The sequence below is a fragment of the Heterocephalus glaber genome, unplaced genomic scaffold, assembly GCF_053883595.1.
Source record: "Heterocephalus glaber isolate CG9 unplaced genomic scaffold, H.glaber_assembly_v1.0 deba00001504, whole genome shotgun sequence".
Lineage (NCBI taxonomy): Eukaryota > Metazoa > Chordata > Mammalia > Rodentia > Bathyergidae > Heterocephalus > Heterocephalus glaber.
In genome coordinates this window covers 58,517,955-58,590,043 of record NW_028258324.1, presented here as the reverse complement: position 1 = coordinate 58,590,043, position 72,089 = coordinate 58,517,955, and the positions used below count along the sequence as shown (strand labels likewise).

Here is a 72,089-nt window from a genome sequence, read left to right as displayed (position 1 = left end):
TCTTGGCAATCCTCCTGCCTCAGCCTCCCAAGGATTCTGTGTGAAATACATCCCATGATTTATACAACTAACATTAATATATAGTAATTATTATACTAAATGATAGGGATACCAAGAAGGTATGATGGGGTCATGATGATGATGCTATCAGCCAGCATTTATCTAATGCTCATTATATACTAACTAGGTGCTCTACAACATTCCTCCCTATCCTTCCATGTATCTAGAAAGGTGATTATTATCCCTCTTTTACAGATGGATAAAATGAGGACCAGAGAAGTTACAAGATTTGCTCAAGATCATGGAACTGTTAAGTGGTGGCCCACAGAGATAGGAGTCCAGCTGATAGCTGATTTCCTCTAGAACCTCTCCTCTCAGCAGTTCACCCGCATCGTCTAGAGATTCAGTTCTTTTCTTTGTTCTTACAGAGTTTTTGATCTTGTGGTAGAATAAAGCAGGTGAAGAAACACATGAAATTACACATGTTAAAAAATCTGCAGGAGTAAGTGCTGGGGAGAGTCAAACTTGCAGGGAAGAAATGGTTTGGGCCAGAACATTTCCTAGGAGCCTGTGTCTATTCTATGGCAGTGAAGAGTGGGTGGGAGATCATTGCTCAGTTATCTTTTCCTCTGCAGGAAATCCCTTGGAAATAAATGATTTCTGGTTTTATTCTGCAAAACGATCATGGAAAGTGCTGTGTAAGACGGAGCAAACTCCTGTCCCCATGGGTGCCTGCCAAATAAAGTAACTAGGTGCTCAGATATTTTCCAGTACAAGTGCTTCATTATTAATTCATGGTCCAGGTCTTCAGTACATGCTGTTACTAATATTGGGTTTCAGCAGAGAATAATGAACAGCAGCACTGGTCTGAATGTCTTAACATTTTTTAAACAGTGTTTGCAGTGCTAAGTTCTATTTCTGGCTTAATTGGGATCTTTACATAAATAAGAGGAGGGCTCTACAGGGCCGGGGGAGGCATAATTGTCCCACAGCTTAGCAACAGCAGAGGTGAGAGTCAGCCTGATTCAGAACTGGAGGAAGGTGAATGCCAGTGGGGATGTTTCCCCTTTAGGTCTGGGCTTGTTTGTTCTGGTGTCAAAGCAGAAAAGTGGAGCAGGGATTTAGCTCAGTGTTTCCCCTGCCTGCCTCACAAGTGCAGGGTCCCAAGTCGATCCCCAGTACCAAAAACCAAACCAAACCAAAACAAAACAAAAGCAGAAAAGGAGAGGTCTCCTGAGTGAGATTCCAGCTACAAAGCCTGGATCAGCTCCTGGCTCTGAAACTTCATCCCATAAGGAAAGGAGGGCAGGGGAGAACTTGCTCTAGTAGGGAAATGGCCTCATTCAAGGAGCCCCCAAAGTGGGCTGACTCCTCCATCAGGCACCACAGACAGTGTCTACGGGATCCACGGTACTTTTAATGTTTAAAAGTGAATAACATTTACAGCAATAAAAGTGAATTGAATAATATCAAATGTACGATATTGAATCCAGCCGGGGTTATATTCAGCAGCTAAAGTATAATATCTGATTATTTTTTAGAGGAAGCAATGATGACAAAAATGCCTGAATCCCATGAGAGTAATCATGTGGTCCTGCCCAAAAGGGCTGCTTACCAACTGGCTTGGGGAGGGGGTGGCTACACAAGTTAAATGACTTCACTAGACACCATAATTTTCCTTGCTATTGTTTTCTTACAGTAGATCTTAGTGACAGGAGCCTTTGAAGGGAAAACATAATAAAAAAAAACTATATTGGTTAACAAGAATATGAAGCTCACATTCCTTCGAGGTTCCCAAGAATGCCTTGCCCTGCACAGAGTTAGCATTCATTTGGTTGAAATCGATTTAAAGAAAAAGCACATTGATATATATATTCACTAATACAAGAACTGCTTACTGTGCACTGGCTGTGTGTGAGGCACCGGGTGTTAGGTACATCACAGGAAATAGGACAGACATTCTCTCTGAACTCAGAGAGCTTCAAAGAGCAAGGGGAAGAGACATAAAAAGGACATATTTAAAAAAATAAAGACTGCTTCGTGATTTTTTTCAGAGAATTGCTGGAACTCAGCTGATTGGGCTGAGGGACCGTCCAAACACAGAGCGAGTTAGCGTTGTCTCTGACAGGGTTACTTAGTGCCACGGTTGGGCAGCTTTCTCTTTGTTATTGATGAGTCTACTAGGGTTCATGCTCAATTTGACATTTATCTAATAGAAGAATAACTTTTAATAGGTGCTCCTGAATCACTTTAGGTAAGCACCAAGCTCTATTCATTCAGGTTCTCATGATGGAACTTCTAGGCAATGTGTGAGTCTTGCCTGTCCGTGTATGTAGCAGACACTGATTGAGTGTCTACTATGTACCAGGCTCTGTGCTGTCTTTCTGGTTTACAGGGAGGAGGGAAACAGGTAACAGACTCTCCTCGTGGGGTTTTTTACAGTTTTACATTTGTCCATTTTAACAGTGGACAAGGTAACAGCAGTTTTCTGTGCCACCCCAGTGGATATCTTTTATTCTGTCTTTTGGTAACAGCAACTCAATTTCCCTTGGCAGATGGTTTTATATAGGTCAAGAGATCCTGCCTTTCTCTAGCCAGGATGTGGGTTTTACCCAAGCTTAACAAATTAAAATATCTTTCTTGGAGTTTTGAGGGACTAGATCTTGATTTCATGGACATGTGACTGGATTCTGAAAAAAGGGTAGTCATTGATGTCACATAATTGTTAAGAGCCATAATGAACTAGACTTGTGAATTAAGGATAACTCTTGTTTTAGCTTGCAATTGATAGAGCTGAGTTATGGAACTATGTTGACTGTGAATCCCTTTCTCCTGGTGCTACCTTTTTAGAAAAAAAAGAAGAAAGAGAAAGAACAAGAGATCATCAAAAAGAAGAATTGAAGCACAGGGTTGTGGTGGTTGGATCAGCACAGTATAATGGAAAGAACTTGAGAGATGTACAGACTTGGTTCCCAAATAAAGCTTTATCACCTGCTAGTTGTGTGCTTGTCCACAGTTGCCTCAAGTGTGAACCTGGACGTGTAACACTGGCTTCATGCTGATAGCCCCTGCTGTCTTCCTGATAAGTATATTGGCAGATTGGGTAGAAATTTTAAAATAATGTACAAAAATATTCAATAACGACTCTGGGGAAAGGGAGGAAATAGAGTTGGAAGGCAATTCAGTGACTGCTCTGCCACTTCCTCTCTTCGCATAATGTAGGCTTAGAGTGATGTGTAGACCGGAAATTCATCAGCAGCCTAGGTCTGTGGCTTGTGAACTCTGTCTGGCATGAACACTTCTGTTTCAGCACATCTGTGATTGCCATATCACCAGCATTTGCAGAATGGAGGATTAATTTTATTGTGCATTGGCTCAGCAGATCTGGTGACATAATATTGCACTACGAAGAAGGATTACTCACCAGTTTCTGGATGCTACATTTTTAGAAACTAACTCCACTTAACGATAAGTGTTGGATCTAACAACTTCCCCCTTCTCCCCACTCCCACTCCTCCAATCACCCAACTAACAAATATCCCTTAATGCAAAAACCAGCTCTCTTGGGACCAGATGGATACAATTTTTCTTCAGGATAAAACTCTGGATATTCTTCCAAAGTAAAGGTTTTATTATACTTCGTCACTTATTAAAAACAGATGTGCCATGTTTATCATATGTCCTCAAGAACTTTTTTCTTTGCTGGTTTGATGGAAAGCAGTTTGTGTAAGGCAAAATAATATAGCGTTTGTGAGTCATTTCTGAAGGAAAAAATAGGCAAACGACATCGTCTGTAAGCCAGGCAGGGAGCATGGTGACATTCCAGGGCAAACAAAGAGGAGACCTCGTTTCTATTCCTGTCATGCGCCCACTCGGGGGTTTGAAGTATCTTCTTTTCACCTGCGACCTCCATCTGCAGGAAAAGGGACCCGGAGAAACGCTGTCATGGAGGGGCACCGTCTGGCAGCACCTGGCCACTCGCTACCTCCTCTGTTTCCCTGCCTGACACTGACCCAGAGCCACTTCCCTTGAGGGGGTGTTTTGTTTGCCTTTCCTCCTCTAGATATCTCACAGCATCTTCTTCTCTCTGCCCAAAGTAGGACACTTTGAAAAGGATTTCTTCCCTTCTCTAGAGCTTCTCCATTGCCCACTCTCCCGTCGCCTCTACTTGCTGGTGGCAAGCCAGCTGGCGCCTCCTGTGTCACTCGGCTGGCCCTGTTTCATGTTCATGCAGTGTGCAGAGTGGAGCGACTAGGGTGCTATGGATGGGCCTGAAAATGAAACGTGTATCTGTGCACACATGTGCCCTGTATTGAATGCTCATTGTATGCCAGGCACTGCTTTTGTTGAGACCTGCATTTAAACCCTGCTCAGCCATTTGTAGAAATATGTAAGCTTGTAAATAGGCAATATTCATACTTGTCTGGCTAATTTATGTGTTATCTATTTATATAGTTCCAAAAAATGTTTTATCTTTTACACAGCTCGGAAAGATTATTAAAAATATTTTGAAAAAGTATTCTACCAGTGTTCTTTGTATTTGAAGCTCACAGGACCAAGCTGGATATTTTTTGTGACATTATCTGCCCTTTGGAGAGACTGAGTCCAACATCTTGCAAAAGTCTTCCCTCAGTCCTTCACTGATGAGTAGCGTAAATGACTGATTGTCTCTATTACATGACCATGGCAGACATGGAGAAAAATCTAACTCATTTTCGCAAAACTTATCCTAATTGGCACTATAAAATCAAAAATTGATGAAATGCTTCAAAAACTTACCTGGAGATCTGGATTTGGTGTCTTTTCAAGTTTTGGTAAAATAAGTGGTACCTTCTTTGTGCTTGTATTTTCTTCTCTTCCAAAAGGGGGGTTGGTGAGGAAGCATAGAAAATTGAAAGCTGCAGTATTTCTTCTTGCACAAACCTCCCTTCCTTCTTTCCCTATAGCAGAAAGTGACCCAGGCTGCTGGGCTGGTTCAGGGGGTTATGCATAGATGGTCCTTATCACCTGTGCTTTTTAAAGAGGAAGGGAAAAGTGTAGCTGCAAACACCCTGGAGGAAAGAATTTCTTCCAGAGCAGCCAGGGCCCGTTTCATCTTCACCTGAAGGCAGCCCTCACCCAATTTAATGCTTCATTTAGCTCACCATTAGTGGAAAAAGCCTCCCCAGACCTGCTCAAAATGACCCTGGGGCTCCACAAAAAAGACTGAGAGGGAGGGTTACCGGCTCTCACTTCCCTGTTTAGAGCCCCTTCTTAAAGCAAAGCACAAATGTGGATCTGGAGCCAAATGAGGAGGTTGAGGAGGGCGAGCTTTAAATGACAGAGAAGTGCTTTCTCCAAAGCTTTGGGTCCTACCGCCCAGAGACAGGAGAGAGCCCAGGGTACAGTTGCAGGAACTCACGAAGGAAAGATAGAGGGAGGAAGAAAAACTATGGAGAAGACACTGTATCAGGGTTTTGGGCATTATGTCAGCTAATCTTCACAATGCCATTAATACTTTTATTATTCAATCTCAGTTTTATAGTGAAGCAGATATACTCCCAGGTTTGGTAATTTCTCTGAAGAAGCACACTACTAAGAGCAGAAACAATATCTGAAGCCAGGTTGTCTATCTGTCTTTCCTGCTACCCCTTTCAGGAGTGTTTTGGGATCAGCATTGATTCCAGCACCTCCTATTAAAACCAGGCCCCAGATTTAGTGGTATTATTCTGAATTGAAAATTCTCACAACCATGAAGGGCACCAATCATAATGTACAAATATTTTTAACATGAAGATATTTGAAAATAGAAATCAACCAACCTCCTAATCTGATAATTCTAATAGAAATGGAGATATATGAAGACTGTTATATTAAATCTTTACATACAGACAAGCCCTTATATATAACACAGATGTTATGAGAGACATCAGTATTGGAAGTAAGGTTTGCTTCATGTTTGCATTAGTAATAAGCTATGATTACTTCAAGTAGACCAAGAATATATAGTAGTGTGATTTTCTTATTCATCACCAAAATAATGTTTATATGTCACTTATGTTTAAAGAACTCTCCTGTCCAAACTTATGCTAGATATAATATAGCAAATATAGTGGTTTACCAGGCAGAGCTATGGAGCATGAACAGTATTTCATAAAGAAAATTATTTTTCTCTGAAAGGGAGACTACAGTGGCTACATATACAATAACAAATTATAACCCAGCACTTGTTATATGTGTATTTTATCTAAGCTTTTTAAAGATGTGTTTATACTTTTCATTCCCACCATGTTTTTAGATAATGAATGTCTTAGTTACTTTTCTCTAATTGCTGAGACAAACTACTTGACACCCAAAGTTAAAAGGGAAAAGGTTTATTTAGCTCACAGTTTGTAGAGGTTTCAATTCCTAATCAGCTGGCTCCAAGATAGAGTTGCATATGGCAGACAGGCATTGCAAAGGAGAAACAGTTCATGGTAGGCAGAAGGTAGCAAAGTGGGCAAGCAGGGGACAAGACAAACTTCTTTATGTCCCTTATGTTGTAACCAGCCTACTGGGATTAGGATGGTGCCAAACCAATTAGTGGAATGATTTAGTAATCACCCACCCTTAATCCTAGCACCCTTAATCCTAGCATTGCACTATGAATCAATCACATGCTCTAGATTCAGCCACTTCTGAAAAAGCCCCACCTATGATTGCATGAAGCTTTGAGGGGCCATCTCGACACAAGCCATAACAATGAGTTCTCTGAGCAATTATCTAAAGAGTTAGTAAAACCAAGATTTTATGTTCAAATATGTACCCTTACTTCTTCTGTATTGGAGGGGCTTCCCTGGCAACACCAAATTTGTAGAGATGACTGTAGCTATCAAAGGATTCTGTGGACAGAGCACTACACAGATGTAAGAAATTGACTTAAATTGCCTTTTTCTGGGTAAAATAACTTTCTTGCTGTAGCATCCTTATTGTTGTACCTTGAGACACTTTTTAGAATTTGGTGAACAAATATACATCATAGACATCATGTGTGAGAATTTCTTTACTAGCTATGATGAAAATCAAAGATGAACAGGCTACCTTGTCTGTAGATTGGCTAGAGATTGTCAGTGATTTTTAATATGTAATTTATGATAAATTTTTCATGTTTGTTTTGCTTCCTCCAAAATCTTTCTATTATTGCTTATATTAAGGAAGCATGGGAAATGGGGACAATTAACACTGTTCTTAACATAATGAAATGTATTACCTGTTTTAACCTCATTTCTTCAAATGTATTATCCAAATTACCTGTTTTAACTTCATTTCTTCTGAATTATTTATGATCTAATTACCTACAATTTTTGAGAACTTAACTCTTAGCTAAATAAGGGGTGGATCCCTGGCTTTTATAATTTATTTAATAATGTCCTTAAGGATAGAATGTCCAGTAAGAATGAAGTAATAGGAAATATAGGATCCAAAACCATGTGGACAAAGCATACATGTGGTTCCCCAATAGTGACCTTCCCACCTCCCAGGTTATAAAACCCACAAATTACAGCTTTAAATACTTTTTGCTTCATGGAGGCTCTCAATTCCCACCTGTATGACCAATTGTGAATCTGACTCCTAATTACTTTGTCTTAATATGTGTGAATATTAATAATACTCTTGCTAATAGAGACCAGGACAACCACAAAAGGAAATAATTTGAGAATGAGACAGGGAGAAGACTTCTCTAGAGACAGATGTTTTCTGGAGTGGAAATTTATGCATGCAAATCAAGTCAGGGCTGGGGATATAGCTCAGTGGATAGAATGCTGCCTAGCTTGTGTGAGGCCATAGGTTTAAGTCCCAGCACCACAAAATTTAAAAAAAAAATTTCAACTTGCTGGGTGTGGTGGTGAATGTCTGTAATATCAGCATTTAGGAAGCTGAGGCAGGAGGATTGCTGTGAGTTCAAGACCAGCCTGGGCTACACAGTAGTTCAAGGGCAACCTGGACAACATAGCAAGACACAAATAACCCCCCCAAATTCAAGTCATCTAATTAGGTGAGGAGCTGGCCTAGTTAAAAAAAGATACAGACACAGACACAACTAGTTTTCTCATTCATCATCCCATGTATTAAATACAGTGTAGTTTGTATTCCTGGCTTCCAAAGTGATTTCCAAAGTCATTTGGAATAACCAAAAAGATCCATTATCTAAAAGCAGTAGGATATTTTTAGAGCCAATCTTCTCAAAAGAAGATAATTAAGATTTACACAAGGAAATATTCTACCATTAGCTTTATTTCTCTAACAATTTTCTGGCCAAGAAGAGAGCAATAAATACTTACCCATGCTCAACTAATCTCAAATAACTTTTTAACAATCCACTTGTTTTGAAGTGCCAAATGCACATTCAGGATGTGGCCTCCCTGACATTATTTTATCACTATTGTTGGATTTGCTAGTTCAAAAGAAATATGTCTTACAGAATTACTCTTAATCACATGGATTGAGATCAATAGTAAAATAAAATATTACATGTTGTCTATTGAAGCACTTCATCACATTTAATCTTACAGATCATATTGGAAGGTTATAAAATATGAACAATTCACAAGGGAACAATGAATGGTAATTACTGAAGATGCCTGTAGGATAAATTTCATCACTTAATGCCCTTTTGTTTTTCTAAAGGATGTTACGGTTTCTCACGTACTGTTTATTACAGGATCAAGAAGAACAGGACTTGTTTTAAGACAATTCAAGGTGGAAAATCTTACAATGTACAAATAATTTGTTATAATTTTTTAATAAACTCTGATACTAGACATTCATAGTTGTCCAGAGTTTTGACTAGTGATGACCAAAAATTTTCATCAGAACTGTAGGAGTTTCAAAGTGGGATTATTAACTTCAAGCAGATAGGTGCTTCCTCCCGAGACTTCAGGATTGAGTAGCTAAGCATACTCTCTCTATATGAGAATAACATCAAGGTCTCTTACTTTTTTGTTATTCACTCCTTCTCTTTTCCTCTTCCCTTCCCCTTTCTTCTTTCCTATACTCCTTCTTTCCTTCACACCCCACCATCTTCCCTCCTTCCCTCTCTCTTGTTCTTTCCTTTTGTTTCCTCTGCTGGACTTTACTTTTTCTATCCCAGTTCACTAATAAAATGAAAATGGAGTCACTGGCCTAAAGTGATTAAATGTTTTATCTCAATATAAGTTCACAAAAGAGATGAAGTTGGATAAAATTAAATGAGATTATAGGTCTAAAATAAATATGAGAGTAGATTTAAGAGAAAATTTATAAAGTCTTTTTTCTACATTATGATATTGTATTAGAATAATATTTTCTATCCCATCTTCAAAGATGTCCACAACACAATCCTGGGAACCTATGAGGATGTTGTTACATGGCAAAGGGGAATTAGGGTTACAGTTGGAATTAAGGTTGCCAATCTGGTGATTTTATGATAAAAGGTCATGCAGTATTATCTGGGTGGGCCTGATGTAATCACAAGGGTCTTTAAAGAAGAAGAAAGGCTCTGGAGAAGAGGTTAGGATGATATGATATGAAAAGGATTTGACATGGCTGGCTTTGAAGGTGGAAAAAGGAGGTCATGAGTGAAAGAATGTTGGAAGCCTTTAAAAACTGGAAAACACAAGGAAACATATCATTCCCTAGAGCCTATGAAGAAAATTCAGCCCTGCTAACACCTTGATTTTTTTTCCAGTGAGACCTGTGTTGAACTTCTAACCCACAGAACTACAAGATAATAAACTCAGATCTTTATATACCAGTGAATTTGCAGTAACTTGTTGCAGTAGCAACAGAAAACAGATTCAAAATATACTCCTTCCCAGAACAATTTCTCTTTATTAGTAGTTTTTGGTGAGGAAAAATTTGTAAAGGTATATGTGTTATGACTTGTATTTAGATGTCCCCCAAGGCCTCATGTGCTCATAGATGGGGCTTTTTGGAGGTGGCTGGATCAAGGGTGTATGAATATGGGTTAAGGGTGTATGAGAACTAGATTATCCACTGATTGGTGCAGCGTAGTTCTGGGTATGGATAAGGGGAAAGCCCACCCTGGATGTGGGTGACAGTATTTAATAGGTTTGTAGCCTGAATGGAATAAAAGGGAAAGGGAAGCTTGCTGCTGACTCCTTTCTGCTTGTCTTGCCATGGACTGTTTCTCCTCTGCCATGCCCCTCTGTCTTGGATCCAGCTGACTGTGGAGTGAAACTTCTACAAACTGTGAGCTAAAATAAACCTAGCCTCCTTTATTTTATGGTGTCTGGTGTTTTGTCTCAGGAATGAGAAAAGTAACTAAGACAATATGTATCCTAACTTTTGTCTTATGATAGGAGAAAGTAGGTAGAATGAGTCAAAAACTCTATATTGTTGTTATCCTCAAAGCTGATGAGTTTATAGAATGAAAGCTTTTATTCTGTTGTTCGGCAGCATCTTATTTGCAAAGGCTATGTTGATTTTCACTGGCTTCTTTCTTGACCTAGGTAGACCTGGAAAGTGGAGGAGCTCATTTGGGTTCATTTGTACTCAGAGAGCTCATTTGGGAAGTGACTAGAGGAATGATAGCTGGAAGAACTTGTCCTTTGGCCTACATTTCCCATGAGTCAAGAGTTGTCTCAGGTGGTGCAATCTCTCCTTGCTTGAGCTACAGATACCCTCACATCCAATGAACTTCTATGGGTCTCCCACTCTTTCAGCAACAGAAACATATCACAGTGAGCCAAAGACATGCCTGAAGCAAGATGCGGTCAGTATTGGAATGCCTTCCTCTTTTACTGTGTAACCATTCCTCACAGTCATAACTGCAAATGGCCTCAGGAGTAAGACTGCATGGAAGTGAGGCAGAGCACAAGAAGCATCGGATTCATATCGGATATGTGCTTATATCATATATGAAGGCCAAATTTCTCACTGGGTCTTCAAAATGTTGGCAGCTGCAATCACTCCAGAAAGGAGCTTAATAAAAAAGGATTAGTGTAACCAGCTACAATCCTCACAGCTACAAATGGGCTGACATCACAACTGGTACCATCTTCTAACTTCTTCAACACTCATTCTAGATTTCACTCCCCCTTGTCCAGTATATCAGCTCCTCTACACTGTTTGCTTGGTGGTATGCCAACATCTCTAGGCTTGAGAAATCTGAGATCTTAGTTTTCTCCTTTTTGTTGGGATATGATTGCTATAATTGGTTATTTGCCAATATCACTTTGCATAGACATATGCAGACCCCCCCCATAAGTCCCCTGCATTACAGACATATTCTCTCTGTTTCTACTGTACAGCAAGCAATCTTGTTCTTCAAGATAGTCACATTTGGTTGCCCACCCCCTCAGCGTTGTAACTCCTTTCTTTACATGCTTCGTCACTGGCATGAAAAGCCCAAAGTAACAGGCAGTAATTATAGCTTCCACCTCAATGAAGTTCTTGCTGTTTGCCTTAGAGGAAGCAGTACTCCTCTGGGTACCAGGGCCTTTAATCCTATGAAACACTAAGATGCAGGCCTTAGAAGCACACATTCTGTAAGTAGACTCATGGGAATCCATTGGACATGATGTTAAAGAGGGTTAGACAGGGCTATATACCTCTCTTATTCTAGTTATTGGAGGACACAGCATAGTTCATTGTTTAATTTGTATACTTTATCTTTGTAGGCCATACAGTACCTTAGTTTATTTACTTTTTTTCTGGTACCTGGGGGGGTGGGAGAGATTGAACTCAGGCCCTTGTGCTTGTGAGGCAGGTGTGGTGCCACTGAACTAAATCCCCAGCCCAGTTTATTTACTTTTAAGAAACAGCTTGATCATGCTGGTAAACTGATTGCTTTCTGGTGATGCTCTACTCTACTTGTTCATGTGTTGATTGTTGTGCAATTGATTTGAAGAGATATTGGGTTGGAATCTCCTGGTAATTGATTAGAAATTCTATAAGCCCTTGAATGGTGGTGCTGGCAGAGAATGATAGAGAGGAAAATCAAAGCCATATAGGAATCTGTGCCAATTCTAGTAAGGGTGAATCACTATCCCTCTAGGGTGGAAAGGATCTCATGTAACCAACCTGCCACCCAAATGTCTGGCTGATCTCAAGCTTTATTACTGTAGAAGGGCCTCCTAGAAAGTGGTTAAAGCCTTACAGAATTGGGAGTACACTGGAGCCCTGCTGAGCGAGGGCTTATGGTGTTAGGTCCGTCCACGCCTGGCCTGCATTCCCTTCACTGTGGGCCAACTAAACTTCTCCCCTTGAGTCGGGAGTGTCAGGTATTTTGTCCTAGAGGCAGGAAGGTGACCAATACAGCCTAAATGTTAGTCGTGAGAGGCAGTCCTCCCAAAGAGACAGAGCCGAGAGCAGTACACTTGATTTTTCAGTTTTTATGCTGGAAGAAGTAGCTCAAGAAGGAAGAAGTAAAAGTTCCTGTGAGTGTACTAAGAGGCTGCATTGTATTTCAATATCTCAGCACAGGTTTTGGCCAAGTGAAGCAAAAGCTCAGGTTTAAAACCATAGTACAATTATCTGCTGTGCTGATTATCTAGTGCTTCTTACTAAGCCCTCTGCATATTATGGAGGCTTACAAGATCGATGTGTTATTCTCTCTCACATTTCTGTGTTTGGACTGTGCTCAGCTGGGCAGTTCTTGCCTGAGGTCTTTCATGTAGTTGCAGAGACCAGTGGGAGTCAGGTGGAGTCATATGATGATCCATTCAAATGTTGGTAGTGACAGCAAATGTTGGCCTGAGCTCCAACCTCCGTGACCTCTTCGTCTGCCTTCAGATTCCTTGCTTTAGAGCAGTCTCAGGGATGTCAGACTTCTTTGTTGCTGGTTACAAACTGATTTGTCCTATTATCCTCTAGATATGGAATACTTCTAGTCATCAAAATGTGTTTCTCCTCCCACATCAACATCTAACAGTAATGACACTAAGTAGGTGTCCTGCAATTCAAATCTTTTCTGACACTGCCTACCCGGAGATGACATTGGAGCCATAGGTTACAGATCCATTCCACAAGAACTGCATCCCCCTCCCACTTCAGTAGTGAGTTCCCATGTTACCTACAACTTCTCTCTGAATTGGCTGTGATTTGGAAGCTCCCACAGGTCCCTTGTTGGGTGTGACCTTTTGACAGAGTGGCTCACAGGACTCATAAAAGCACTTTGATTGTGTTTATTGGTTTATTATAACAAATAGTACTAAGGCTACATGTGAATAGCCAGATGGAGGGCTGTTCCCAAGGCAAGGTATGTAGGAAGGTGTACAGGGTTTCTAAGCCATCTCTGGGTTTACCACCCTCCAGGACCACCAGGTAGGCAGCAACCCAGAAGCTCCTTAAACCCTGCAGTTCAGGGACTTCCATGGAGGCTGCACTATGCGGGTCTGATTGACTCAGTCTGCAGCCCCTCTGCCTTTCCCGGAAGATGGCGGTGAGACTGAAGCTTCCAAGCTTCTAATCATGGCTTGGTGCTTCTGGTGATCAGCTTGCACCCAGGAACCCAGCGGTGGTGGCACCTCATTAAGACAAAGATAACTCTTTTTACCCATGAAATTAAAAGGGTTTTAGGAGCTCTGTGCCAGGGTTTGGTTTTAAAAACCAGATATGTATTTTGTATTATATCACAGTGCCACAGAGGTTCAAGGCCCCAAGAGAGCAAAGCAGAAGCTATGCATCTTCTCAAAGTCTCTCTCTCAGTGTCCAAGTGGCCCAGCCCAGCTTTCTTGCTGTCGTATTCCATTGGTCAAATAAGTGACAAAGGTCAGTTCCGATTCAGGGGGAGGGGATACAGACTCCACCATTCAATGAGATGAAGGGGGGGAGGAAATTGTGTCTCTCTTTAATTTACTGCACTTGCTCTCAAAAGATAATACCATGTACGAGACCAGCGGGATTTCTGGTCCCACACAAAGAAACAGAAATATTGTTAGAAGACCACTGTATGGAGTTTAAAAGGAAATAAAAATTATGATCTAGGTCTTGAGAAAGCTTAGCACCTCATTAACCTGGAAGGGAGATAGATGCTGTTTAGAAAAAGAATTATCCCCACTGCTTCTGCATTCTAGAGGAGGAACATTAATTAAGGCATAAGATATGTCAGAGGTTACTGGATTTCTTTTCAGCTTGTTAGGACTTCTGGATGAGAAAGACAAGTCCTTCTTAGGCAAGGCCCAATTAGGAAAAGTTTAGCTACCATGGCTAAATTGCTCTGCATTAGGACGTTAACAGTAAGTTTGAATTTTCTAGGAGCAGTGGACAGGCACAAGAACTCAGAAAAGAAAAAAAATGGAGAAAAATGACTCAGCAAAGAATTGTTGGCCTGATGGAAGAGTAAGGGGTCTTGGCTGACTCAGAGGCAATCCCCCAAATTTGTTCAAGATGACGTAATTACTACTAACTAGCAGGTCAACGGCTTTTATGCCCCAATACAAAATTAGATATATAGTGTTTCTAAAATTCAAACATATGTGCATGGTTAGTGCTTTACACATTTGTAGTTTAAAAAATTTTTCTTTTTAGAGAACATGTCAGACTAATGATTTAAATTTTAAGTAATTAAGCAATTAGTTTAGATTTGAGATTTTTAAGTTAAAAGTTTAATTTATCACATTTACATAATTTACATAAGCACTTTGGAAGGACAAAAGACTATAGACTATAGACTATAGACAAAAGACTTAAGGGAAATTTGAAAATAATGAATTGATAAAAAATGCGGTTAAGAATATTTTAAGGTATTTAATAAAATTTATAATTCATTTAAGGTTTTAAAAAATGTTTTCTAAAAATATTTGCTAAAATGTGTTAAGGTTTTAAATTTATGTGGTAAATTTAAAACCTTAAGGAAATTTTGATTTTGTAACTACAATAAAGGGAATATTAATATTTAAACCAAAGTAAGCCACTGAGTAGTATTATTATTTACACAAGAATCACTTTGAAGGATGCGCACACACACAAAAAAATCCTCACAATTAATGATAATTCATCCTTGGAGGAGAAAATTCTAGTAATGGGATACCCTCCTATCAATGGGCTGTTTTCCAGACATTTTGAAATTGTGACACTGAGTAGCTTCAGTCAGAAGGCCAAATTGGTTGGGCTTTCAGACATCAGCTAATTATTCTCTCCTGTTTTTTTTTTTTTTTAATTCCTTGATAATTCCCTAGATGGTGACATTTTTCCCAAGTGATGAGTCTTTACGTCGACTCTGTAAGTTAGTCTTTCCAATGCTCATGGGCAAACGTTATGCCTCTTATTTCCTCTCTACTCAGAAGCTGCTGAGCAGACTGACTTGAAAGTTTATCTGAACAGGGAACAAAGCCTGGGAAGTTTTAGGCTGAAGGGATGTGTTAAAAAGCTCGGGAGCTGGAGAAGATGGGGGATTACAATGAAAGCGTGTGATGAGCACAGTGTTCACTAAGAAAATCATTATAGCAACATAGATTGGTGTGTTTATAGCTTTTTTTCCCCCCACAAAAGATTAAAAAAGAAAGGAGAAAAGGAAGTGGATGAGACATTCCTGTGATCATATAGCCTAAAATAGTAGACTTCAAAGCTTCTGGAAAAACCATTCTTGTAATCCACTGCTTAATTCCCCCTAACTGCTAACTGGCAAGGTAGATTGGAAGGGCTTAAATATTTATTAGGATTCCCTGTAGGAAACTTTAAATAGATGCAATGACCATTGACATTTGGAGGTAAAGCTTTTCTTTCCCCCATTATTTTTCGGTTAAAACTTTTTGTTTTGAAGAGTTAAGGATTCTTAAGAATACTGATCATTCATTACTTTGTCTCAGTGGCTTTGAAAATGTCAGATTTTCATTTCCTCATTCTTCTCATTCTGCAGATCTTTATTGGCCCCACTGTGTGCAGGCTTCTGTCTGGAGCTTCAGGGGCCAAAGCAGGTTAGAGTCAGAGTGGTGAGGGGGTGCTCAGTTGGCCTGCTACTTCCCCAGCTCCTTTTGGCTACAGCCTTGGTCTGACCCATTTCCTTGGCTCTTCTTAGCAAGGATGGGGAGGATCTGCAGAACTGCTGCTGTTGACTTGGTGTGGGGCAGCAGTCTGGCTCTATGGAGATTGTTTGTCCCTGTTGTGTGAGTTTGTGCAAATCAGTGTGTTTCTCTTCCTATTGGAACCCCCCATGCTGCAGGTCTGAGGGTTATTCTTTGACTCAGATTTTCCCAGCTTCTTCTCCATGGGTCCTGTCTTGCTTACTTTGGCCTCAGAGAGGGCAATGGATGGGAAGGGACCGTGGAGAGAGAGAAGAATGTATGAAGGTTAGAACTATGAGGCTGAAGCCAGCTTGACTTTGGACTGAGCCATCCACACCCAGCCAGCAGTCTGGGGGTCCTAGGTGGCTTTATCCTACCCACCCTGTCCCTCCCCATCTCATCCTGTCCTATCCTGTGGAATTATCATTTCTATCCTTCGATGTCTCTCTCTTTCCTGTGCCACCTAGGCTTGGTCATTTCCTCATTAGTTACTATCCCTGAAAGTTTTGCTTGGCTTGGATATTATCACAATAGGCTTGGGAAATTAGTTGCAACCCAAACCAAATCATACTACTTACTTTTGAATATATTTAAGTATTAAAAGTAATTTTAATTACTTTCAAATAGTATCTTACAATTTACTCAATTCCATTTAAAGTCATCTTAATTGTTCAGTATGGATGATTATTATCTGTTTCTTTGAAACTCAGATTTTCAAAGAGATAAAGCATAGAGAGGAGCATTTGCAGCAACTGAAGTTACCCAATAGAATTGAGTTTATGTTTGTAAATACATAAAATCATATTAGCTATGTAATAATTTCTCTTCTACAAGCCAGTATTCCCAGTGTATCAACAAATACTTGAGAGAAGCCAGCAGCTTTTGATTCCATAAAAATGCATTACTCTAATAGGCATTTTTAAAAAGTGAAATTTATTTTTTTTGTATATCCTTTTATTATATTTTAGGTGTACAACATAATGACATTCATTCTTGGAGACATGCACCTTTACATACTCTCTTGGTTCTTATTTTTACCCCCTTCCCCTGCCCTCCCTTCAACCCCTCCATCCCTCCCTATTTACAAAGATTTTATTTGAATTTTTTCATTTTCTCATATTAATTCCATTCCCTTCTTTCCTTTTCCCTACCCCTCCCACTTCCCCTTCCCCTTTGCCCGTTTTCTTCCTGTTTCACATTATCTATTATACCTTTTATTCCTTATTTACACTTTCAGTTTCTCACACTTGAGAAACTATTCAGTATTTACACATGTGTGTCCTGTTTAAAAAGTGAAATTTATAATTCAAGAGAAATATGAAAAAAGTCAAACATGCTACAAGTCCATGAAATAAAAATTATAAAAAATGAAGTACCATTTAAGAACTATCAGATTGGCAAAGAAATGACATAATTCAAAGGTATCAAATAAAACTACTAATATAGGTGCTGGTACAACCTTTCTAAAAAGGAATTTGGCAACAGATATTAGGAACCTTAAAATATGCATTTTTTTTTCAGAGCTCTATGTACATGAGTATGTGTTAGTAACAGCAACAACTTGGAAACAACCCAAAATGTCCAATAAGAGGGGAATGGGTAAGTAAATTATGGCACAGTACATGAAATAGAGCTTTTTAAATTAATAATCAGCTTTTTGAGAAAAAAAGGCAAGCTATAACACTGAAATTTTAGAAAAAATGATGCATTTGAGAGATTAAGTGAATATGTAATTGTTCACATTGTTAAAATGAAAATGATTTTCTTCCACTGTATCCCATGTTTCCAAGTATATAAAATAAACATATACATATTCTTGACACAACAATTCTACTTCTAGGAATTTATTCTAAGAAATTACCAAACAAACAAAAAAAACCCACAAAAAAACACAACAACAAAAAAAGAAATTACCAAACATGTATAAAAAGGCTGTTCACTATAACATTACGTATAGCAAGAAAAAAAGTAAGCAATCTAAATGACCAAAACCAGGAGCTTACTTAAACGAATGCATTACTTAAACACAATAATTCGAGTGGGTGTTATAGAAAAATAGTTAGTGATATTCACTGGTTCTATGATATCTTTAATTAAAAGAAAAATAAGGTTGAAAATATTATCTACCGTATCATTCTATTTTAATTCTATGTTCATCATGTATTAATGGACTAAGCTGGTGGTGGAGAACCTTTTAGAGCCTTCAGTGATAATAAAGAGCTTGCTGCAGCACCTGTGCCAAAGGTTCACGACTACTGGAAACAGAAATACATATGCCAACATATTAATAATGTCCTTTGCTGAGTGGTTCGATTATAAGACATTTAATCCTTTTCTTTACTTATTTTATACAGTGGTACCTTGGTTCACAAACTTAATTCTTTCCATGATTCTAGTCACAAACCGAATTGGACAAGAACCAAATCAAATTTCCCCTTAAGGCCCACATTGAACCTAACCATTGGATTTGATTTGGTTTTCATCCAATTTGGTTTGTGACCAGAATCATGGAAAGAATTAAGTTCATGAACTGATGTACCATTGTACTTTAAATTTCATATCACCTTTATAAATAAAAATGAAGGTTAAAAATCACTATAGAAAGAGGAAAAGAATTGGTCAAATGGTCACCTGTGTGGTTCTCAAACTTTTTGTTCTGTGGACCCTTTTACACTCTGGAAACTTACTAAGGAATTCAAAGAGGTTTTATTTATGTGGCTTCCACATATTTAAATTTACTATATTAAAATTAAAACCAAGAAGTTAGGACATTTTTGTGCATTCATTTAAAATAATAATAGATGATGTGTGACATATTACCATATAAGAACAATACATTTTTCAGAGCAAAAAAATTTAGTGAAGATAGCTGTGCTGTCCTACATTTTTGCAAATCTCTTTAAAGCCTGGCTTCAGAAAAAAGAGCTAGATTCTCATGTCTGCTTCTGGATTTAATCTATTGTGGTATCGCCAGCTCTGCACCCTCTGGAAAACTCCACTGTGCACTCCTGAGAGAATGAGAGTCAAAAAACAAATCATTTTACTTTGAAAATATTCATCAAAAATTGTCTTGATTTTCTGGACCCCCGGTGAGAGTTTCACAAACTTCTGGAGTCTTCAGATCACACCTCGAGAATGGCTGATTTAGGGTATGGCAGCTAGATAGTGGGAAGAAATTAATCATAACAAGAAGAAAATACAGCAAACATTTGCTGTATGCCAAGCACTGTACAGGGTGGGTGGAAGGGCCAGCAGGTATGCTGATAGGTCTGGAAGCAGCGCCCCATCTCTTTTGCCATGGAATGGGAGCAGGCAAAATTTGGAGGATGCTGGAGAACAGTTGTAGAGTTCTGTGGATGATATTCGCTCTCTGGTCGTAGGACCAACCCAAGAGGTACCTGACAGCTTTCATTTCCCTGCCCTTCCTGTCACTTGCAGGCCTTCCCACCCCTGCCCCTCATGGCCAAGGTTGCAGGGAGCTGAGCCCTGTTCCTTTGTATCAGATCTTCCATGCTGGAGGGCAGGCGAAAATTATTGGGTTTTTCAGAGCAGAGCATGGGCCCTGAAAGCAAAGCTCTTCTTGCTGATCCTGAGCCACTGTCCTGGCGTAACTTCAGTGCATCCAAAGGCTGCATGAAAATGTAAGCCTGATGTACTTTCAGAAGCCAAGTCTACTTTAAAAATCAACGAAGTTTGCAAAGTCAGATTTGAATTATGTTTGCCTGCTGTGGCTTATCTGTCATCTCTATTTCTAAACTTTACTTTCAGGCCATCTTTTAAAAATATGCAGTTGTTACTCCTTTTTATGGCTGAATACGTGGAAGAGCTGGCAGTACATCTGCAAAGCCTTTTCTGTGCCTATAATAAAACATGCTTTAGACTTCTATTCCCTTCCTCCTCCCCCTCTAGTTTTACTCATGTCGAAATAAGCTTCTCTATTTGCCCAAATTACCAACTAATTGCTTTCTGTGTTCTCTTCCAAAGCCTGTAGATGTGTTTCTATTAGGTATTTTCCCTTAGTTTATTAACCTTCACCTTTTGGAGGCAAGCCTGGTCCCCTGCAACACACACATGACTGAGGAGGGAAAGAAAGGGTTTGATTCACCTCTGCCACATTTGTACCTAAAGGTACCTTGTGCATAGCAATATATTCAATAAAATCATGCTGAATTGACCTTAATGGAAACAACTCAGGATGCTTTTCTTGTTTTCCTTTGTTTCTTCCTTTGATCATACAAGAAAGCATTGTTGAGTTCCTCCCATGAACTAGTCACTGTGCTAGGTTAGTATCAAGTTATGTAGCTCATATTCCTGGAAGCTCAGAGTCAAAAAACCAGTGCAAAGCTATGTACTATTCTCTCTCTCTCTCTCTCTCTCTCTCTCTCTCTCTCTCTCTCCCTCCCCGGTACTGTGGATTTAACCTAGGGCCTTCACACTGAATTACACCCCCAGCCCTCTTTATTTTTTATTTTGAGACAGGGTTTCCTTATGTTGCTAAGTTGCCCAAATGGGGCTTAAACTTGTGATCCTCCTGCATCCGCCTCCGAAAGTGCTGAGATTACAGGTGTGTGCCTCCACACCTGGCTGTTCCTCTTTTGGATGTTCAAAGCATTTTGGGGAATTTAGATTAAGATAGCATCCTGAGCACACACCTCTCCCTCCTATTCTCAAAAAGAGCACAAAAATGAAAGGAACAGTATTTTAGAGGGAAAGATAGTAACTATACTAACATTTAAGAAAGAATGATAATAGTAGACCGAAAATATGAAGGAATTCCTAAATATTAAAACATAAACCAAAACAAGTAAAATGACTTTATAGGAGTAGATCATGGAAGAAATAACCTGTAGAAATTATAGTGCAGAACATGCATGGCAGAGCACTTGGAGCCAGGCAGAAGGACTCTGGGGGAGCCTGGCTCAGAGTCTGAGGTTACAGGAGAAGGAAAGTCCTGCAGGTCCTGGTGTTGCTGCCCCTCAGTCCTTGCCCCTTCTCTCCCACCTGTGCTGATGTGAGGCAGCTGCTGTGCTGGCCCACAGGCTAACAGGATGGGCACTGGAGCCAGAGGGCAACTTCTGACTCCTCTTCCTCCGGGAAGCCGGAGCGGGGGGGCTCACACCCAGAAGAAGGGGCACTAGTAAGCACTTGGAAGCACATCCTATTTTTGTACCAGCATCACTGAGTCTGCTTGGAGTCAACACAGCAAGCAAGGCATAGAGATTTTAAAAACTGCCCCCATATGCCTGGGGTGGTGGCACAGGCCCGTGATCCCAGCTACTTGGGAGGCTGAGGCAAGAAGATCTCAAGTTCAAAGCCAGTCTGGATAATCTAGTGAGATCCTATCTCAAAATGAAAAATGGAAAAGGGCTGGATGTAGCTCAGTGGTACAGTGCCTCAGGTTCAATCTCCAGTGCCACAAAAATAAACAAACAAGCAAACTCCATGTTTGTGAAGGAATAGACTAAATAAGAATTTAAAATAAGCACAATTGGGCCAGAGATTTAGCTCAGTGGCACCATGCCTGTCCAGCAAGCACAAGGTCCTGAATTTGATCCCCAGTACAAAAAAAAAAAATAATATTGCAGAACACTAGGGGATTATTTTATGCAACAAAGATAAATAATAAGAGATTTTGGAGATTAAATATTTGTCACAAATGATAAACATAGTAAATGAAGAGTTCTTACAAATCAGTAAAAAGAACAATAATACATTAGGAAAATGGACAAAGGGGCTATCAATGCTTTTGAAAAATTTGAAAAAATGCCCATTCATAGGAAGAAAAATGCAAACATAGAAGTACAATTAGAAAACATTTTTGCCTATAAGATTAATAAAATTTGAGTGCTTTGATAACACCTTGATTTGGGAAGAGAGTGAGAAAATAAGATCCCAAATACTGCTAATGAGAATAAGATCAGTTCAATCTGTATGCAGCGTGTCTTAATCACTTTCTCATCCCCGGGACAAAATACCCCACCCCCACAGCTTGAAGAGGAGAGGTTTATTCTGGCTCATGGTTTCAGAGGATTCAGTCCATAGCTGGCTGGTTCCAAGGCAGGAAGGGGGTGGTGCAAGGGCGTGGTGGAATAAAGCTACTCACATCCTGGCCATCGGGAACCAGAGGGTGAAGGGCAGACCCAGGGAGGGAGATGTGCCCGGTCAGTCTCACCCCCAGAGGCCACTCCCCCCCCCCCAGCAGCACATTTAGCTTTAAACTCATTGCTGGATTAATCTACTGATGATTATAGGGCACCCATGATCCACTCACCTTCCAAAGGCCCAAACTCTGAACACATGAGGCTTAGGGAAGATGCTGTAAATCTAAGCCATCACACAATGGTTAGAGAATTTAGGCAACATGTATCAAGTTATAAAATGCCCTTGGCCTAGCACTTATACTTCTAGAGAGAGAGCCTATAGGTATGCATGCATACAATGAAATTTTACTTGTGCATATACAAAGAAATGAATTGAAGTTTTTATACTAGCATGACATTGGAAACAACCAACTATCTACTCAAAGGAAGCTGGTGAAATAAATTACAATACTGTATGTCTATACAAGGGAAAAACATGCGTTAAAAAGACAGCATGATTGTACAAGTGAGAATTTATTCTAAAGATTTCTGCATATAAGTGATATACATGTACAGATATACTTGCAAAGTGAGTAAAATAATATATGAAATAGGCCACTGAAAAATTTCTTGTTTTGCCAAAAGTTAAAAATAATCCAAATGTCCATTAGTGTAAGACCGATTTAATGAAGTATGGTGCTTGCAAATGATGATGTGCAATTCCATCGTGAAGATGAATAGATAAACTCTACCAGGAAGATATTGAAAAGTCCTTGCTGATATACTGTGAGGTGAAAGGGCAAGTATATACTGTTACCTTTTGTGAATGCCAAAGTGGGAAATGTATATATTTGTACTGTGATCACACAGTAAAACTGATACAAGAAAATAAAAATAGTGATTCTATGATTTGGTGCGAGAGACCAGAGAAAAGAGGAATATAGGAGCAAGAGAGTTTTCACTGTATGCCTCAGTTAAAAAAATAATCAACTATTTGAATGTATTTATTACTTCCTCAATGAATGTTATCTCTTTAAATTTTTTTTTTTTAATAAAAAAAAGGAATAAAAATCAGAGGCAAAAAAAAAATAACCAAAACAACAAAAAAACGCGAAGTGGCTCCCTATGTACTTATATTAAAAATGTCCAAAATATTTTGCTCAGTATAAGCAAAAGAAAAATAAACAAAACACTAAATCAGTAGTCAAGACAGGTTAAAAAGGTCTGTTCAATTCTTGGTCTCCTTCCCATTTACAAAAACTCTATTTCCATTTTTTTCTTAAATTCTTTTCTTTTTTTTCCATGCCCTTTCCCTCTACTCCCTGACCCCTCCCCTCCTCTGTTTCCCTTCCCGTTTAAGAAAGAGCTCCCTATTTCCTATTACCAATCTTTTATGATGCTCTTTATTTATATTCTGGGTTTCTCATATAAGAGAAACCATGCAATATTTAACCTGTGTGTGTGATTTATTTCACTTAATATTATGGTCTCATTTTACGAATGCCTCAAGTTTATCCTTCTTTACGGTGAGTAAAACTCCACCGTGTATAAATAACACATTTCCTTTATTTATTGTCTGTTGGAAGGAGCAGGGAGGGATGAGAAGGGTAGGGGACAAAAAAAAAAAAGAATTAAGATGTGTTATGTAGATGTGTCTAATTTCCATAATAGATGTAACCATCATGTACTGCAAACATGGACAAAAAGTAAAAACTCAGCTCAAGGTAGCTGTGAGTTCAGGGAGAATTATCCAGGTTGAAGCCTTTTTTGTGGCTCCCCACACTTTGAATCTGATAAAGCTAATTTTTGGGAAATGTCAGAGGACAGTGCATTGGAAACTGTACCATATCTAGAACATTTGCAACCAAACACAAGACCAAATTAAATTGGTGAAGTAATAAGAATGGATTAGAGGAAGGGTACAGAGATACAGATATGTCTGTTGACATTTGGAGGAGTTAAACATTAAAATAGAAGGCTTATTTTATTATTATATATTCTCCTCTCCTAAAGTTAGAATGAAGGACATGCCCATTTTAGGGAATAATTTGGAGGAAATAAATGTCTCTAAGTAGGTTACGGATACTTAACTATCTTTTCTCTGATAAATGGCACTGCTGTATAACTGAATACTTTCCAGAAATGGTAGTAGAGGGATTCCGTAAATCAGCTCAGCATTTCGTAATAACTTCTTGGTTGGTGAAAGGGTTACCTGGACCTTGGGACGGAGGTCCCCATGGCCAATGTCTCTAGTAGGATACAGCGGGGTGACAGTTACTCAACAGCACAACTGCCGTGGCCATTATACAGCGAGAGAACTGGAATTTGAGTCTGCCCTGTCCCCACCAGAATTTCTCCTGCATTTTTTTCTTCCTGTATAATCTTTCCTTTAAACGTTTTTATTCAGAACTATAAACACTTAACGAGTCAAAGATCCCTTAATAAAAATACTCTGCGAAGTTTTATTGCTTAGAGGTATACATCTTTGAAAGTCAATCAGAAAATAAAATGTGACTGTCTCTCAGACAATGTGTGCTCTGTAAACCCTGAAAATCAGGAAGATGGTATAATTGGCACCTTTCCCGAGTTCAACCAGTCAGGGCCAATTAAAGGGATTCATCTACGTTAATTTTGCAAGCAGTAGAGAAGCTCATGATGGGAAAATACATATGGCAAGCCAGAGCAAAGAAAGCAGCTTTTTGGCTCAGTCTGAGCAAGCCTCAGGGCTGGGACCTATCTCCCTTCCTTACTGGATTACAAACTATGATAAAGAAGAGCAGCATCTTTTAACTTCAGGGGAAATTTCAGCTCTTAAGGCAGGAGCGAGTCATTTCCCAGTTGTGAATGGATGAACAAGAGTGTTATTTGTTCTTTTTTTTTAAAAAAATTTTCACTATCTTCTCCCTGAAGCACCCCAGCCCCATCAGAACACAAGAAGGAGATGTACATAGAAGGTGAATTTTACCCTTACATATGTTTCAGTTTTGCAGTGATATTGATGATAAGAGCCTGCTTAAGGTCTACCTCCTCTATGAATTCTAACACACTGACTTCCCTCTGAAGCCTTCCAGTCTCATCCCCTGAGGGCCAGCACAGAATATTAGAAAAGAATCATTGGACATTATTGTCTTTACTTAAAAAAATATCTTAGGGATTAGTTTTTAAAGCTAATGGGAACATGAACTTTTGATAGTTTTGTTTTTAAGCTTTTGAGAAAGGGTAGAGTCTGTGTAAATTTCTCCACCAGTGAAAATTGCTAGACACTGAGGGTCCCCACCTTTTTTCCTGATTATTATCACAGATCAAAATGTATTTCTTTGCAACTCATTTTAAGTACTTTAAAATATAATATTTTACAATTTCAAACTAAATAATTAAGATTTTATAGACACAGTGAAAAACATTCTATCTTTAATTCTCACTCTCTTAAAAAGACTACACAGCACACATATAAACTTGTAACTTATAAACATATAAACTTTTAACTCAATTTCTGTAAAGGTAGGGCCATAGTGACAGGTGACAGTTTAAAGCAGGTGGCAGTTTAGGGTAAAAACGCACAAGAATAGAGATAAAAGGGCCAGGGATTTAGCTCAGTGGTTCAGTGGTCTGTTTTGCAAGTGAAAGTTCCCAAGTTCCATCCCTAGTACCAAAAAAAATAAAGAATAGAGATAAAAGATCTGGGATTGGGGCTGGGGATTTAGCTCAGTGGTTTTTTTTTTTTTTGTATTAAATTCTTTTATTGGCACATTGTAGGTATACAACACAATTACATTTCTCATTGGGAAATGTACCTTTACATAATGCATCTTGGGTCTTATTTTTTCCCCATTCTTAGCCCTCCCTTCACCCCCTCCACCCTTCCCTATTTACAAAGACTTTATTTCCATTTTTTCCATTTCTCAGCATTTTTCCTTTCCCTTCTTTCCTTTCCCCTGCCCCTCCCACTACCCCTACCCCTTTGGACCTTTTCTTCCTATTTTACGTTATCGATTATTCATTCTAATCATTGGTACATTTTAGGTATACAATATAATGACATTCATCATTGGAAATTTGCACCTTTACATAGTCTCTCTTGGTTCTTATTTTTCACCCTTGCCCAGTCCTCCCTTCAACCCCTCCAGTCCTCCCTATTTATAAAGATTTTGTTCCTATTTTTCCATTTTCTCATATTAATCCCACTCCCTTCTATCCTTTCCCCTAGCCTTCCCACTTCCTTCCCCTTTGTCCCCTTTCTTCCTATTTAACATTACCTATTATACATTTCGTCCTTATTTACACTTTCAGTTTCTCACACCAGAGAAACTATTTGGTGTTTACACATGTGTGTCCTATTTATTTCACTTAAGAGTATCGCCTCAATGTGCATCCACTTAGCTATAAATGTCTCTAATTTCTCATTTTTTATGGCTGAGTAGTACTCCATTTTATAAAAAAATAACACTTTCTTTATCCAGTCTCCAGTTGATGGGCATTTGGGCTGTTTCCAAGTTTTAGCTATTACAAACTGTGCTGCTATGAACATGGGCGCACATATATTACCACTGTGGTATGATTCTTTTAATTCTTTGAGGAAGATCCCCAGCAGTGGAAGAGCGGGGTCAAATGGGACTTCCAGTCCTAGTTCTTTCAGGTATCTCCATACTGATTTCCACAGTGCTTGCACCAGTCTACACTCCCACCAGCAGTGGAGCAGGGTTCCTCTTTCCCCACAGCCCCACCAGCATTTGTTATTGGTTGATTTCATGATAGCAGCCATTCTTTCTGGAGTGAAGTGTAATCTCAGTGTTGTTTTCATTTGCATCTCTCGAATGACCAGTGTTGTTGAACATTTTTTCATGTATTTATTTACTATTTCTACTTCTTTGTCTGAGAAATGTCTGTTCATTTCAGATGCCCATTTTTGGATTGAGTCTTTAAATTTGGGAGGTCTGATCTTTTTAAGTTTTTTATAGATTCGAGATAGTAGACCTTTGTCTGAGGAAGAGCAGGTGAAGATTGTTTCCCACATTGTGGGTTGTCTCTTCACACTGCTGGTGGTTTCTCTTGCTGTGCAGAAGCCTTTTAATAAGAAGAGATCCCACTTGTTGATTGTTTGTGCTAGTTCATGGGCAACTGAGGTTTTGTTCATAAGATCTTTTCCTACACCGATGTCTTCAAGGGTTCTACCTAACCTCTGTTCCAACTGGTTCAGAGTTTCTATTTTAATATTTAGATCTCTAATCCGTTTTGATTTTAGTTTAGTGCATGGTGAGAGATATAGGTCTAGTTTTAATCTTTGGCAAGTTGAAGCCCAATTTTTCCAGCACCATTTATTAAAGAGGCTATCTTTCCTCCAGTGAGGGTGTTTGGCTCCTTTGTGAAAGATGAGGTGGCTGAATGTGTCTGGCGTTGTTTCTGCATCTTCTAATCTGTTCCACTGGTCCTCAAGTCTGTTTCTTTGCCAGTACCATGCTGTTTTTACCACAGCAGGTTGGGGATTGTGATACCCCTTGCCATGTCTCTGTTACCTAGAATTGCTTTTGCTATTCTGGGTCTCTTCTTGTTCCAAATGAATTTTTGGATTGTTTTCTCAAGGTCTATGAAGTATGCTGCTGGGATCTCAATTGGAATTGCATTAAATCTATATAGCAGTTTTGGAAGTATGGCCATTTTCACTATATTAATCCTTCCTACCCAGGAAGCTCAGTGGTTTTACTGCCTGGTGCATAAGCACAAGGACCCGAGTTTGATCCCTGGTACCAAAAAAAAAAAAAAAAAAGATCGGGGATTGAATTCTTACTTGTGCCCCATGTATGTCATTTAGAGCATATTCCTAATCATTTCCCTTAGCATTAAAAAGAAGACAATAATACTTCATGAAATTATTGTGAGAATTACAGAAATCTACAGAACTGTGAGTTTCTTGAAAGTCGGTGCCACATTTCGTTAACCTTTTTCTTTTCCTCCTGTTTGTTATTCATTATTGTCCTTTAGCCAACTCCTCCATGGTGCAACTGGATTGTCAGGGACCAAAATGTTAATTTTAATGTACTTTTCCTTTGAAGTCTTCTAACCACATCCTCTGTGATTTTTATTTACTTACTGTTTTCTCAAGAGGCAGAGTGGAGATTCATGGAACTATGGTCTGATAGTCAGGTTGACTCTTGCTATGAAGAGGTTCTAAACCTGCATCTATTTCCCAGTTCCTTGTCTAATGCCATCTTCTATCTCTCTGCTTTCTGCTCCTTTGGCTCCAGCCAAGCAGGACTTGCTGGTGTGTCTCAGGGCCTCTGCACTTGCTGTCGGGTACACTCTTTTCCTGGGTATCCTATGTCTGGCTCGCTCGGCACCTTGACTTTCAGATTGGGTGTCTCAGAGGGTCTGCTCCTCACTCTTGCATACTCTGTCCATTTCACCCCTGAACTTCTTCTCATGTACTGTTACCAAGTGAAAAAAAAAAACCCAAAGTACCCACATATTCACTTGTTTTTGTTTGGATGTTTTCCTTATTATCCATCTCCTTTTACTGGAATGAAGCTTTGTTGAGTCAGGGACTTTGTTCATGCAGTTAATCCTTAATCAGTACTTGTAAAACAAATGATTAAATGATTGAACCAAACAGGATTTCCAAATACTCCTTATACTGCAGTCAAGACAGGACTCAGGATCACTGTTCCAGGGCAGCGCGTAAATACTTTCACGTCCCGCTCCTCTTCCTGTTCTGTTTTTATGTCTGTCTTTCCCACTGGACGGTAAATTCTCTGGGAGCTGGTGCTCATGTTTATTTGTTTCTCTGTCTTTCCCTAAGTGCCAGGCTTGGCACCTAGTTCACTAACATACTCTCATTAAGCAAAACAAACTGACACATCCTCACTTGTGTAGTTGTCTAAATTAAGGAATGTAATGAGGACTGTGATATTAAATTTGATTTGGGTGTGCTATATATATCATACATTTTTCTATGTTATATATATCATACAGCTTACATTTTATATCTACATCTATCTATCTATCTATCTATCTATCTATCTATCTATCTCATTCTTGTTTTTTAAGGGTTAACAATATTCAGTTGAGTGCTTTTGGGTGTTTCTCTTGCTCCTAGAGATATCTAAATAACACTTCATTTCCCAGCCTCACTCCTCAGCCCCAGGCAGTGTGCAGATAGACCTTCAAGTCTCTGGCAGAAGAAAAGCTTCTGAGTTATGCCAGCAATAAAAGTTGGCGGGATCTGGGTTTCAGTTTCTTTAGCAGGCAGTTTTGGGAGGAAGCAAATTTCTGATCAGCTGTTATCAACCCCCTTTCTCCAGTGAGATTCTGTGAAGAAGCATTTCCATGTTAGGTGCAATTCTGCAAATGTGTAGTGCACTAGATCTTCCACAGAATCGAAATGGTTTTCCTGGATTGCAGATTTGCTTTAAGGTCCTTCCTTAGGGGAAGGCAAGAGAGGGAAGAAGGGAGGGTGGACATGATCAAGCATGACATACACTTGTAGGGCAATGTCACAGTGAGACCCACTCATCTGTACAATTATTATGCATTGATAGTTATCATTTAAAAACTCATGCACTCAAAAGGCATTGTTTTAATAATGAAGCATTGATTTTGTTACAATGACATTCTGAGAACTCCCTGTAGAATTAATAGATGCATTAGAAAATTTCAACATGCTGTGTGTCCTGTCTAAGGTGAGGCTTGGATCTTGCCTGTTTTCATCACTGTGGGCTGTTTTCCCACAATGCTACTGGGGCTCCTGTGGAGATGATGGCCTGGGGCTATGCACATAGGCCCTGGTCTTCCTAAAAAGTAGATATATGTTTGACTTTAATTGGTAAAAGCTGGATGCATGCCTAGGAAACATTCTGGAACACTGCTTCTTGCTAGTGTGCAGTGAATTAGAAATCAGCACATCTGGGTCTTCCCACCAACTCTTACCACTTTCTAGCTATGTCCACCATTTGTCCTCTCTGAATCTCATCTCTACAGAAAAAGCATTTTAAAAATATCAAGACTACATAAACATTTAAACAATTAGTGTTTTCGGGTTTCTGACTCTCCACTCCAGTCTACCAATAAATCTCCAACTTTCTCTATGCCCTACTTAGAAGAGTAAATGATGGCTTGATGATGATGAAAGTAATTACCTTAAGAGTATGCATAGGTGTCCCATAATCTATATGTCAATTTACTGGAAGTGACTACTGATTTGACTTGTTTGCTTTTACTCTGAAGAATGTCTAGATAATAACCTGTTAGATCACGCAGCAAAGCGCGACTGTAACAGGACCCTCTTCGTGTTGACAGAAGGTCAGCATGCCTGTCTTTGCTGTGCTGACTGACATCTCTGGGCTGAGTAATAATTAGAAATCTTTATACCTGCACTTGCTTCAGCGGGGACAGGCACTGTTGAAGGAGGGAGCAGAAATGGGGCCACACCTGAAAGATGGGGACCTGCTTCCCTTGGGACCTTAGCTGAAGGACCAACAACTTTGCTATCTGACCTTCATCATTTATAACATTTATTTTTTTCCCTAAAAGGAGAATGAGACTTGTAGGAAAATGGATGCACTTTGAGACCACAGTGTCATGGGAAATGAATCGGACAGGCAAGGTTAAACATCACGCGATTTCTCTTATGTGAGAAACTCAGAGTATAAATAATTTAAAGAGAAAAGTAAAAGATGGATAAGGGAAACAGGGAGATAGAACTTTTGCAAATGAGGAGGCCAGGAGATGGAGGGAGGGAGGAGGGAGAGGAGGGACTGGGAAAGTAAAAAGAATTAAGCTGTGTCACGTACCTGTACCAACCCCCTATGCCCCTGGACTCGGTTCCTGAGTGGATTCAGACACTTTTGCAGCGTAGAGTCTACTTGATATCTTAAGGCAATTGATTCCATTTACTCACTGCACCAACCCACCAATATTTATATAGTTATTTTGGTAGGCTCGCCCTTGTAGTAGTGAAACTAATACCCTAAATCTTATCAGTAAGTCTCTAAGGTAGAGATAACGACCTTTAATGATCCATTAAACACAAGAACCTGAAAGCACACTACACTCATTCGCCCAAGCCAGAAGCCTGGTGACAACGGTCTTGACAGATTCCTCTCCCTCACTGCCTACAGCCAAAGAGTCCCCAAGTCCTACTGACTGCCTCCTGAACACACATGGAAGTGATTATCCGCTTCTCTATGGCAACTATTACTCTCACAGCTTAGGTCTTTATGTTATCTGGACTCTCAGTAGACCACTGACCTCTAATCTCTTAGTCTCAATTAATCTTTCCTACCAAATTAGAAATCAAACTTTGTGAATGTAAAATCATTTTTGTCATTATACTGAAATAGGTTACTGTCACCATAGTTCCTAGTGCATAATAGCTGCTTAGTACATGTTCTCTAAATGAGAAAGAGGATGAATCCTTGCAGAGAGAGCCCAGGATCTGTAGCATGAGCAATGAGACCACCACTCCACTGTGTGCTCCACTGGTGATACGCAAGGAGGTTTGGGGTGATCACAAGCAAATACCTTTACATCCATATATTTAACGTTTGTGAATTATTGCCTGTTACTGGCAAAGTTACTGATTTTACAGAGATAGAAGTGACATCAAATGAACTTATGAAATACACATATTAGGTTTCGATGGCAAGTTCACTTATAGAAAGTATAGTAAGTAAAGGACAGGATGAATGAAATGCAGTCAAGGCTAACAGAAGACAGCACAATAATCCCAACCCATCTCACTGGGTTGTAATATGTGCTTACATATCTGTCTGCCCCATTAGTCCATGATTTCCTCTGGGAAGTACTGGTCCTTTCACAATATTGACCATGTTGTAAAAGTAAAATATTTCTTGAGTGGCTGAAGTCAGACAAATTCAGTTTGGATATTGCCCAGGTAAGGAGCTAGGTTGATGTTAACTGCTAGGATAGTGTTTAGATAAAATGGTAGATTTAACTAGACAGCATCCCCAGTGCTTAGCCTTTGAAATTCATTAGTGAGTATTTAGGCATGCATTTTGAAAACTGGTTCCAAACCAGTTTTTTAGGAAATACCTATGTACTATCAAAGAGTTTCAGTGACAGGTGAAAAATTCAGCCAGTTCTTTGAAAAATCAGCTTTCTTGGCACCAAATCATGGAAACCATGTAGAAGATTGAATATTTATTTAGCTTATATCAGAACCTTCCTCTTTCAATCTCTGTTACCATAATGTGATAAGTATTGTAGCTGGTGTTTTTTTGTGGAAGGTGCTAGGAGGAAGGTATTATAATTCTTGTTGAATAGAGTATAAGAATCACTTTTTACAAAGAGCTTCAAGTGATTTGGAAATGCAATTCACTCTTTAATCTACTGAGAAATGTGCTCTCTGGTATATTTTGTTTAGTCAAGACACTTAAAATTGTTTCCGTAAAGAATTTTAGATGACATCTTTTAAATACAATATCACTGAAGCAGGTGCAAGGTCCCAAAGTTGTTTTGGAAAGGGGAACAACTGTGTATGTATCTAGAGCTCCTCACAAGACAACGTGGACTATGTTGTAGAACTAGGTCCCTTATTGGGGGCCTGTTAAGCAGCTGCCCATAGCTTTCTTGGTTTACCCTGCTTTTCCATCTGTTTTACCTGTCTCTATTTCTGAATAATTTATTTTGCCATCTGCATAAATAGAACACCTGTCTGAAGGCTAACTCTTACACCTGAATAATTTAGAGAGAATAAGCTCTTTCATCTATATTGAAATAATATAATGACTTTCAAGAACAAAGCCCTTAAATAAATAACTCTGGGGGACACTTCTAGTTTTTAAATTATTACACTAATGATCTAAAAGGCTTATAATCAATCTGTATTTTTAATTTGCATTGCCCTCCACTCCAATTTTTTTTTTTTTCTTGAGATCACTGGTTCTAGTAGCTGTTTCGGCTTTTGAGTTTCTTGCTAGTATGTTTTGTGCACCTTCATTTAGAAGAACAATTGTTTGTAAACAAGTATGACTTTTTTATGTAGTTCAGGCTGGTCTGGCATTCACTATGTAGCCCAGGCTGGCCTTGAACTCTTGGTGATCCTCCTGCTTCAGCCTCCTGAGTGCTGGAATTATAGACATGCACCACCACACCTGGCTTGACAATTATGACTTTTTAGAACCTAACTTTAAAATCAGCTCTGTTCTTCACTGTCTGTGAGAAATGGCAATATCTCAATAAGTTTTTTTTTGGTAACAGTTTACTTCAGTAAATGCTTCTATCCTTATTGTCAAATACGCTTGACATTCTTTAATAGGCAGATCAGTGGGATGAGGTTATCTTGGTGAAGAAATTATCTTAAGTATTTTCCACTGTGAAAGGAAACTCAGCTGTGGTACAGATTTGTGAACTGGGGGTAAACACTCAAGTTGAACTTCTATAGAGCAAATTATTAATAAATAATCTTTTGAACTCTCAGTGATGACAAAAGTGAAAAGTATCTTATATGAAATCTCTATTCAGGTCACTAGCTGTGTGACTGAATGATTTACTTTGTCTTTCTGAGCTTTGGTCTCCTCATCTGTAAAATGAGGATAATAATACTTATCCTATAGGCTCTAGGCAGTGATGGCAAACCTTTTAGAGCTTTTAATGATAACAAATAGCCCACTGCAGCATGCGTGCCATAGGTTTGCCACCATCACTAGTGCAATGGGCAGCATGGGTACCACTTAGGTATTGAATAAATAATTTACTTAGTATTTATTCACATGAAATAAATCCTTAAGACTAGTTAATTGTGGATTATCTTTGCTAAATAAAGTTTAAATAATTCTCTAAAATTCATAAATTAAAAAAATTCTCAAATTATTTTACACTATTCCTTTCCCCTTTATACAGAGTGTTTGAACACAATTTTAATTGAAAAAGTATAGTTCAAATGTCATCAGTGGTCTTCAATGTGCACAATAGCTGCACACCTCACTGTACACACTACTGTACGGAATAATTCAGCAATGTCTCCTAGCCAGTTAATGTAGAGGTGACTATTTTTCTACTTGGACTGGCCCTGGATAATTGTACTTTTTGAAATCCAATATCTGGCTTTCTTAATTTTATAACTTCTCTTTGACTAACAGCTGTCATTTCTTGCTGTACTATATAGATTCTTCTGTACCATTCTTTCTCATTTTAACTTTCTGCTTTTAATCTGTTGTAGGTTTAGAACCTAAAATTCTAAGACATGAGTTTTCCTCCATATGTGCTTTAGTCCAAGAATGTTGAGATATTTTGTTATTCATTGGCCAATAACTCTCAATTTGTGCCAGATAAATAGTTTCTTCCAACTTGAAACATAACTCTACTGGCCTGCAAATCCATTCTACAGGAGCACTAAAATGCTTATTACATAAATATGTGGTTATTATATCAACAAAGAAAGAGGCACAGAAAATTCTCATTTACCCAAAAATTAAGCACTTATAATCCAAAAAAAACTGGAGTAAAGCTAACAAAACTACAAGCCAAGAAAGCAAGTTTAAGTTATTCCTGGTAAAGTTTTTAATTTTGTCAGAAATAATTGTACTCAAGTTATTCAATTGTACTCTGAGCATTCATCTTCATTATGGGATTCCTACTATAAGCCAGACAATATATGATATCATGTAAATACCAAAGGAGTGAAAGAGGAATCGTATCTAGGAAAAGGTCAGCCTGCTAATGGCAGGATCAGGGGAAAGATGCCAGAGACATAAACACAGTAAAGTGTAATAGAAACTGTGGTAGTCATGTGCATGTTCAGAATGTAATTAGAAGCGCAAAAGCAAGATGGTTCACTGTACCCTCTGGGGACTAAGGAAAGGGGAGCAGAGATGTGAGAATAGGGTGCAAGAGGAAATGAGATTGGCCCTAAGCAATGAGTTGCTGTCCTGGGGCAAGATCAGGCAATTCATGGTGGCAAATTTCAACACTGAAGTGGTGTCTTGCACCATTGTTCAGGAAGCAGAGAGCACTATAGGTAATCTTATGATTGGAATAGGATGGAAGAGTGGAGATCTATCATGAAGGAACTTAAATACTATGCCTAGAACTCTGTGTTTTGAAGCAGGGGCATCATGGATAGGCTTTAAACAGGAAACTAACATGATCAAATCTATCTTTTCTAAAGATGATTTTGATGGTAGAGGGGTGGGTAGAAAGAAGGAAGGAAAGACTGGGAGCCCAGTGACAGGTAATAGAGCTCCAGCCATGGCCGGAAAAAGTCATCCTGAATCCTAAACTCAGGAAGTGGGAATAAGGGATGTGGTGGACTCAAGAGGTGTTTAGGAGGTAGGAATAAACAAGGGTGTGATGACTGATTAATTTCAGAGGGATGAAACTCGTGAGGGAACCTCAGGGGTGTGAAGGGTTAAGGACAACTGCCAAGTTCATGGCTGGGTAGCTTGCAGGGCTGGTGCTGCTCACTGTGATAAGAAATAGGAAGGAGAACCAATTCTAGGGAATAATACATTTAGTTTGAGGCATGTTAAGCCTGAGGTACTTGTGTCCTAACAGGATCCCTGATGCACTGGTCAGCTACTGTGTCAATTGGATGAACACATGTATAGTATCCTATGGAAAGTGAGTGTTAAAATGCATAGATTCACCTGGTTAGTATCAGCGGCAAATCATATACACCAGAAATAGTGTCTGGGAATAAAGTTTAAAATAAGGGAGGGAAAAGAAGGTGGGATTCCTTGTAGAAAAATTCCAGGTGATTTCTTGTGCAAATAGTTTAACCGCAAGTCTCTGTGGCAGGAAGCCATGTGAGGAGCCAGGAGCTTGGGACCTTTCACCTCCAGTAGACAGGTTTGGAACCTATGCTGTTGCTACTGTCGCCATTGTGGACTCAGGAGCTACTCTTGCCTTTATTTTTTGTAGTTCTCAATTTGCTTACCGCACCTCTGTCCTTTTAGTCAAGGTGAAGCATGCCTTTCTTGTGTCTCTGTAATACTTGACCACACCTTCCCGTGTAGCGGTGCAATTATTCATTTTCATGTGTATCAAGTGCCATTAGATCATGAGAGCTCTGATGGTGGGGATATAATTTGTCTTGGAACTCAGTGCTGAAAACTGGGCCCAATTTTTTTTTGATGTAAATAGCATATATGTGATTCTATGCTTGATGTTTGTATCCTATACTATTAATTATATAGTTATATACCAATATCAATATTTATTGACACATCATCAAATATGTCTATTAAGTGAATAAAGTCAAAAGAGAGTGATTACCCCATCTCTGTCAGTCTGTTTGAATAGTTTCAAGCTTGTATCTGAACACCCAGTGTGAGAGTGGAGTACCAGTTGGAATGGGGGGGGTACGTCAGTTATTCATTGTTGAGTAACAAACCATTAGACATTGTATTGCTTGAAACAACAGAAATTTATTTTTTCCTCCCTGTTCTGTGCATTGACAGGTTGTTCTGCTGGTCTCAGCTGGTTTTGTAGCTGCACTCAGAGAGGCAGTTAGGGTAGGCGGGCTGAGAGGCTCTCGCACTTGTACCTGCAGTGTCTTTTGGCACAGCTGGAATGACTGTGGCAGCTGGGTTCTTGCTCCTTCACTGGGGGCCTCTTCAGTGAAGAGTGGTCTCAGGGTTCCAGGAGGACAAGAATAGGAGTTGCAAGGTCCCTGGAAGCTGAGACTAAGATGCCTGCACAGGGACACTTCCATTGCACTGTACAGTTGACCCTCGAGTTACAACTGGCCTGACATACAAACAACTTGAGTTATGACTGGAATTTTTGTTTTAACTTCTGACCAAAATCTTGAGTTATGACCCCAATGCTGGCTGCTTGTGCTTCCAGATGGTCTCAGATACAGATTTAACCCTGAAGGAGTTCTGGAAGGAACATTACAAGATCCTTGCCTGTGTGGGGTTAAGTGAGAAATCCTGGGCCAATGTCTCTCTAAGGACTCTGAGACCTGCCTGTGCAAAGGAGAGAGACTCTGAAGGCTGTGTAGAGGAGCCTGAGCCTTCAACTGACCAACCTGAGTTACAACCTGCCCTCTGGAACGAATTGAGTTCATAAATCAGGGGTCCACTGTATTAGTCAAAGCCAATTGCTTGGCTAACCCAATGCAAATATGGGGAAGAGACTTATTTCGCCAGGTGATAGGAGGAAGCAGTCAAGCCTCGCATCAGTCTGTGAGATGGACTATCTTTGCAAACAAACAAAACAAACAAACAGGCACTTCTACAGATGCATGTTGCTTGCTAGCATAATTTCTTAAAGACTGTTGGAGGTAAGATCAGATTAGAAACAATTTTGTAAATATCCACTATAAAAACTTGAGTTACTGTGTGAAACATCGGTCTTGTTTAACGTATATTAACTACTGACATATTAAGAAAAGATGACCTGGTGCTGAGATCTGAGTACAGAATGGAGCATGACAATGCTAAAAATGAAGAGGAGAAAATTAAAAAATTTAGATGAAGTAAAGAAGGAAAGGAAAACAAGTAACAGGCATTGTACATCTTGAAAACAATCAAGAATGTTCTGGTTGGTTGTATAACAACAGGAGTCCCCACAGAATATAGACTGATGCTGATACTGCAATCTTAGCATGCTACACACAGACATGCAGAGAGAGAGAGAGAGAAGAATTTATTCTCCCCCCAACTTCTTTGTTCTCTTTGGGCCCTCAATGGGCTGGATGGGCCCACCCACACTGTACTCAGTCTACTGATTCAAATGCTCACCTTTTTCAGAATGATCTTCACAGATGCTCCCAGAAATAATGTTTTACCGGCTATGTAACCATGCCTTAGCCCAGTCAAGGTGACACACAAAATTAACATTAAAAGTCTGCTTTTTCTTAGTTTGGCACCTGCATATCCTTTAAGTCATACTTCATCCCCAAAGAAGAGACAATAAGGAGGTCATCATTCTGCTCAACTTCATACCATTACCCTTCACACAACCAAAATATCATCCTTTCCTCAGAACAGGAGGAGGTAAGGTTTTGGATGATGTTAACTCTGTAAAATTTATAATACTTTAATACTTATGTATAGTAAATACATCCTATATTACATGATAAGGGAATAAAAGATATTTCCTCAATATATGTATACATATACACAGGTGTAATCAAAATAAAGTAAGGAGGAAATACTCCTGATAATCTCAGTTCTCATATCTGAAATTGATCAAGTGGGCAGAGCTTGCATTTGTGACCCTCTTCTGCTACTACTTATTCTGTATTCTCTTTGCCTTCAGCAAGTTCCTCAGCTGGCCATGGTTCTCTACCAGGTGGGATGACCCATACCTTCATTCCTGAGGAGTCTGGGTAATTAGTAGTCCTGCCTAGGTTGGCTTGTTATAGTTTTCCTTTGACCTTAATCACAGGGCAGGAAGAGATCTGTTTTCCATACATACTATTCCTTACTTCCATTGTGGAATAGCAGCCCAGATTCTGCTTGGAGACCCATCACTCCAGCCACTACCGTAACTTCCTTCTTTTCCTGTTGCCACAGAAGATTAAGGAAACCAAAGTGTCTGGATGGCAGTCTTAACTTCCAGTTCAATGGAATTATTTTTAAATTTCTTGGTAGAAGTATTTTTCTCTCTGGAATTAAGACCTTTAGGCCTACCAAGCGTAAATTCATGAAAACAAGAAGCAAAATGTGCTAGTGGGTCATCAGGGGTAATAGTGACACCACTCTTATTTCCACCCCTTGATTCCTGGACCTGTGACTCCTGGTTATTGTGGAAACAGTAACAGATGGTGAGCCAGAGCATATCTAGACTTCCTGGACCCCATCCAGGAAGGTACTGCCATCTACGTTATAATGGAGTCTTCAAAAGGCTGTTCTGCAAGTCTCTCAAGCCAGCTACTTCGGGATGTTGGAGAACATGGTAGTTCAGTGAATTTCATGAGCATGGACCTGTTTCTGTATTTCTTTGCCCATGAAGTGAGTTCTTTGATCAGAAGCAAGGCTGTGTGGAATATCTCATATTGGTAAGGCATGCTAGAAGACATGGATGATAGTTTTGGAAGAAGCATTTTGGCAAATCTGTATCCAAAGTGTCCTTTGCAGTAAGGACAAAACACTGCCCCTCCAAGATAAAAGTGGGCCAATGTAATCAACCTGCCACCAGGTAGTTAGCTGTTACCCTGGAGAATAGTTCCAAATTTGGGGCTTGGTCTTGGTCTCCGTTGCTGACAGATAGGGCACGTGGGGGTGATTGTAGACAAACTGACCCTGGTGAGTGAAAGTCTATGTATCTGGGCCCATAGGTACTCTCTATCCCTGGTAATATGGTCAGTTTACCCATAATCCCATTTGGCAATGGAAAGATGGCTGGGATAAAAAGGTGACTGGTAGCCACAGAGTGAATCATCCTATCCCTTTGACTGTTACAATCCTGTCTGTTGAGATCTGGTAAGCATTCACATGGGACACAAATATCTTCACATCTTTTACCCACGTATCCATTCCCTGAATGTCTTTGTCATCAACTTTCTAGCCATGTTTCCTCTAAGTCCCTGACCATACATTCAACCAAGCCATTGGCCACAGCACATGAATCATTTATAATAACATTTCTGGCCCTTTCCCCTCCATACAAAGTGAAGGACCAGGTGTGTTGCTTGAATTTCTACCCACTGGGAGGATTCTCCTTCACCTCTGTCCTTCAGGGATGCCTCAAAAGGGGTTACAGTGCTGCAGCAATTCACGGGGTGCCTGCATGTTGTACAGAACCATCAAAAAGTAGCCCTAGTTTTCTTTTCCTCTGTCAGCTGAGGGTAGGGAGCTCCTTATGAGACTGTAGGTGCAGGCTGGAAGAAGGCACTGTAGCAGGAACGGGGACCTTGAGAATCTGGTCTGCTTCTTCATGTAAATTACTAAAACCTTCCAAGCCTGCTGAGTTCCGAACATATAGATACCATTTCTATGTGACGAGGGACTGTTGCTGTGCACAAGCAGCTTAATGGCTTTGTAAGTTAGATGTCACCCAGTTCATGATGGGCAGCTCAGGTTGCGTGGTACTTTGATGGACCATGATCCAGTGTTTAGTTTCTACTGAGGCCCAGCAGCAGACCAAGAGCTGTTTCTCAAAAAGAGAGAGCAGTTATCTGCGGATGGTGACAAGGTCTTCTAAAATTCTAAAGGCCTGCACTGTGACTCACCCTCTGAGACTGCCAACACCTCTCAACAGCACGCTTAGCTGCCATCACCACTTCAAATGCCCTTGGGTCTGGTGACTCCTATGGCCCAAGAGGCAGAGTAGTTTGCACAGATGCTTGGACCTGGTGCACAGCCTTGTTTTTTTCTAGGCCCAATGAAAAACTAGCAGTTTTGTGTGTCACTCGATAAATGGATCATACACCTAAGAGAGGAATATGTTGCCTCTGTAATAAAAACAAGCCCCCTAGGCAGTGTGCCATTTTCTTGGGTGTAGGAGAGGATAAATACACCAACATGTTCTTCACGTTAGAGGGGCTATTTCAACATGCCCATGCCACTAATCCTCTAGAAATTTCACCGAGGCAGAGGCTTCTGAATTTTAGTTCATTTCATGCCCTCTGATAATGTCTTATCAACAAGTCTAGTTGAGAGTAGTTGTTCTTCTGCTCCTGGGCCTATTCATCAGAATGTTGTCAATTTAATGGACCAGTGTGATTTATTTTTGTGAAAGAGGAAGGCTATCAACATTACTGCACAGTGAATTATGCCATAGGGCTGGCTGGAGAGTTGATTTATTCCCAGGGAAGGACAGAGAAGGAACATTGCTAGTCCTGCCAGCTAACCTCGACAATGGTAATAATGGAGAGGAGAAAGAGAGAAATTTAAATGAGGCGAAGTAGGAAATGAATAGACAAGGGTGGATATTGAAAACAAATATTTGGTAATTCAATGTAATGCTATATGCAACCCTAATATGATAGACGGTGAGTTATAAATACAGGTATAGCTATATATATGCATTTTATATAGATACAGATAGGGGTGCATTTACACATATGAAAACGTACTATGATGTAGGGAGTGATTTTAAAGGATACACTGCAGTTCTCTAGAAGAAGGGTAATAATAAAAAGGAAAAATGTAAAAATCAGAATAAAAGAAAAAAACGTTGAGATTGAGAATCCAAGTAGGTATGAAAAAGTCAAAGCATAATAATTTCCCAATTAAATGCTCTGAAGTATTAAAAAGAGGAAAAAAAAGGGAGAAAGAATTGGTGTATCCCGTTTAATAGGTATAAATGCTATAGTGAGAATGTGGGTCTCTTCCACTGTTCATTATTTTAAGTGATACAGAATTAGGTACTCAGAATAGACTAGGTGCTCAGTGCATTTGCAACATATATACTGACTTCTTGAATTAAACACAAGATCTATTACATGTGGATTTTGTGTTTTCTACACTGTGTATTGTACACACATTCCTGTCATGTTGAACGCCTGCCAAAGGTTCTAAGGACATTTCCAGCCACTGAAGAGTCCAAAGGAAGGTGACCTCCTTGAGACAAAATAAGGCTCTGCCTCCTGTTAAGGGGCCTCAAGTGAAGATGACCTGGGTACCGCCAGACCTGCCTTCTGATGGATGGGTAGTACACTCCTAGGTAAGCCAGCCAGGTTTGCCTAAGGATGTAAGATGGCCAGAAGAAGACTGGAGAAGAACATCCTTCCTCTTGTCTCAGCTTGGGTTAATGCAGCCAATGCTGCCCTTCATACCCGAGGAGGAGAGTTGGACGGAGAGAAGAAAGGGGAGAAAGACCGGCGAATGGCCTTCACTTGCCTTCACGAATCTGTGGAAGGGTGCTAGCTTTTTGCTGTTGGTGACAGTCATTTCCCTTTTGTGAAAAGGGAGATTGGCTAAATATCTGGATACATGGACATCAGGTCTTCACTGAATTAATCACTGAACTCAAAACTGCTGTCGGACGTGCTCACTGGGAAATTTATTAAGTCCTCAGTTTATGTCATTGCTGTGGTATTTATTCTTCCTAAAAGGTACAGTTTTAGTCTCATCATTAGATCTAGAGACTGTCATAGATACCTCTGTTTCCTTGCACATAACAAATGCTTAATAAGTACTTATTAAATGACTGTATGAATCAGAGATAAAGGCTTACAAATGATGAATGGTGAGATAATTTCTTGATGGCTGGAGATCTATTTGCTACTCACCTTGTAAAATAAATTATCATTAAAGTGATTTTTTTATGTCTTTGTAACTTCAAAGATTCCCATGATGCTTCATATAAAAATAATACAAAGACAATATTTCCTCACATTGTTAATATTTAGATTAATCTCTTACGTCTTAAGGGTCTATTCCAATTCTTTCACAAACCACCTAATTCTAAAAGAAAAATACTACAAAGTGATATAATCTTACTATCTTCTTCCACACCTACTTTCTTAACTATATGACACATTTTATTTTCTTCAAAGATTAACATGCCTTTGCTTTTATATTTAAAAGCCAGGGGCCAGGAATTTCAGAGGGAACACTTTGTCACAATTCCAGAATTGTAAGAAAACAAAATGGCAGACACTAAAATCTATCATGGTATTTTGGCTTCCTGCCTTCCTTTATTTTTACAATGAGGAAAATCAAGGTGAGACCTGACTCCCTTTTGGAGTCCTTTTCCTGTGTGCTCTGTCTCCAGCCAGGAGCGAGACTGACAGAAGGATAACACTCAGTACCAGCCCCCCCCACCCACTCAAAGACCCTCCCTCAGGTATCAGTTGCTTGGCTGAGCTTTGAGGTCAACTAGACACCTCCCCTGAGACTTACCTGGCCTGAGGGACAGAGAGACCAGAAAATCCTCTCAGGGAGAGCAGCTGTTATCTGAGCTAGGATCAAAGTCCCCTCTGTACTCCAGAAAAATATCCTCCAAACTGGGTCTCTTTCTTCATGGTCCGAATGAATGTTGAATGAGTCCCCAGAGACACCAGTTGCTTTGCCCAGGAACAAGCTGTCAGAAATAGTGTGCAGCGAAAGTTCACCTCCTTTTTAGGTCTTTTTTTTTTTTTTTGATTTGAGCATTTTAATATATTGTCTCAGAGGCCTATCAGAAGTTAATCAGGAATTTAAGCAACAGGGAAATGTGACTGATTATTTATTTGACAGTTTTCATGTGTGGGTTGGGTTTTATCTTTTTCATCCTGAAGTACAACACTGCTTCACTCTGGTAAGATTCACAGAGTCTGTGAAAGGCACAGGGAGCATAAAAAGCCATTGTCCCATCAGTTTTGTACAAGAGAGCACTAACAATGATAAGTGACTTTTCCATTGATTGGATTTGGATTGCAAAGTGATAAAGTTTTTCCTTCCATAAACCAAAGTTTTTAAGGGTGACTTTAAACTAGGTGGTTTGTACATACTTAATGCAAGTGCGGTGGTCCAGAAAATGCTAACAATGATTTTCCAACATCAGTCATTTATTTACCTAGTGATTCTAGATTTTCAGAGACTCAAACCCCAAGTGACGCTTCCATCCACTGTGAGGCAGGTCTAAACAGCACTGGAGTGTAAACTCTTCAAGAGCTTGTACCCGGCTCACTCACTTTGGCGTCTCAGCCACTGCCACAGGGCCTGGAATACAGCACAGGTAACACCTATCTCTTAAGGTGAGCAGAAATTCCAGATTTTTGTTAGAAATACAGAACTGATGAAATGAATTAAAGGTAAAAGTGTCAGACAGAACTATACTTGGATCAAAGAGAGAGAATATAGCATTTAGAAGTACACTTTTTAAATGAGCCCTTTTGAATGTTTACATTCTTTTCAGCAGAAGTGGATTTTGCTGACATTGTAGTTATTGCTGGTTTTATTTCTCACATTCAGGTTGCCCGTGTAAATTGCTGTGTTTGGTAGCACTGCCAGTGGGTAGGTGGGTGGGTCAGATATTTTAGTCATGGCACACACTATTGTACAGACATCTGTTATATTGAATGGATTATTTTGTTTATCAAGTTTCTTTGAATAGCAATTTCAGTTTTGTATCTTATTTCCTTCTTTGATGAGGGTATTGCCAGCAGATGCAAGCTACATATTGGCTTGAGTTTCTTGCAGTTCCCTGGCTAGGTTTTTTTTTTTTCTTTTTAAATTTTCTTTTTCCTCTCCTTAGTACTTTTCTTCTCAACAACTGCCTCTTTCTAAACAAACTCAGCATTTTGAATACAATCTCCTAAAATTAACAGTCTCATTAATTCTCCTTTTAAGAAATATTTCTTATCTTTCCAAGGTCATTACCAATAATACCACAATTTTCTTTATCCCCTCTTTTTTTTTTTTTTTTTGGTCTTTATTTCTGGTATTTTTTTCCCCATGTACAAGTAGCTCATTTAAAAAAAAAATATCCATTGAGAGAAGAATTTGTAGTTTTGTCCAGGATATGGTTGAACAGTTGTTCTACTTAATTAAATCACCAGAACCCCTCGGACTAGGATTTGTGTTAGCAGGTTGGAACACAAAGGGCCAGAAATCGACATTTAATTGGAATAACCTGGAAGTCAAACAAATGCAAATAAGTGTTATGGTAACCCTGAAGGAGGGATTGTGGGGAATCAAGAACCCATGGCCAGGATAACAATTCTGACATCGATGATGATACCACCATGCTGACAGTTAACAACAGCATGTGATTTATGTTAGCTATCACTTGGAACTCATCTATCTATCATCCCTCTACCTCCTATTTACTTACTCAGATCCCACAACAACCCCGCCAGGTAAATATTATTATCCTCATTTCACACCCAAGGAAATAAGAGAAGTAATGTTAACTACAGATTCAAACCCAGGCAGGAGGACTCTGAAAGTCTGTACTTTGAGCCTGATGCTACATCGCATGTGTTTACACAATAGGAAGGAGGCAGTGGGATGATTTCTAGATACTGTGCTGGGTGTTAGGAATGAAGGATAAGCTGTAAGTTACTCACAGCGTAGTGGAGGGTCAGAACTGAAGAAGGGGAATTCAACACAAAGGGAAGGTAGAGGATTCCTGGAGATAGGAACCGGTTCAATGAAGACCGAATGGAAGGTAAGGCAGACAATGAAGAAAGCTTAGGGATTCGAGGAAGCAAGGAAAAGGCATAAATTTGAGGCCCAAAGCCAGGAAGTCACAGTGTGGTTGGGGGGGCAGTAATCCCCTCGCACGGTACTACTGGAATGAAAGCGGGATCCAGACATGAGCATAGAGAAGTAAGGCTTATGTGAGAGGCAGGCATATGGTGATGCAGTGTCCCCCAAGGCCAAGACCAGAGTGCTAATATGGCCTGATTCTCCTTCTATTCTTCAAGCAGGGAGCCCTGGAGTGCGGGGCCTGTGACCAGGGCCTCACTGCCCCAGGCTCTCCCCGCTCTGTGTCCCACCTCCCTGGCTCCCTGGTCACTTTGGGCTGCATCCTCCTCTTCTACAGTGTGGCCTTCAGCTCGCTCATTGGTAACCTTGTTGCGCTGTGATACTGTGCCCTTCCTTGGTAAAGCCTCTTCCTTCCCTTTCTCCTCTCTCCTCTCTCTCTCTTCTTCTTATTTTCTCTTTCTTTTTCTTCCTTCTCTCCCTTCCTTCCTTTTGTACATGAAAGAATCACAGTCATTATGTTGGATGAACAAATCTACACTGGCCTAGTAGTTTGCAAAATCAGCAAGTTAGCAATCTTAAGGACTATCCAAAAGGTTGAAGGAGGGAGAGATTTAGAAGGAATTTTAAAAGTGAAACACTAGCCAAAATAAAATAGAGGAACACTAAGAAAAATAGACAACATGGACTGTAACATGGTTTCATAATATCTTACAGAGTTTGAAAGACTGGGTTAGTGTGGCTCCAAAAATTATTTCTACCTTTATTTATGCCACTTTAATCTCGTGTCACTCTAAGTAATGTGCAAGATCCTTGAGTCTTATTCCTCTTTCAGTATCTCTGATACTTACCACAGTGCTGGTGGAAACCTTGGCCTGAGACAGGCAGAGGCCGGCGCAGCAGGGGTGGGCAATCTGGGGAGTATGAGGCTCAGAGCCCGTGGGAGTCACCCACAATTGGGGATGGTGCAATGGTTAAAGCCCTGCTGGGTGCAGGGTGTGGGGCAGCCACATGGACTCAGTACGTTTGCTGTCACCTGCTTTCAGCAGGACATCTGTGTCACCTTGTTGAAGTAGTGCTGTTCTAGGGTGCAGAGTTGAAGAACACCAGACTGAACAGTGACTGGGCCTTTGAACCATAGAATGTCCAATAGGAAGTAAAGGTGAGCAGAAACGCCAATGCTCAAAGGTGGCCCAGGAGGCCCAGGGTTACCTTTGTCAGAGGCACCATTTGAGACAAATCTATTTTGCCACACCTCTCGTTTTGAAAAATGCTTCTGATTTTACCTTAAAATTGAGCCTTTGAAGCTGGATGTGGTGGTGCAGGCCTGTAATTCCAGCAGCTTGGGAGGCTGAGGCAGGAAGATTACAAGTTCAATCCCAGCCTGGGCAACTTAAGAAGACCATGTCCTAAAATAAAAAATTAAAAGTAGGCTGTGGATATAGCTCAGTGCAAAGGTCCTGATTCCAGTGCCCAGTAATGGAAGCCAAAACAACAAAACCAAAACCCAAACCCAAACTGAGTCCTGTTGTCTCCTCTTCTGCCTCCTCCATCTCCAGTGAGTGGCCATGTTGCAGCCCATCCGACCCTGTGCCTGTTCCTGATCAGCAGGTCCTTCTGTCAGCTCTGCACTCGCACATCTGCACCTGTTCACGGTGCTGCCTTGTGGTTACATTTTAATAGCCAGGTCCCCCCTTAGCTGCCTGAGTCCCTGCTGGGCCTTCCCCACCCCCACACCACAGGCAATCACAGTAAAATGTGGATATGAGGGTTGGAGGGAAGATATTAGAGGGAGCCGAACAGGAAACAATCATAATTCTTGCTTACAACTGTAGGTGCTTCATCCTGCAGGCCCCATCCCATATTTATTTTCATTCCATGGCAACCTTGCACTGTCCTGTTGATGGCAACCCTCAGAAACCTGACTAGAGACTGCATAAAATGTCCTTCACAATTTGAGTACGTGGGTAATTTTGAAATCTGGAAGCAAAATGGGGAACACATGAAGGAGAGAGAGAGAGAGGAAGAGAAAGTGACTGACAGGCAGGAAAAAGGAATAAAGTCAAAGAACTGGAAAAAAATGGAGCTGGCTTCTTGTTTCAACAGAATGCAATTTAGATCTTGTTCTACAATAAGCCATAATGAGCAACAAAATCAAATTGATTGTAAGAGGAAGAGTCTCCAGGTGTTTGGGGTTTTTTTTTGGGGGGGGTTGTTTTTGTTTCCGTTTTTTAACGTAATTGCTGGAGGGGGCTGTTCCTATTCAGTTGGTTGGGATTAATTCTGTAGTAGGAAAGGGTTAAATAACTTCTTTTTACTTGTCCAAATTTCAGTAGTGGACCTAAAAATTGCACTTGACATTTTGCCACTTTCTGGCTGGAGTGGACTCTATGCCATGCGGAAAGCTGCTGTGTAAATGTCTTGAACCTTGCCTCCCTGAGCCCCACACGACAAAGTCACATCTGGAGGTATAATAAAAAGGCTGGGAACTGCTGTATGGTTGTGAAACAGGACAGATGTTTCAATATATTTCTCAGCCCTCATCACTTCCTTCTTTTTATGAGGCAAATTCTCTTTCTTTCCCTCATGCTTGACATTTTTTACAACTCTATTGAGTGCGTAACTGTTCCTCTAGTCTATTCAACTCCTTACCTTATAATTAAAGAACATGTTGTTATTACATTTAATTGTCACTCTTTACATGTTGATCTGATTACATTGCTTTCTTCTTATTATTAGGTAACTGAAAGTCTGTGACAGTAGTTCTTTTGCCCTATTTTGTCAGAGGTAAGTAACTTTTCCTCCAGCTTTTCACACTAGTTACTTCCCTGGTGAAATTTCTGAGCACACCTTAGACGCTCTGTTGTTCTTAAGCCCATAACTTGATCCCCTACTTTCTTGATTTTCTTTCTGAAGCCCTCTGTGTGCAGCTTTTACCTCTGTGTGTAGACAGATTGCAGTCTGCGTGGGGAGACTGAGATTCTATCAGCTCCGGACCTAGTGCTGTACCTCAGCAGACATCTTTGGGAAAGGGAGCAGAAGCAGCAGTGAGGCAAATTAAAGAGGAACTTGGCAATGCAAACAACAATTTCAAAGAACTTGGATTCTTGTGGAGCTAGCCCGGAAAGCTCCAAACTATTCCTTTCACCGTTTGTTGCAATGAAGTACGTGCCACGAGAATCTGGTTCCCCCAGCCAGTGTTTGCATCTGCTTTTCTTTTACAAAGTACATCCCATCACCCAATTTTACACAGCTTATTTGATTTTCTATTTGTGCATGAAACTGGCTACTAACATCTCAGAATGCTGCCTTGGGTGGTATTGGGGGCCATGATCATCCTGTAGAAAAGACATAACTTATAAAAGTCATGACTCTTGGATTGCATCTGGATAACAAGGGATCTCCCCATTTCCAGGGTTAGGGGGGCACAGTTGACTGGGGATGCTGGTTTTGTCTCACTCTGTTAAGCAAGATAGCACAGACAGAGACATAAGCGGAAACAGGAAGAATCTGCTTTTACAGACCCTAATCTTTGCTCACATTCTTCCTTTGCTAACGCTTTATCTCAGGTGTATCATTTCCCTAGGGGTGCTCTAACATGGTGGCAGTATAAACTGGGAGGCTTGAAACAATAGAAATTTATTGTCTCACAATTATGAAGGCTACACATCGAAAATCAAGGTGCTGGCTGGGTGGTTCCTTTTGAGGGCCATAAGGGAAGGATCTGCTTCAAGCCTCTCCCGCTGGGTTGTAGGTGGTACCTCCCTGTGTCTAGGCATGGACCTGTCCTGACCAAATTTCTCCTTTTTATGAAAGCACCTGTTAAATCGGGTTAGAGCTCACTCTAATGATTTCCTATTAACTAATCACAACTGCAATTACATCTTATTTCCAAATGAGGCCTCATTTTTAGCTTCTAGGGGTTAGGGGGTCAGTTTATGAATTTGGGGGTGGGATAAAATCCAATTCATTATATTAGGTATCCAGCTTTCTTGTTTTTTCCACTTTTTCCCTCCTTATAAAAAATTCCCAAGACAGGGCTGGGGATTTAACTCAGTGGTTTTGCCACCTGCTGTGCAAGCACAAGGATCCGAGTTTGATCCCGGGTACCAAAAAAAAAAAAAAAGGAAAAAAAAAATTCACAAGACATTCAAGGGAGGATGATGAATCATAGCTTGCTAAAAATACTTGCATTGTCTTAAAGTATTAAATTTTGGTAAAATTGATTGAAAAGTCCATAAAGCAAAGCAAATCTTGTTTTTTTAAAAAAATTAGTTGATTAATCATTAATTTTTTCAGGTGCAAGAGCTAGGGCACATGGTACCTTCTAGGAGAACCTGTGTGGGTATTTGCTTATTTCACTTACATACCGGACTGCTCATTTTAATAACATTTGCTTGTTTGTTTTAGAAAAGAATGTGGTATTTGAAAAAACAGAGAGCAAAGAAGTATGTATTTCCTAATCTGTGAACCCTGGATTATTGCCGAAGAGTCATCAGTTAAAATGCAGATTCCTGGATCCCACCGCACACTTAGTGACCCCAGACTTCTGTGGGGGCAATCCAGGACCTTTCTGATGTTTCAGAGCCATTAACACAATGAAATAAGACAGATTATACAGGGGAATCTGGTTCATTTATACTCATACCATGACATATGTGAGCATGTAGATCAGTTTTCTCAAATTTTCAAAAATCCACAGGCTGGAGTTGGGAATGATAATCTATAAGCACTAGCTCATGATGCCCTGGTCAATGAAGCAGAAAGATGGTACAAAGCTTTGAAGATACACATTATTTTCTTTCACATACACTCCTCTCCTTCGAAGAAGTTGGCCTTCTGCCAAAAGAGAGAAGACCTTGAACCTGGAGGACAAATGGCTGCATGCTGCAGCATTTGGAAGTGAAGCCAATCTTTTCCTAAATAGCACAGCCTTAAGCATTAGGACTACCACAGTATTTATGATAGGTGGTTATACAAATTTACACGCATACCAACTACTACTTGTGCATTTAATTTTCCATTTAACACACACAGACAATATGTATTTGTTTTCTCTCTAGATAAAATTTCTTTATTTTTGCTCTCAGGTGAAAAAAATCCCTGAAAACCCCAAGTATTAAAAAAAAAACAACAAGAAGCAATTTAGGAAAGATTAAAAGCAATTGTTCTGTTACCCTTGGCAACAGAATCTAGATGCAGCCAATCAGCAAAGTTGATATATTGTTTTGACACACGTGCACATATTTCTAACATAAATAGCAACAGAGACCTAATAACAGTAGGTTTTAAAGCTGGAAACTGATGTCATTTCAAATGTGTCAATCAAAGAGAACCCATGAAGTGTTTTTTTTCTATCAAGCTGACATTAAATACATGCTGTACTGGCTTCCTAAGTGATGGTAGACTTTTGTCAGGCCATATAGGAGATGCTAAATCTATAATTACACTCTTGTTTCTTGGGATGTGTCCTTTAGCACATCTCAAAAAGAAAAAAAATCTTTAATAAGAAAATAAACTTTGAGTCCTACAGGAAAATTCATCTATTCACATTATCGACAAAGTGTGCTTATAATAATGAACAAAATTAGAATAGAATTAGCTTGCTTATCCCTAAAATAGATGCATTCCTTTATTGCCTATGTCTGTTGAATTTATGATCAACTTGTGCCAGTAAATTCTGCTATTTAAATTTTTAACAGTCTCTCAGAAATTAGCATTTGGATAGAACAATAGGAAAGAACAATAGTATTAGGGCTGCCCTGAAGGAAATAAATGGGATGGTTAGGAGTCCAGTCCTGGTGACATTTACTGCCCAGTGTGAAAAGAAAGGGCTCGTGAATCAAAGTTCATCCTTCCCCGAATAGAGCTAGAGGTGGTATTAGTTAAGGAAGGAAGAAATGGAAGAGAAAGAAGAGAAAAGAAGAGATGTACTATTTATTGAGTGCTTAAATGGGGAGTTCACCATGCCAAGTTTTTGCAGGTGTTGTCTCATTTCAGATAATAACTAAGAAGTGGGACTTGGTTATTCCACTTTCAGATGCCGAGGCAGGGTGATTCGGCTTAACTTCCCTCAAATGGCTGATGAATAAGCAGCAGATCTGGGGTTCTAGTCCAGGTCTGTCCTGTTCTAAAGCTTCCTCTTTCACCCACAGTTCATGTGGACTTGTCGTGGGTGTTCCCCTTCGTGGCAGGAGCTTCAGGACGCCAGCTACACTTAAGACTAAATTCGATCCCTGCTTTGTCTGCCAACAGATGGTTGACCCTTGTAAAACCACACAGCTTCTTTGAGTTTCCTTTTCCTGATCAGCCAAGAGAGTCTAATCTGTTTCCTGGAGCTCCTGCAGGAATCACTGAGATATTTAATGATATGAGCGTGCTAATCTAGGGCCCCAAACAAAAAGTAGCTTTCCTTCTTTTAAAAATCTGTCCCAAACACCATGTAATTCTAGATGCTATTAATTTTTTGAATAAATGAGTCACAAAAGCATCTTTCAAGATTCAAATTATTAAGATTTTAAACATCCACCTAGTTATCTTAATAAGGGTGCAAGTATAGGTCCAGTTCAACCCTGCTGCACAATAAAATAACCAGGAAGACTTTTAAAATTACTGAATCTTGGGTTCTAAAAGATTTTTGTTTACTCCATCCAGGGAACCAAGAACCCATATATATTTTCTTTATGACTTCCTCCTTTCTTTTATTAAGGTGAAATTCATATCACATAAGATTAACACAATTCTGAAGCAAGTAAGACGATGGATTGGATTTTGCTCATTCACAATGTTGTACAACCACCTCTATAAGTTCTAAAACATTTCATCGTCCCAAAGGATTATCTGGTCAAGATACTGGCTCAGCAGGAGCTCCCTTCTCCCCTCCACTTAATGGCCTTACAAACCACCAATTGTGTTCTGTCTTCATACATTTTACCTATTTTAGATATTTCATATAAATGGAGTCCTGTAGAACATGGTTTTCTGTGTCTGGTTTCTTTAATTTAGCATAATGTTTTTGAGATTTATTGTGTATTCTTTTTATGGCTGAATAATATTCCATTCCATGGATTCACCATAACTTATCCATTCATCTGTTGCCAGACATTTGGGCTCTTCTCACATTATGGCTATTGTAAATAGTGCTACTATATACACATAAATTTGTTTGTGTAACTGTTTTAATTCTCTTGGGTACATACCCAGGATGGAATCAATGGATATGGTAATCCTATGTTTAACTTTTTGAGGAACTGCTAGACTGTTTTCCACAGAGCGAAACCATTTTCCATTCCCAGCAGCAATGGGCAGGGGTTCCGATTTTTCTACATCCTTGCAAATTTTCCTTAAAGATTTGTAGACATCCTAGTGGGTGTGAAGTGGTAGTTCATTAGGGTTTTGATTTTGTATTTCCCTAATAAGGTTGAACAGCTTCTCCTGTGCTTGTCGGCCATCTGTGTATCTTTCTGTGACAGGTGATTCCAATGTGCAAAGGCTGAGAAGAGTCACTGATGAAGAGAATGTGAAGAGCAGAGAGGATGCCAGCTACTCATTGTCTTTGCTGTTGCACACAGATAAAGCATTGCCGTGTGTAATGCTATCAAGCAGCGTTTCCCAGACTCCTGTTACCCTTGAAGAATTCAGATGACAAGAACACAATTGAGTATATGTGATCAGTATATGTCTCCTGAATCCGAAGAGGTATTAACGAGCAATCTTTTTCAATTTTTAGTTTTTCACTAATATATGTTTCCAGTACATAATGATTACATTTCTCGTGGTGAGTTGATACATCTATGTAACACATCTTTACTCTTTTTTAAAGAGCAATTGAAAAGGCCTAATTTCATGTTTAATATTTAAATAAATTGTCCTACATATACAAAACATCTGTCCAAGGGAAGAAAAAAAGTTTAAATATATTATTGCATTTTTTATAATTAGGGTACAGATTGTTTCTCTTCTAAGAAATCATGACCAAGGAAAATAATAGGCCTGAGCCACTACCGAATTCAGCAGAAAGCCGCAAGTTATTTGTATCTCAGACCACTGTGAGTTTTCGCTCTCTCCTTCTTTTTCTCTCTTACTTCCTTTCTGTCCCTCTTCACCTAATCCTTTCTCTTTCCCTCTCTGTCCTATAAATCTTGCTAGATGGACGAACAATAGAAAGGTTTGTTTGATTTTTATGCTCTATTAAGATGCAGTGTGGTCATTGTCACTCTATTTTAGTGTTGAATTTTTGGAATGCTTGTCCTGAAATTTCCACGTTAGAGAAATGAAAAAGAAAGAAGAAACTCATAGAAGATTCTTAGATATCTATTATTCACTTTCCAACATAGAGATGTGGTACTTGTGGTATAGGGAATGACATTTTTTCTTTAATGAAAACAGCCTTAGTGGAATTTTGGTCTTAACTGCCAATGGCATTGTTGTCAGGAAGCATTGCAAGTTGGGATCTCAGGTAGCAACCTGGAGAAGGAAAGCGAAGGGCAAAAGCAGGAATGGACAGAGGAATCAACAGACTGCTGAAGACCTGACAAAATCTTGGCCCATCCCACGGAGAGGTCAGGTCACCCACATGTGACATGTGGGTGGTCCCATCTTAGCCCTTGACTCCTTGGTTCAGACCCTTGGATTGCAGCCTTGTGCAGTCACTGGCCAAGGGAGACCAGAAAAAGAAAATGCATGGTAGTTATGTCTTTGTCTCTAATCTAATAATTTCTTTACAAAGGTGGTAGATTTTTACAGTATATATCATAGATTTCTCAGAATAACACAACACTTGCATCTCTGGAATTTAGTCCAATATTTAAAGCATATCTTTTAGACTTTTGAGAGCTAATTCCAGTACCAAAGTTCAGTTAGGATGCAATGTCACTTCATAAATCTGGAGATAAAGGGGCTGAGCACAATGCTGATCTATGGCAGCTGACTGGTGGAGTTTGTTAAATGGATGTAGAAATAATTAAATTATACATGAATTACAGCAAGACTCTTGGTTTTTTTTGGTTCTGGGTATCGAACTCTGGTCCTTGTGCTTTCTAGGCGGGTGGAGGAACCACTGAGCTAAATCCTCGGGTCAGTGAGACTCTTGAATGCTGCTTCAGCACCATGATCTAAAGAGTGGCAGCAGAATTATTAACACCAACATGCCAGAATCGAGTCCTGATTTGAGTTTCTTGAATGTTTTAAACTAGGTTTTGATATTTCGGTTCCAAATATTTGGACCATGGCAAAAAGTCAAATTCAAAATGCATTTTGCCAGAGAATTTTCCACTTAATTGTAAAATCCTTGTGTATTTTAAGGAAAATTCAACCCATATGTTCCAGAATTTAATTTACACTTAACCATAAAACAGTTGTTTTGTAAGAGTCTAAAGTGTCCAAGAAGTCTTTGGTATTTTTCTTCCATTTTTTTTTCTTTAGAACCAGGAAGTCTTGATTAAGGCAACCTAAGAAACTCACCAGCCAGAGTATCTGAGCTGAGAACAGAGTGAGCAGTCCTGGGTGTTCTGGCTGGGGTTCCAAAGTGGGGAAGATGATTTATCCTTTTATCTTTTTCCTCGCCTCCATTCCTTGTCCCCAAGTCTGTTGCTCTCTATTAGACTGTGTGGAAACTCCCTGTGAGGCCTTGATGATCAACTCTTTCCTCTGTCTGTTTAGTGGGATAAACCTGTGACAGTCACAAGAGCCTTCCATTGAGGCCTGGTGTTCTGTCACAAGGCAGGGCCTGTCCCCAGATTGCTGAGTGAGGATGAGGTCCATCGAGGGGCCTGAGGAACAGTCCTAGTCTGTGAAACTTGAAAGAAGTGTAGTGCTGGTTCCCTGGATAATGCTTTGCCAAGGACCCTGCTCTGAAGTACAGTTACTTATTTTTTTTAACTAATTATATTGGTACATTTAAGGTATACAATATAATGACATTCATCATTGGAAATTTACATCTTTACATAGTCTCTCTTGGTTCTTATTTTTCCCCCTTCCCCTGCCCTCCCTTCAACCCCTCCACCCTTCTCTATTTACAAAGACTTTGTTTCCCTTTTTTCATTTTCTCATATTAATTCCATCTCCTTCTTTCCTTTCCCCTACTCCTCCCACTTCCCCTTCCCCTTTGCCACTTTTCTTCCTATTTTACATTGTCTATTATACTTTTTAGTCCTTATTTTCACTTTCAGTTTCTCACATTAGAGAAACTATTTGGTATTTAAACATGTGTGTCCTATTTATTTCACTTAAGAGTATCGCCTCAATGTACATCCATTTAGCTATAAATGTCTCTAATTTCTCATTTTTTATGGCTGAGAAGTACTCTATTTTAATAAAAAACCCTGCATTTTCTTTATCCAGTCTCCAGTTGATGGGCAATTGGGCTACTTCCAAGTTTTAGCTATTACAAATTGTGCTGGTATGAACATAGGTGCACATGTATCACTGTGGTATGATTCTTTTAATTCTTTGGGGAAGAAACCCAGCAGGGGAATAGCTGGGTCAAATGGGACTTCCAGTCCTAGTTCTTTGAGGTATCTCCATAGTGATTTCCACAGTATTTGCACCAGTCTACACTCCCACCAGCACTGGAGCAGGGTTTCTCTTTCCCCACAGGCCCACCAGCATTTGTTATTGGTTGATTTCATGACAGCAGCCATACATTCTGAGGTGAGGTGAAATCTCAGCATTGTTTTCATTTGCATCTCTCGAATGACCAGTGATGTTGAACATTTTTCATATGTTTTTTTGCTGTTTCTACTTCTATGTCTGAGAAATGTCTGTTCATTTTAGATGCCCATTTTTGGATTGGGTCTTTAAATTTGGTCTGATTTTTTAAAGTTCTTTATAAATTCTAGATAGCAGACCTTTGTCTGAGGAATAGCAGGTGAAAATTTTTTCCCACATTATGGGTTGTCTCTTCACACTGCTGGTAGTTTCTCTTGCTGTGCAGAAGCTTTTCAATAAGAAGAGATCCCATTTGTTGATTGTTTGTGCTAGTTCATGGGCAACTGAGGTTTTAATCATAAAATCTTTTCCTACACCAATGTCTTCAAGAGTTCTACCTAATCTCTGTTCCAGCTGGTTCAGTGTTTCTGTTTTAATATTTAGGTCTTTAATCCATTTTGATTTTAGTTTAGTGCATAGTGAGAGATATAGATCTAGTTTTAATCTTTGGCAAGTTGAAGCCCAATTTTTCCAGCACCATTTATTAAAGAGGCTATCTTTCCTCCAGTGAGGGTGTTTGACTCCTTTGTCAAAGATGAGGTGGCTGAGTGTGTCTGGAGTTGTTTCTGCATCTTCTAATCTGTTCCACTGGTCCTCAAGTCTGTTTCTTTGCCAGTGCCATGCTGTTTTTATCACAGTAGCTTTACAGTATAGTTTCAAGTAGGGGATTGTGATACCCCCTGCCATGTCTCTGTTACCTAGAATTGCTTTTGCTATACTGGGTCTCTTCTTGTTCCAAATGAATTTTTGGGTTGTTTTCTCAAGGTCTATGAAGTATGCTGCTGGGATCTCAATTGGAATTGCATTAAAACTATATAGCAGTTTTGGAAGTATGGCCATTTTCACTATATTAATCCTTCTTACCCAGGAGCAGGGGATGTCTGTCCATTTTCTGATATCATCTTCAATCTCTCTTTTCAGAGTGCCATAGTTTTCAGAGAAGAGGTCTTTGATTTCTTTTGTTAGGATGATTCCTAGGTATTTCAGTTTTTTGGATGCTATTGTGAAAGGAATTATTTGCCCTATTTCTCTCTCAGTGAGTCTGTCATTGGTGTGGAGGAAAGCTATTGATTTTTGTGTGTTGACCTTGCAACCAGCTACTTGACTGAATTTGGTTATGAAGTCTAGAAGACTTTTGGTGGAGTTCTTGGGGTCTTCTATATAGAGAATCATGTCATCTGAAAATAATGACAATTTGACTTCTTCATTACCTATCTTTATTCCTTTTATTTCTCTCTCTTGTCTAATTGCCGTGGCTAATGTTTCCAGAACTATATTGAACAGGAGTCGTGATAGTGGACATCCTTGTCTTGTTCCTGATTTGAGTGTGAAGGATTTGAGTTTTTGACCATTTAATATGATATGGGCTGTTGGTTTTTCATAGATGGCTTCTATCAGTTTGAGGTAGAGACCATCTATTCCATTTTTTTGTAGGGTTTTTATCATAAATGCATGTTGGATTTTGTCAAATGCTTTTCCTGCGTCTATGGAGATAATCATATGGTTTTTGTCCTTGGCTCTATTGATATAGTGTATTACATCGATTGATTTGCAAATATTGAACCATCCCTGCATCCCTGGGATGAATCCCACTTGATCAGGGTGTATGATCTTCTTAATGATCTTCTGCATTCTGTTTGCCATTATCTTATTAAGGATTTTTGCATCTATGTTCATTAGTGAGATTGGCCTATAGTTCTCTTTTTCGGTTGGGTCTTTCTCTGGTTTGGGGATCAAGGTGATGCTTGCTTCTAGGAATTAATTAGGGAGTATTACTTCTCTTTCAATTTCATTGAAGAGTTTAAACATTAGTGGCAGTAGTTCCTCTCTAAATGTCTTGTAGAATTCAGCAGTAAAGCCATCAGGGACTGGGCTTTTCTTAGTTGACAAGTTTTTAATTACATTTTCAATTTCTTTGGTTGATATTGGGTTGTTCAGAATTTTTAAGTCTTCTTCGTTCAACTTTGGTAATTCATATGTATCTAGGAATCTGTCCATTTCTTCTGTGTTGTCCATCTTATTGGCATATAGGTTCTGGAAGTAGGTATTGATGATCCTCTGGATTTCTGCTGGGTTTGTTGTAATTTCACCCTTTTCATTCCTAATTGCATGGATTTGGGCCTTTTCTTTCCTTTTTCTGACAAGGTTGGCTAAAGGTTTGTCAATTTTGTTGATTCTTTCGAAGAACCAACTCTTGACTTCATTGATTTTTGTATCGTTCTCTTAGTCTCCATTGCATTGATTTCTCCTCTGATCTTTATAATTTCCTCCCTTGTATGAGCTTTGGGGTTGTCCTGCTCTTCTTTTTCTAGAAGCTTGAGGTTCAGCATGAAGTTGTTTAATTGGGCTTGCTCTCTTTTCCTAATATGTGTATCCACTGCTATGAATTTCCCTCGTAAGACTGCTTTCATTGTGTCCCATAGATTCCGATATGTTGTATTATCATTGTCATTTAATTGAAGGAGCTGTCTGATTTCTTCTTTAATTTCCTCTGTGGGCCATTGGTTATTCAGAAGTGTGTTGTTTAATTTCCATGTCTTTATGAAATGTTTTGAGTTTCTTTTGCTATGGATCTCCAATTTCATCATACTATGGTCTGATAATATACAGGGGATAACTTCAATTCCTTTGCACTTCCTTAAACATGTTCTATGAGTGAGTATGTGGTCTATTTTGGAGAATGACCCATGTGCAGCTGAGAAGAATGTGTATTCTGATTTTGTGGGGTGGAAGACTCTGTAAACATCTGTTAATTTCATTTGTTCAAGAGTTTGATTGAGTTCTAGTATTTCATTACTTATTTTTTGTCTAGTTGATCTATCTATTTGTGACAGTGGGGTGTTGAGGTCCCCCACTACACTTGTATTAGCGCATATATGACTTTTCATGTCCGTTAGTATTTGTTTTATATAGTTGGATGCACTAGTGTTTGGTGCATAGATATTTATGATTGTCATCTCTTCCTCTTGGATTCTTCCCTTTACAAGGATGTAGTGTCCTTCTTCATCTCTCTTAATGAGTGTTGGTTTGAAATCTACTTGATCTGCCAAGAGGATAGCTACTCCTGCTTTTTTTCAGGTTCCTGTCGCATGGAGTATTGTTTTCTACCCTTTAACTTTCAGTCTATGAGTTTCCTTTTGAATGAAGTGTGTTTCTTGTATGTAGCATATTGTTGGATTTTGCTTCCTGACCCATTCTGCCAGTCTATTTCTTTTGATTGGTGAATTGAGACCATTAACATTGATGGTTATAACTGAAACGTATTGACTTGTCATTGCCATGACTTTTTCTTTTTGTTCAGTTCTCCCCCTTTCCATTTAATTTCTTGTCATGCCAGATGGGTTCATTCTGCTTTGCTTCCTGGGGTTGTGATCCTCAATGTCTGTTCCTAGGATATTGTGTAAAATTCTTTGGAGTGCTGGTTTGGTATTCCTGAAGTTCCTAAGGTGCTCTTTGTCATGAAAGTATCTTATTTCTCCATCCATTTTGAAAGATAGTTTTGCAGGGTCCATCAATCTGGGTTGGAGGCTGTTTTCTTTTAGGGCTTGGAATATGTCACTCCAAGCTCTTCTTGCCTTGATGGTTTGTGTTGAGAAGTCTGCTGTGATTCTGATGGGCTTTCCTTTGTATGTGATTTGTTTCTTTTCTCTAACTGCTTGGAGAACTTTGTTCTTCTGTTGTGTTTCTGGAATCTTAACAATTATATGCCTATGTGTAGATTTTTTTTGATCAAGGCTATTTGGAGTCCTATATGCCTCACTTATCTGTATGTCAAGCTCTTTTCCCCTGCTTGGGAAGTTTTCTGCCATTATTTCTGTGAAGAGATTTTTTTTATGTCATCTGCACTCTCTCCTGTTTCTTCATTGACTCTAATCAGTCTTATGTTATTCTTCTTTGCATCATCTAGCAGCTGCTGGATTGATTTCTCATGTTCCCTTATAATTTTGAAGCTATTTTTCTTTTCCTGGTCACTAATTGCAATCTTATATTCCATATCTGAAATTCTGTCCTCACATTGGCTCATTCTGCTATGTAGACTTTCAATGGAGTTTTTCATGTCCTGAAAATCTATTTGCATCTGTTTTATGGATTCCATTTATTTCTTATGTTGGGATTCCATCATGTTCCTGAGCTCCTCTCTAGATTTATTAATCATGTCTTGCACTAGGGGTACAATTTCTCCTGTTAACTGAGAAATTATTTCTCATTTCATTTTTTCCAGGTCCCCTTTTGTTGCCAGTTCAGTGGGTCCAGGTGGTTGAGTATCAGAGTGTTCCATCTCATTTCCCTTTGGGGTTGCTGTAGGTGATCTGGAATTCTGGTTTTGAGACTTATTTATGTGTTTTCCATTTTGACTGGGGTGGGGGGCTGTTAGTGCCTGCACGGATTACCTCTTCTGAGCTGGGTGAGGTGGGACAGGGGCTGGGAGCAGCGGTAGGGATGGTGACCCAAAAGCCCTTTCCTGTGGGCTGGGAGCAGCCGGAGGGATGGTGACCGGGAAGCCCCTTCCTCTGGACCAGGAGCAGTGGGACAGCGGCTCAGAAGCCCCTACCTGTGGGCCGGGAACAGTGGGACTCAGTACCTTGGTCTGGTGCTCTGGTGTCCTCTGCATCTTTGTAGTGTGGAACCAGGTGGCTGCCTGTCTGCAGCGGGGTGATTCAGGGTCTTCCGTGACTCGGGACCTCGGTAGGGTGTGCACAGACCTGCCTGTCTGCAGTGGGCTGATTTGGCATGTTCTACTACGTTGTTTCTTCCTACCCACAAGCAAGGGATATAACAATTACTTATTTCTAGGATATCCTGGGACAGGAAGAAAAATTTGGGGAGATAGCTTGCTAAGAATTAAGATATTATTAAATATGTGAGGAGGAGGAAATTAAGTATATTTACCAGATCTTTCTAGAAAGCTACCTGAAGGGTGCCACAGGTTCCTACTGAGTCATGGTGAGTTTTCTTCACCAATATGAAAGGTATTAGGGTAAGCAAAATGTTTGTAGTTGAATTTAACATGAAAATTAGAACTTGGCTGGGCATTATCTTCAGCTTTCCCTTGAGGGTGGTAGCTTCCAAACACTCAGCCAGAGTCAATCAGTGACAGAGCTGTGTTCAGTTTTCTCCTCTTAAAGGAATGTTTTCTTAGTCTTTTTCCCTTGGATTTCAGAGATACTTTGAAATGTCTACTACTTGGTAGCCCTCTTCTCTTCAGGGAACAGATACAGTTTGGTCATGAGGGGAGGGGTGATGTAGTGATAGTTGTGGGGAGACAAGACAAGTTCCCCATTGGAGATGGCCCAGTTTGGCTGTTTACGCTCCCCTTTGTGCCCTCATGATCCCAGAAACTGAGACAAGACAGGCAGGGAGGTCCTCAGTGGTGTGAACACAGCTGTTTACCCACAGTAGTTGTAAAGTTAAAAATACAATAATAATTTGGGGAGTCAACCAATGTATGCCATGCACCTGGACTATCAATTGCAATGATCTTGCACTGAGAATTAAACTTTGATGAGACAACGTTGTATTGTCTATTTCTTCTAATTTTTTCTACAAGACTTTCCATTTTTTAATTAGTAAGGGAGGTATTGTACGAGGTGAAAGTAATTTGAAATAGCAATTGATAGTCCAGGCACATGGCACAGAAGCCTTTCTGGAGATTCTGTAAAGTTTTGAATATTTCTACAGCCTAGAGAATCTTGTAAAACCTATCAGAAATACACATGTACAGGAGACACAAATGGTCTTCACATATCTTTTTAGAATGAATGAACCATCAGTCTAGGTCCCTGTTTAACATTATTTTTACAGGTAGAATCTAGGTCAGGAATAAATTCTCTCATTTCATTCAACAGATGTCCATATAATTGAGGGTAAGGAAATCAAGTGTTATAAGTCAATGAACCTTTACTTTGAGCACCTCAATCCTCACTAATAAGCAGAATAAACATGGAAGAGTTAGCGAGATGTGTCATTGTGTGAATATTGTGATAACCAGAAAGTGAGAGGCCTCAGTCAGAAAGGTGGGTAGGTAGCAAGGATTGTCTGCATGGATAATGAAGAAAGAGTGACTACTATTTCAGGAGTAGTTTCTTTAATAAAAGAGTTTGCTTATCAAAAACATTGGGAATCACTGTAATTTCTCAAGTACTTGCTTGCTCGATCATAATCACTAGGTTTGGTAGACTCTGGAGGTGCCTTCTATGCATCCTCCTTTATGAAGTGTCCTCCTGGTCACATTATCACAAATATTCTACCCAGACATCTTTTTGTATTGACCTGACAACAAATTTATTCTACACCTTCAACATTTGTATTGCACATTAAGTCTTCTCAACTTACATAACAGAAGGAAATAATCAAAAGACAAATTCCAATGGCCAAACAAGGCAGCACCCTTTTCAAAGATTCTTTAATTTCCCAATAAACCTTTGACTTGTTCAGATCAGAGTTTACCTATTGGTTTTAGCCATGGTTATTCTTTTGGAAAATATACTTCTTTTTAGGAAAATTGTCCTGTAATCTATTGGTATGTAAAAGTCAGCCAAGTATGCCATCTAATTATAAGCCCATATAGTGTATAAAATTGCCATTAATTCTTCTATAAAGAAAAGGGGTTGGGTAAATAAGTAAGCTTTACAACAAATTGTTTTGAACTCTGGCCTTATCCACAAATAGTTCTTTCTGTTTGATTCACGTTCTCTTTCTAATCTGTGTGACCTTCCTCTTGTGTTCTATAGTTGGCCCAATTTTTCTCCTTCCCTTCTAACTTGATAGCCCTCACTTCCTTAAAAAAGAGGTTCCTGGCTTGCTGTTCTAGTGGCTTTTCCTGATTGATCCTGTGAGTGCCCTCTCACTTCGATTTTACTCCAATTCTTAAAAACACACTCGTGTGTACTTATGTGCATTGCAAATGTTTTCTTTTAATTTCAGGTGTGTGGGTTTCATATTCCAGGAGAGTAGAAACTAAGCACATAATGAAGTACTTAATAGAGTCACACTTACTCAAAAATATGATTCTTGAAAAACCCCTAGGATGTGGGCTTTATGGAGGCAGGGATCTTTGCTTTCTTTATTGATGATCCAGAGTTCCTGGGACATAGTGAGTGCTCAATAAATATTGGTTGAATAAATAAATATCCACAGTTCAATGATATTGCTACCTGTAATTGTTCTCAAAGCCAATCCCCCAGCAGAATATCTCTGGAGCTGTAAAAATCATGTGTAACCTATAGATACTTCATTTTCTCATTCATTTGATGAAATAGTAATAATCAGGTAAACAGGTGCTTGGGAAGTTCCCGGCTCTTTGTCCAAAACCTTCAGGACAAATCCACCAAACTAATATGCTATGCACAGAACTCTCCATTCTTAAATTGAAGTGCTGTGAGACAGAGAGTAGTGACTCTCATTTCTGACCTGCATTAAGATGATCAGCAGCCACCCGCACTGCTACACATTTTAAGTCATAGTTTTGAAATGAAATCACTGACTGAGTCGCCAGCCCTTATTATCTGAAAAACTATGGACGGAACTTGGCTTTTATTCTGGTGTGGTGCTTTTGAAAGGAGGACAAGCCAAGATTAATCCTTATGGTTAAAAGAAATTGCAAAATTATGGCCTGTAAAATAGCATTTTTTCCCACTCAGAGATGTAGGGGCCTTGAAAGGTGGGAGATAGTATGTGCTGAGCGTGCAATTCCTTTGGAAATATTTGGTCCCGAAATGGCTAAGAATTCACACCTGTAAAATTCCTCTTTCCTTCAATCTCCATGACTAATTTTTCAACTTATTATTGTGTTTGAATTAACTGAAATCAACCACAAGGCAACTGCTTGTCAGGAGTGCTCCATCTATCTGAGAAGGAAAGTATTAAATTAGTCAGGTGACAGGAAAGAATGGGAGCAACACACCATAGACCCCCATCGCCTGAGATCTATAAAACATGTCAGTTACTTAGGGGATTCTCAGGAAAGACAAGAGAGGGGCAGAGGGGGAAGTATTCAGGTTGCATTTCTGGGCGGAGTCCCCTCTACGCTAAACCCAACACTCTGAGAACTGAAACTTGGCCCCTTTGCAAGATTAGGCTTCCCAAATTAGCTGTCTTTGGTGACAGCAAAAATACCTGCCTGTCCCCTTAAGCAAGACTCTCCACCTGAGTGCAAAACCAGAGGCATGGCCCAAGCTCAGAACAGGTGTTTAACGGGAAGTCGAAAGGCAGCAGGCTGGCACACGCAGAACCTTTGAGTTCATGGCTGTAGGGATTTGGCTGGGTGAGAAGGTGTTATTACTGTGAAGTGAAATTAAAGGCAGATTTGGCAAAACTGGCACAGGGGCCTATTTGCTGGCTCACTTGGAAATCCTAAGTTTTGTTGCATTTTTAGACCGTGGGCATCTTTCATTGCCGTCAAAACCTGTGGCGAGAAGTGATGTTTAAGTTTCAGGTTGTCAAGATGGTTCCAAATGTATTGTTGCTATTCTTACTTTTTAAAAATATATGGTTAAATATAAACTTGATTAGTGCTGTTCTAAGTAATAGGTAGAATGTTGGAGACAACCTCCCAGTGAGGGTCCTATCTTATGCACAAAGTTCCTCTATGATGTGAATGGGTGAGGATAATTATGATCATCTGTTTCATAAAAGAGAAAGTTGAACCATCATGAAAAAATGATTTTTCTATTTCTTTTGCTGAAAGCTTTGTTCCGGAAAATGCATACAGTACCTTTAAGAAGCTCGTCTCTACCCAAAACAACTTACAAAATCACAGTATAGGGGTTGTGATGTTTCTCCCGCTTCTATCTAAATTGCTTTCCCCATAGTGTTCTTGTTACTTCTCTGTTGTTTTCCTGTCTGAATTTAGGGTGACAAGGATGCACCTGCTAACGGTGTGACTGTCCACCCACGGAGCTGCTGTGCTTTGCATGTCTGTGGCAGGGGCAGGTGGGTGTGAGTTTCCTGGACTCCTGCATCCGGCATCCCTGCTTGCCATCTTTTGGGTGGTTGATGCATCTCCTCTTCTGAATAAATACTTAAAAAGTAAATCTAAGCAATATATTCCTATTTGACAATATTAAAGAGAAAGTGTATTAAAAGAGTTGAGGAGAATTAATCTAGATGCAAAAGCAATAAAACCTTCCTATTACTTGAGATGATTACAATTGTGTGAACAAGCATTATAGTGCAAATCTTTTCATTTTCTTTTGACTTCACCAATGTATAAAAAATAAGGACTAAGAATAGGGAGTAGACACGGGCAGCAGTTGGCGTTTCTTAAGGATTCACGAGCAGGGTGCTTTCGGCTATCTTTTGAGGAGTTGTTAGCTAGGGCTTTATCCACATGGGCTTTGAGTGTCCTGAAAAGTCCTAAAGTTGGGTACAGACTCGGGGTGAAGAGATTCAAGGAGAATTTCAGGAAGCATTTTGCTATCTTACTTGAGTGCAAAAAACTATTTTGCTGGACTGTGAAAAATTTTAATGAGGTAAGGGAGGCTCTTGTTCAGTAGAAGACTCTACTAGGCTGCAGAGTAGGAGTCCACACCCAGGTCCTCCCCATAGCGACAGTCAATCTTTGGCAAATCCGTTTAGCTGCTTTGGGTCATAATTCTAGACCGCAAATTAGAAAAAGAAACTTCTCAGCCCTATAAATCTGTGGGTTGCTCTTTTCAACCTTCATGTTTTGTGTTGATGATGTTATATATGCTTTGCAGAAAAAGTTCTCTACATCTTTAATATTTGTACAGTTTCACTGTTTTAATATAAGTTCTGTGTTCTGAGGGAAAAAAGTCTATTTTTTTTTCTAAAGTAAATCTGCACAAGCCTAACTGTTTGGAGCATGAGGCTATAACAAACAATCAGGAGTCTCCCCTTGTGGTTTCTTATCTTAAATGCAAGGAAAGAAAGAGCCTCATAAAGCCACAGTAAGTACAGCAGTGATAGAAATCTCATTTGTCCACAGTCACGCCATGGGTTAGTCTTCTTATCCAAATTTACTGGTCTTCTTATTGGCCCATAATAAGATGATGCCCTACTTCCCATCATGTGGGAAAGAGTCGATGTGCTTTCTGAAATGTTCAGTTGTTATTAGTGATAGCTTTGCTTTGGCCCTTCTTAGGAGAAGTAATTCTGGATACTTTGATACAACAGGGTATCAATGACCAGAATGGGTTGACCTGGGAAACTGGCCAAGAGCCTGGCCAGGGCTACAGATCAAATGGGCCATAGGTGGAGTCCAATCAAGAAAAACAATGATCGAATAGTGTGCACTCTGTGGGTTGGGTAGGCAGAAGGCTGTTACTCCGTTCATTCAATAAGTATTTAACAAGTGAAATTCAGGTCATTGTGGCCTTTACAACAAACTCTACATCTATTTATGTGGTTGTGTTGTAATAATTTATATCTTTGTTATCTCTTCTAGAATCTTCTGGAATCTGTGAACATAGGGACTGGTTCCTCTCTGTTCCCTTTGACCCGTTTCCTGGCTCTGGCCTGGCACATCATTGATCACTATCTACATTGTTAGACGAGCACTCATGGTTATTGTTGTAATAATAATGCAAAGTATTACTACTTTTGCTATGAATTCTAAACTGTGTCACCCAAAACCATTTTATAGAAAATACCCAGGGAAGAAGAGATACGATTAGTGGTATTGTTTAATCTTACTAAAAAGGGCACTTATCTTTATTGAACACCATGACTTGGCCCCCAGCTCCTCAGGAAATATTGATAAGAAATTCTCCTTTTTGATAATGTGTCCATAGGAGGGTTTTCATAGAGATGCACTGAAACTGACTTAGGTCAGTCTGAAAACTTAACCCCTTTACAGTGTACTTTTCTGAAATCCAAGATGCAGAAATATTCTGTTATTTGGCATGTGGGTAATGCCAAAGACTTTGTCATGTGATCTTACAACCTACTAGCTATCCTGAAAGCTCACAAATCTAGCCATCTCTTTTTGTTGTTCTTTATTTTTATAGTTTTATTATATACAACAAAATGATTTCCAGTACAATGCTAGCCTTCTCAGGGATCCATGTGTTTAAAATAAAAGGAATTGGGAGCAAGCTTAACATCTTTCTCCTAGAAGTAGCAGACATTCTTAAAATAACAAAACTGATCCTTAAGAATACATCTGAGTAGTTCTATAAGGGCTTTTTTTTCTTTCTCTGTTTATAAAATCATTTATATGTATACCTTCTACTAAACATTTTATATGTGCCTTTGGATTTTTTTCCCTCCTCAAGAAGTCCTGTTCATAGGGACACTGCTGTTGAAGGTAAATAATGACACAATTTTGGCCTTTATGATTCCAAACATCAGTAATGTCCTTTCCTGGGCCTTTTCACGATTTGTCTAATCCTCTGTCGCCCTCACCATCTTAGGCTAGTTGCCATTCGTGTCCACAAGAGATGAGCAGCAATACCATTATAGGATTCCCTAACAAAAGACTTTCACGATCATTTTCTAGCATCTTGGAGATTGACAAGGTCCCCTCCTGTTTCCCAAGCCCATTTCCTCCCTTATTCCTGGTGATTTCTTTTCTTATACACCAGAAAGAAAGCACCTCGCTGAGTGGTGACCTCTCTCGCTACATGGATGCCTACTAGAAACAACAAACCTCACGTGTTAAAACTGCCCCTTGATGTGTTGGGATTGGTGTGATGCTTCCTGTTTGATATACTGGGCTGCTTGGAGCTGCCTTTAAAAAATCAATCCATATTAAAAATAAAAGTTCCTTTTGAAAATTACTCTTAGTATTTCTTTTTGGGGGATTGTGCCATAACCCAGCTAAAAGTGCTGAAAAGTGCCATATAATGAAACCACCAGGATTCTAACAGGCGAGAAAGTCTTGAATAATTACAATACTTTTCACTTTCCAATTGATGTTCACTTTATCTGTAATGTCTGTTTTTTTTTTTTTATTGAGAAGACTGCAAACTTCTAAAAGATTTTCAAGGTGTCAATTTTAATCTTCTGTGCAATTTCTTTCAAATTGGTAAGTATATATTTTTTTCTGTTTTCAAAATGTGTAGAAAATAATTACCTATGTATTTATTAGAGGGAATAGCTATTCATTCACTGTTAATGAGAATTTCCCTGAAATATTATCCTCTATCCTTTTGCCAGATTTTCAGTTTCTTTTTGTGCATATGATAAATTATAAATACCAATGAATAACTTTAAAAAAGAGTAGTTTTTAGAAAAATAATACAGTAAGGAGAGTTTTTGTAAATAATCTTTACCAGTTTTGATTGAAGAGAATCCCTCGTTCCACGTGTTTCTTGAGCACAGTTTTTTTATCATAGGTACATAGGTGTGTGCATGTTTCCATTCAGTCTACATATGTGTACACACACTGTTCATGTTTTAAAAATATATCTGAAAATGTACCTAGTCATGTGAAGAACGTTATCAAACATATTTTTTGAAGGTTTGCTAGGTTCAAACATGAGCATGCCAGGTGTGGCGGCTCATGCTGCATTGATGAGGTGGGCCAGGCAAACAGCCAAGCGAGAAGGGTAACTAATGGTGAGCAGCTGTGTTGATTTAATGGCCTGCGAAAGGATCAAACTTGAGTGAGGTTGTTGCAATGTTCTAACCACAGATAAGAGTTTGGTTGGTTTTTCTTTCACAAGCCAGGTAATATATGGGAACATGAACAGCACTCCTCATGTAGACTCAAAAGATTAAGAGAAATTTAGGGTAGGATTTGAAGAGTGTAGAAAAGCATATGTTCAGCCTTTACTTGAATGAAGGAATGTCCCTATCGGCCAAAAGAATTAAGTTAAAACGAAACAAAACAAATCAAAAAAAAAAGAAAGAAAGAAAGAAAGAAAGAAAGAAAGAAAGAAAGAAAGAAAGAAAGAAAGAAAAAGAAAAAGAAGAGGAGCCTCATAATTGCATAGAGATTGGTCAATTGTTTCTCCAAGTTATGACTGCATTTCGGTGGTAAGCAAGTCTCAGCTTCTCCGACTGGGTCAAGGCCTCCCTAAGCCAAAGTCCACGTACTGACTCAGCTCTTTGAGTTTCCTGCTTTGATCTAGTTAAGTCAAATGCCAAGTTGCCAATTGCATTCATTCTGCATCTTTCAGAGCACCTCGCTGTATCCAAATACCATCACCCTTGCATGGGACCTCCCAGGCAAGAGATGGGGGACCAAAGTGCTTGAGCTCCATAACCTGGATCTTGGCTTGAGCTGGGGATCATCTATTTATTGGGTACAGGACATTTAGGCTATTGAATTCCTCTGAACCTACACGGCGGTGGTTCTCCCCTTCTGTAAGCCCAGGACAACACTGATTGCTTCTGTTTTAGTAATTAAAAACCGATTTGATGCTAGCTGCCATGTATTAAGAGCTTGTTATACATCAATAATTGAATCTTTATAATAATCAAGGGTAGGTATTTTAATGCCCATTTTTCAGACAAGAAAAATAAGATCAGAGAGATTAAGAAAATTACCTTAGATCACAGAGCTGGAAATTGGCAGAGCTAGGACTCAAATCCAAAAGGGTTTTATTTCTTTTAATAATTTCACAGCCGAAATATTTTTGCTGTCATTATTTCTCCACTTTAGAGAGTTTTAGTGAAGAATATAAGTGATGTATATGTTACTTAGAGCATTGTAGGCATTGAATGAAGCTTTTAATATTCATGTATCCCAGCTTGGTTATTTCATATTCAATTTCCTATATTATATATTTTGGCATTAGCTTCAGTTCTGTTAATATTTTGCAGTTAATTCATGGGGGATGTCTTTCATCTCTGGAAGGCTGACTTTGGCCCTGGGTGAAGCAGGTGGTGATTTGTGAGGTATGATTTTGGGGAAGCATTTCTAACATTTCCATGCTTTTTCTGAGAGCATGGTGCAATGCCTTTTTATTTTTTAATTAACATGGTGCTTAAAAATGCAAAGTCATCCCTACCCCGAGAATACTTTGAGTTGAACGTATTCATTCAAGTTAACCTTCATTAAGTACCCAACAGGGGTGTCAGGGACAATTTTAGGGAATAAACACTTGAGAAAAAAAAAGACAAAGACTCCTTTCAGCCTAATAATTCTAGTTCAATATGAGGAGGGGGCTGATTGCCTACATTTTGCTCTCTCCATTCCAGTAGCCATTCATCCCATGTGGCTATGGAGCACTTGCGATGCAGCTAGTTTATGTTAGGATGGCCTGGAAGTGTAAGATACACATGAGATTTCAAAGTCTTGTATGAGAAAATAATGTAAAATGTCTAATAATTTTTTGCACTGATTACATATGGAAATGAGAATATTTTGTTTATATTGGATTCAATAAAATACATTTTTAAAATAAATTTCATCTGTTTCTTTTAATGTGACTATTAGACAATGTAATCTCCCACATATGCCTCACATTGTAGCTCACACTACATTTCTATTGAGCAGCATTGGCCTAGGGTAATTGGGGAGCATTTTGGAGGAGAAGTTAGAAATTACCATTTGTGTGTATTTCACTTTAGAAGAATTAGGTCATGCTGCTAATAACTGGTTTGTGACCATATTTTTCCCACTCGATAATATAGGATGTCATTCCACAGCTGGATAGTATTTCATTATTTAACTTGGACCTGTGACCAGTTGTGGATTTGAGTGGCCTCAGAGTAGGATTAGAACCATGTCTTTGTTCATTTTCTGCTCCTATAAGAGAATATCGCAGACTTAGTAATTTATACAGAAATTTATTTCTTACAGTCATGGAGTACAGAATCAAGGTGCTGGCATCTGGCAAATGCTTTCTTTCTGCATCATAATGGGATGGAGGGCATCACGTGATGATGGTATGCAGGACAAACAACTGATTTTTATAACAAAGCCACTCCCGAGATAACTAATCTATACCTGCAATAAACCCCTGTGACTTAATTACCTCCTAAATGTCCCACCTCCTTCTACTGTCACAGTGACCATTAAATTTCAACTTGAATTTTGGAGGAGACATATACACCATGACAAGCCATGGGGGTAAAGTGTAGAATTGTCACAATGAGAGGGTAAGTAATAGGACAAATGCTTCATCTGAGAGATGAGCAACTTGAGGACCAGAGGTAACAGGTGGCTTTCTTTGAACTTGTTTTAGAAGCGAACATTTGAGTATTACCATGTACTGTGCTCTATGCTGAGCATCGTCTGCATTATCTCAGTAGCATTCATGACAGATGTATGAAGTAGGCACTGTGGGTACTTGTAGTCTACAAGTGAGGAATCAGAGTCTTAAAGGTCATACAGTTAGTAAATGACAAAGCTGGGACTTAAACCAAATTTATTTGACTTCAGTGAGTTTTCTTTTTTCTTTTTTCAGATAGGTGTTGCCTATGCTGGCTTCAAACTTTTATACTCATGAGATCCTCCTGTCTCAGCCTCCTGAGTAGCTGGGACTGCAGGCACATATGTTAGCATGGCTGACTTCAGTCACAATTTCTATCCATTACTTTGGAAGTCCCTGGATTTTTATGGTGTTTATTATTATTAGTAGTATAGTGCTGAAAATTGAACCCAGGCCCTTGTGCATGCTAAGCACATACTATCACTGAGCTATGTCCTCAGTCTACCAGATTTTAGATTTAACAAACTAATACTTTTTAATGGAAAAATGGGATTGCTCACATTTTATTTAAGCATTAGCAAAACAAACATTGCTATTACTTCTACCACTATCTCTTATAAACATCTTTTCACAAAATTAAGAGCATTTAAAAATTTGAAAAAAATGTAATTTTATTTATTTAAAAAAAGAACCTGACTTCATCATTGGTGTTTTTCAGATTTTATCAGGGAGTGTTGAAAACAGAGAGTCAACCAGGCCCTGGGCTGGGGCTGGTGTTTGGGAAGCGTGCAGGAGGAACCTGGGGCAGGCAATGTCAGCTGCCCAGGTATGACCAGGTTTGGATTTCTGGACTGCTCTACACGCAAAGAAGCGCCAGCCCCTTTCCTCGATGTCCTGGTTGGTGTAACAATCTCCACCGCATGGGCACTTTATCATACCAGATCTGGGGCAGGCTCATTCTTGGGTTGTTTATCATTCAACCTGAGATGAATGGCTGTTTGTTGTTTCTATGTTGGTTGCTCTGCAAGAATGGAAAGTGTTGAATGAGCTCCAAATCCCCTTTAGGAAGAGTCCTTGGCCTTCAAGGAGCTTCCCCCGTGCAGTGCCTTTGTGTTTTGGAGCAGGCTGATGGGAATGACATGCTGCATGGGCTGTCACTGTGTCAGCTCTGTTTTGTATACAGTTGGGATCTTCTTGTTCCTTCTCCATTCCTTCCCCAGCCAAATGCTTCCA

General features: G+C 39.5%; 2 long non-coding RNA genes across 2 annotated transcripts in view; both read left to right on the top strand.

Moving 5' to 3' along the window:
* LOC101724691 (uncharacterized) overlaps positions 1–502 on the top strand; it is an 8,492-nt gene extending 7,990 nt beyond the window's left edge. The window contains exon 3 of the long non-coding RNA XR_204727.3: positions 256–502. This is a non-coding gene — a long non-coding RNA (uncharacterized LOC101724691). The remainder of the gene's footprint in view (positions 1–255) is intronic.
* A 16,621-nt stretch (positions 503–17,123) lies between these two features.
* On the top strand, positions 17,124–54,127 carry LOC147825366 (uncharacterized). The gene is made up of 3 exons (XR_015440996.1): positions 17,124–17,564; positions 47,824–47,871; positions 52,557–54,127. It is a non-coding gene; the product is annotated as an uncharacterized LOC147825366 (long non-coding RNA).
* Positions 54,128–72,089: the final 17,962 nt, after the last annotated feature.